Genomic DNA, 72,089 nt, shown 5'->3' with positions numbered 1-72,089 from the left:
CTGGCGCTCGGCATTAAGGGGCTAAAACAAGGACTGGTCGGCTCGGAGTCAGTAGCACTATAAATCGGCATCAGTCCGGATTAGTACAAGCAGCCACACACACACATACACGTGCATGCACGTCGCTATATAAGTGCAATAATCTTGGACGCGACGTTAAACCTCACCTCTCCCCACCTCTCTTTCACAATGTAGGGCGGATTGGACTCACAGACTCGACTGTAATCTCTAACAGGGTATCATGGTCACGAGGTTTTCATTATCTCTTCCCTTGCAAATTGTACATGGGTTGGACTATTATTGAAAGCGATTTTTCATGGCATGAGAAGTGAAATTTTTGATAAACTACTAGCTCATGACATTTGATACCATAGCTGGCCTTGACACGTTCTTGAGGCATATCAATTGTGTATGTGTGGTGTCATCAAATTAAGATGATTTATTACAGCTGCATTGTCACAGGGGTGGTCGGGTAGCCTCGTGGTTAAAGCGTTCGCTCGTCACGCCGAAAACCCGGGTTCGATTTTCGACATGGTTACAATGTGTGAAGCCCGTTTCTGGTGTCCCCAGTCGTGATTTGCAGGACTATCGCTAAAAGCGGCGGAAAACCAAACTCACTCAATCACTGCATTGTCACATTGTACATTTCAAGTATGGAGATATTATATATTTGCATAATCTGTTTTCCAACTTCTTTTTTGTGTTCACTTCAAAATGATGTCCGATGATATTCCCTATTTTGACTTGTAACATATGTTCCAGTGTTGTCTCAAGTGAACAATGGACTTGCCTTTACGCGTGTTTGTGACGGGTGCCACCGGTGGGGCAGGATACACTAATCTTTTCGCGAACACCTTGTATCATCACTATTTGATAATGATTCATAAACACACGATAGAGTCGAAATTGTACAATTGACTCTGCTCTTGGCAGAGATTTCTTATGAATATGAAAAGGGTTTCGTCGCATTTATTTATGTCAGAAACGCTTTCGAACGTTTGCATAGGGCTAATATTTGGATAGCTTTCTAAACAAGCAATACTCTAATCAACGCAGCGATCCCTCTTGATTACCATAGAATGTCCCTGACAATATTCCAAATCTCAGGGGGCACGGGTGGCCCAGTCGTCTAAGGCGCAGCGATTCGCTGTGGGAGTTCCGTCCCCTTTGGTGTGCCAGTAACCTATGACTGTTGGCTCGAATCCCGGTCCGCCCCGATTATACGTATTTCTAGGTTTGTCAGCACCATACCCGTGCTCGTGGGTTTCACCGAAGTGGTAAACGTCTGAGGCCTGCATCAATTCGGGCTTTCCTCCCACATTGAGCTGACACGCCGCGATATAACTGGAATATTGTTAAAAGTGGCGTTAAACCCAACTCACTCACTCCAAATCTCATCCACACACAAGTATCTCATAATAAAGACGATTTTGCATGTACAACACACAATGTCGTCCCACCCGATGCAACCTAACCAATGAACATCTGCAGGCAAAATAAATACATTGTACTTCACATTGTTAAAAAAGAGATTGCCTGTCACAAAACTTGTCGGAAGGTGTTTTTCTTCAAACAGATTCAGGCTTAAAATGCACACCATCATTCAGATAAACCTGGAGGTCCATGTATCGCCATAACAAATCCATACAAAGAGACACATGTTGCTGGTTCAAAAACATTTACTACTCAAATACCTGTCTCAAAGAGTATTCATAATCCTTAATAAAATCAATGAAGGACGTTCTATATACTCACAGAAAGTATTTATATCATATGGATTTTCAAAAACGTAAAGGCTTTGCTCGAATTTTTGCAGTCTCAGAAAAGAACCAAGTTCTGAACATTTGAATTTTCAACTTTGTACACAACTATCCCACACGAAATAAAACTAAGGAAAAACTTCATTCCTTGATCCATGGGTCGTTTGTCACTAAATATGGTGACCATGCATCTTCAGACGTTCAGGATGGTTTGGCAATATTGAAGGTAAGTGTAATCTGAAGTTTATTAAGATAACAATATGTCAAATGCTGAACTTCCTCATTGATATGATCCATGTGAAATTTGGAGATATGATATTTAGCCAAATATAGGTATCCACATGGTCACCGATTTCCCTTCCCTGTTACTTTATGTATACGAATCGGAATTTCTGCTCGGATTGGAATCTGGCCAGGAAGTGTAACTTACGCTTCAGGTATATCGGTGATCTGATATCGTTCAATAACGATCAAAGAACCAATTCCCTTCCACTGATTTACCCACCTGAACCAGAAATAGGAGAGACCAGTGAAACAGTACACATCTGTTTCAAATTTAGACCTATGCATAAAGATTCAGAGTGACAAAAATCTCCCGTGGAAAATACCAAACATTCCAAAATAAACAACGACTGGTTAATGCATGTAAAAGTTACATAAAAACTGCATTTATAAATTTTCAACTATGCATTTAAATAAACTTATATTATTACAAATTAAAACAAATTATATGATGGTGAAAGAAATGACCATTCATTTTGGAAATTTCTTAAGCAAAGGCGGTTTGGCGATGAAAATCTACCAAATAGTGAATCTCTATTCAGCTTTTTAAAATCTTTAAATGAAGTTTCGTCAGTTGATAACTTTAATATAGAAAAACTACGTGAAGTAAACATTGAAGAAAGCACAATACTTTATGCGGCTAAAACATGAGGTGAAATCATAAACTGTGGTCTTGATAATATAATAAATGAATATATTTCAACTACCATTGATGTCTCTATAGATATTTATAACAAGTCTGTGCCTCATTTCATAGCGATTGTATACATTGGAGGCTTAAGACTAATACTAACAAAACTAAAATATTAATATTTAGTGGATCACAAACATATTATAAACATAATTTCAAAATTGGTCATGATGTTTTGGAAAATGTTGATTCCTCTAACTACCTTGGTGTTACCTTTTTGGAAAATGTAGACATAAATAAAATACATATATCTAACGAACCTTTGACGAACTTGGACTTAGGTACATCTAATTTTCATAAAGTTTTAAAAATCATACTTATCTAAAACATTTAGACCATGAAACATTAAATGACATTCATCTGCAGTGTTGGACAAGTGCAAGAGATAAGTTTTCTTTAGAAAACGAAAGGAAACCATTTTTACACAGATTCTACTACATCGAACCCTATATGCATAAATGAATTTCCTTTTCAATAATCGACGATTAGGAACATTGAGAAAATTGTCAAAATTCTGTAAAATCATCATGTCATTGTTTAAACCTATCAAGTAAATCTTCCTCTTATTGAATTGCTCATATAATGTTACTCTGATGAATCTGTGTAAATATGCAAGCAAGCTGGCAAATATATTGTTGATCTATTCTATTTGTATATGTATATATATTATGTTGTTGAAATAATTGTGTACCACTGATGCCGCTGATAGCGGCCTGAGTGTAAATAAAAGTTCAGTTCAGTCAACATTGTTTAATATGAAGATAATCCGCTTTTACCTACGCTTCATTAAAACAATGCAATTAATCAACTATCATCTGTTACTCGAGGACTCGACTGTCCAAACATCCAAATCATCCTTAAATGTTATCAAAGCAAGTACCAATCTAGAGGCAAATCCTAATTCCAATCAGCTTATTGGCTTCATGGTGTAGAGGAGATTAGTCAGTTGGCACTGTTTATACAATGCTATAAAAACACGGGCTTGTGAAACCATAGATCAAAGAATAAATAACTATCTAATAGAAGCCAGGGATCAAAGAGTACTTCTAGCCAATAGATCGAAGGTGATGAACCCATAGTGGTGGGTAGGGTATAAAACTCTACGGATGGAATGTGAGCACATCTCATTTGTTGAGTCTCCTGCTACCCGAGAACCATAAACAAGTGAACTGTTCTCAAGATGTCTGACTTCAAACCTCATGATAATGATTCCATGCTCATAAATTATGATATTGGTAAGTTGAAGTCCTTCCTGAAGCTGTATGTTAAATAATATCATCCTCTGCCCAAAACACTGTACCCTATTCTATTGTTGGTAGTTCAGTGTGATCTCTCCATTGAAATCCTTCTTTGTTCTATGCCATATCCATATTATTGTATATCCTGAGTATATAATACAATCTTTTCTTTATTGCAGGAGCACCTCAGCACACATCAACCCCTCTGCCCAAGAGACGAGGTGTGTCATCCCTCACACTGCCAGTTGCTGACACCCACCACCATGTGCCAACTCTCTCCAGCCTCCACCCGATGGCATCTCCCACATACCTCCAGGCAACCTGCTTCTCCAGCCCCTACAGTTTCTTCCCTCCCTGCTCCACCAGGTACTACACTCCCAGCTTCAGACCAGGCTCCTACATGGCTTCTAGGTGCACCCTACCATCGAGCTCACCATTCCTGCCACTGAGTCCACCATTTCTGCCACCAAGCATTTTTAGCCCAACCTTTCCCCCAACACAGTCGTTGGAGGTTTCTAGTGTACCACTGAGTCCATGCTTTCTACCTTCCACCCAAACAAGGACATTTCCCAGTCGATCAAGTTCAATTTTGTCCATTCAGAAAGTATCGGATCCTAGCCACCCTGTCGTGTCGACACCTACCGAAGCACCAGTCACACCTCCGTGTCATCTTTTCAAATCCCTAGACGCCAGTCCAGTCACGGAGACTCGGCCATTTGACTTTCAGACGCCACCTTGCAGGAGACCAAACATAGGTAAAGCTGTTGATGATATCATCTCCATGACCCTTGGAAAAGATCCAGCAACGACGACTACCGACAGCATCTCCGACCGCCAATTAGCTCTTGAGAATAGACTTCAGTCACTCCAGTCAAGGTTCCCAGCAGAGATCAAGGAGCTATCCAGCTTCCTTGCCTTCCATTCGTCATCTATTCAGAAGGAACATCTGCAGTGTCTTCAAGATGGTTTCTTCCCCACGGACTACCACAACTGGCTGACCAACAGATATACTGACCAGCTCCACCTGGTCTTCACCAGCATCGAGAGAAGTCTGAACACCCTAGAGAACCAAGACAAGAGGTCCCGTCCTGCCAGCAGAAACCTCAATCCTGAATCCATCATCTTGATGGAGACGTGGTACCATGAGCACCTCAACAACCCCTACCCCACTCATACAGAAGCAGAGGACATGGCCAACAAGGGAGGCATCACACTTTCTCAGCTCCGAAAGTGGTTTGCAAATAAGAGACACAGGACCAGGAGACCCCGATCTGTCAAAGCCAGAGCTGCTTCCAAGCATTGTGAGGAGTTCCTGTCTGGCATATTCCAGTTGTGAAATTTGGACAAACAATGTAAGGACACATGAAGTTTGTGTGATAATGACTACGAGCCCGGTAGTGCTAATCGAAATCCCACTTCTAATTTATGTCCAGCATAACATCATCCCCATGCCTTAAACATAGTGCTACGTTATTTAATAACCTGTGATATCAATCGTTTTGTGGATGTGAGTGTTGGAATTGTTATTGTTGTTTTGATGACAAATAAAATGTGTCGTATCATTGGTGAATGTGTATTGTTTCCCAAAGTATATCATTTCATAATTGTCTGTGCACAGGAATTGCTGAACAAGCGGTATATATATCTCATACATTCAACATATTTTATCACACATTTTACATTACCTTCATACATTGAACATTATGTATTTCACATTCAACACAACATTCATTCATACATTCAGGTGTAGCCTAGTTGTCCTTTAAAGACAGTCGCGTCCGTTGGGCGTGCCAGAAACCTGTCGTCGTGGGTTCGAATCCAAGTTTTGACCCTGGTTATTATGTTTCTAGGTTTGTGGGCGCAATAGCCGTGCTCGTGGGTTATACGAAGGTAATACACGTCAACGATCATTTCGGGATTTCCTCCTATATTACTGTTCAAAGCGTCGTTAAACCAAACTCACTCACTCCTACCCAGTACAGGGCAGTGTCAAACAGACAATGGTTATTCCCAAACTCAGAGAACGAACATATATCAGGATGGTGATTCATTATTTCATTTAAAGTGTCCACCGCTTATCTGTAGCCTGTCCTTTCCCATAAAGTGACATTATGTAAGACTTGTTGAACCATCTTCCCTGCAGTACATGGGTACCCGGGAGGATGATTTGATGACGAAATTGTTATACCTTATAAATCATCGTACATATCGAGTATACTCTACAAGAGTGGGGTAGAGTATAAGTGAGGGCCTGGTATTTTTTATTATTCTTAAAAACTATTCCAGTCAATACTGGAACAAATGCAAAACATTTGTTTTCTAGACCTGGTATATGTACTGATGTTTTGTGAAAAAAAAATTGTCTATTGTTCCTGCTGACTAAAACAATTTGCGTTTAATATTTGTATTTTTTTGTGGGGAAATACGTCATCAAAGGAGCTAGTTATATGCATAATCGCACCACGTATCTTTTCATATCAGCTGTATCTGCAAGTAGCGATAAAACCTTAATAGGAGCTTGCCGAGAGTGAGATTCTTTTTGTCGTCCAACAACATTTTGTAAACAGTTACAAGTAGTGTGTTAAGTGTAAAAAACACTATTAACCAGCTTTAATAGCAGAGGTTATTGATGGTTACCAATGACGTCACAAAGGTCAACAAAGCATTGTGATACAATTTCATCGCAGCAATATCTGAGGCCAGTCATGGATGATAAATGTATTTAACAAATGTATGTCAACCAAATGTTTAACCACAACCCAGTATGCCATGTTAAACAAAGGCTGTAATTTCTATGATGAATCACCGTGACAAAGAACAAGAAGCACCTGTGCACAGTAACGTAACAACATTGTAAAAATATATACAGCATTGTACTCGTAGTTGTGGATTATTTACGTAAGGATGTCATTATCCACTTAGGTACAACAAGTCTTATATAAATAAAATAATATCAATAAAATAGTTTCATGTTTTAGGAAAAGCCAAGAGTTTACGATTTTTGTTGATAATAATTTAAGCATTAAAAAAGGTACATATTTTAGTTGAGGTGAAGGTGATAATTGAAGTCATCTCGACATGTTGCGCAGATGCATATATCATGTATCGTAGTGTTATCAGGATGTACTGAGATCAGGGAGAGGTCATCGATATCTGTGTATCCCTGTTTAATCATGTAGACACCATCAGCCCTGCTCATGTCGAGGAAACTCGCCCCAGCTCGTGACTATCACGATTATCATACATATCGGCCCAATGTTTGAAGCTCACCCATGTCAAGCAGTATGCCTGATGGAGTGCGTTGTCAAGTACGCCCTGTGTTCCGGGAACGCAGGTGCGTGATAGCATGAAGGGAGGGGAGGAGAGGCAGTTTAACATACACATGTTATGCCTGTGTTTTCCTTGCATTTACTATGTTAGGAAGGAAGGAAGGGGGGGAAGGAAGGAAGGGGGGGGGGGGGGGGGGGGGGGGGGTAATTCCACTTTGAATACCTTAGACTGATACCATTGTGAAAGCACACATTTGACTCTCCACAAGCGGGTTGAGCGCTAAGACGATCGTATCTACCACACGTAAATATCAGTCAGTAGGTGAATATAATTTTAAGCCGCTTTTAGCAATTTTCCAGCAAAATCCCAAAATCACTACCCATGCAGGAATACAGCCCGGGCTGTCGGCGTAGCGAGCGAACACTTTATCTACTGGACTATTCCACCACATTCTTAGTGAATTGTATTTTACGCCGCTTTTAGCAATATTCCAACAATATCACGGCTCATTGTAGTAAGTCTAATAAGATGATATCCAGGTACTCTTGTTGTTTTGATGAGTATTGTAGGTAATGTATTTAGTAGTAAATTTGGATACATATAAAGTTGTCTTTAAAAAGGGATGCACGGATTCTAAGCACCAAAATGATATTTTCAGGGTAACCAAATTGAGCGTGTACCCTAAATACCTAGGAATAATATTTTCACGTAATTTATCCTGGAACAAGCGATTTGACAGTTCTATTCTACAATCCAAAAAGATTTTGGCTGGTATCTTAAAATCGCTTTCAAAGTTGAAACCTCTCCGACATATGCCAGCCGCTTAATATTGTTTTGGTGTAAAACCTTCCACACCCAACCACATTATCCGTGGAGAATTTTGAAGGTTGAATACGTTGTATAAAATACTGGTATAAGCCGTTGTGTGGTTTAAACATATTTTTATTCATTGAAATGAGTTGGGATTGGTGAACAAGCTTTACAGCTTATGTTAACACCGCTCCTATACAACATATATTACATATTGAAATGAAGGATGTGACGTCATCGATATAGACATTATTTAAATAATATGTTTGTACATATTACATCAAATACAAATACAAAGTGAACATAAATAGAAAGTTACAGCTTGTGTGTGTCTAACAAGTCGTTTGTAACAAAAGTAATAGTCAATCATGAGGTTATTGTCCGGTTAATTTAGTTATTAATTTGTGAAGAGCTGAAACGTTTTGTCTTGATGATGAAATCGTGGACGGATTCAACTAATTTCTGGTTTTCAGAGTGAGCAAGTTCATTGTTTCTGTTCATAATAGTATCCAGGTTATAACCGGTAGTGTAAAAGTGCATATTAAGTCTTATCTAAGTAAAGTTACAGCAAGTAAAAAAATAATGTAGGGCGTTTTCACTCTGATATCAACAGATATCTGATAGCCGTTGTGTATGCCAACTTGTCGTTTCCCCCCAAAATGTTATAATTTATTATTATTTGCTGCTACCCATGGCAAAGTTTATTGGGTTTTAGGTTTGAAATGACTATATTACATGTATAAAATTGACTTGACAATAAAGATTCTTTGTCTTTGAGGTTATGGCTAGATCACAATATTTGTATGGACTGTAGCATGCCTCCCTATCTCGAGGCTTGTTTTCGTACTCTATTATAGTATTTAAACCTATTTTGGCGTATCACTATAAAAAAGTTTCGTGTGGCTTTGGCAAGGTTAAGATGTGGCTCACATAGTCTAAAAATAGAAACCTGTTTATGCCAAGAAACTTAAGAATATGTGAAATGTGTTCCTACGCATATGTTGAAGGTCAATACCATTTTATATTAAAATGTAGTGCATATGAACACCTACGGCAATTGTATGTTCCCCAAAAGTATTATATATTTCCTAGTTTACATGAACTTAACATGTTTATGTCTGTGAACAACCCCAACACTATAAAAAATCTGGGAATGTTTTATTTCTATGCTAATAATATGAGAAAAAGAAATTAAAAACTGGCTGCAGCTATGTTGCAACATGGTATTGGCCGTTGGCCAACTTTTCGTGAATAAATGATGATGATGATGATGATGATAAGCCCTTTGATGAAACCCACACACAGGGCCAGGACGTCGATGGTTCTGTGTGGTTTTATGTAAGTGTGACGTCACACCTTTAGTTTATGCACGATTGAATTATCACACCGAAACAATAGAGCTTTACACAGTGAAACCGACAACCCAAGCATAACTGGCTTCGGCCATCTTGTAATTATAGGCAATTTGAAGAGAAAAGTGTGTTTTTCTTACGAATGAGTTACACAATTTCTACCTTGATTGGATTAGAAGCCAGTGTTTATCAAAGCCAAGATTACAATATAAATGCCTCGGTCGTATGAAGCCATGAACGATGGAGCGGCAAGGAAGGGCTATTCCCCGGAGAGAAGCACTTCCTGACATGCTAATGTGCCTGTTCCCCCGATGTGGTCACTGGAGCAGAAACTTCTCTCGCGGAATAAGGAGAGACAAGCCGAGTAAGCCCGGGTGGTATCTACTGTTGCTTACAAACAATGTTTCAACAACAACAAATAACGTTTATTTCCCTTCAAGCTATGACATATTGAAGGTAAAACAAATATATATGATGTGACACGAGGCACGAGACTGACGTGCATCAGGTATAAGCTTCGCTGCAACATACTCATACATTTAATTGAAGGTTTTAAGGATTTCTTTGTTCTAATAAGCTCTAGGTAATAACATACCGAGCAGTATCACACAAGGTCTTGCAAAATGTCTAGTGAATATATAACTTACGAAAGTTATGAATAAAGGGACATATTAAATAGATAGCGGTATTCGTCAGCAAGGTCATTTTTATTACAGTGACAACAAACTCTGTCTTCCCGTGGTATATTTTCCCATCGCCCCTTTTCTGTTGGTAATCTATAATCAGTGGATCTTATTTTGATAATAGGGATACTAAGCCTGAAGGTTAGTGTTAGCAGCTACCTTCCAAGCTGTATGTTATGTATAAATAATCGGTAGCTTGTCCATGCATGGCTAATCTGGTCAAAGATACGTTGTTTAATAACAGGTGTTAATGCATCTACATTTGGTACATTGTTGGGTCCATTTATTACTTAAGCCTGGTCATTCCAATAAGCTTTAACATTTCGAGCTAGCTATATTTAAACTGCTTGACCAAGGTATTCGAAACATGTGTATTCAAATATATTTTAAATTACCTCAGACATAACGATGTTCCAACTAACTAACACTCGGGATTTATGCCTGGTGACTCTACCGCAAATCAGTCAACTTACTTATATATAATACTATCGCTAACGCTTTAGAGAACGAAAAGGATCTTTGGGCCGTATTCTGTGACATTAGTGAAGCTTTTGATAAAGTTTGGCATAAGGGTCTGTTATTTAAACTACAAAACATATGGAATTAACAGTTAACATTCTCAAATGGTTAAACTCATATCTTTTAAATAGAATACAACATGTTGTTGTACAGGGTTCCAAATCTTATACTAAGCAGTTAAAACCCGTGGGCCCCAGGGGTCTGTCACGTGGCCGCCATTGTTCATTGGATATATGAACGACATTGTTGAAGGCACCAAAAGTAAAATCCGTCTGTTTGCAGACGATACTTCACTTTGTGTAAATAATCCAAAAGAAACACTGATTTAAAAGGAATTTCTAATTGGGCCGATTCTGTTTTCACGTAAATCCACTCCTAGTCCAGAACCTTTTTTGAGACTAAAAGACGCTACTATATCTGAATACTATATCCAAACATTTAGGCTTGACTTTACAAGAAGATGTATCATGACACACACATAGATTCGATAATAAACAGGGTTGGTCCAATGATCAGCTGTCTTCGTATTTTAAAATATCGTTTATCTAGGATAACTCTCGAGTTATATAAATAATTTATTCCTCCAAACTTTGAATATTGTGCTCATATTTGGGATAATTGCACTATTGAGCAAGTGAAATGCTTGGGAAACTGCACCTGGACGCATTAAGGATCTGTGTGTGGAGCAGTCCGGGATACAAATCATGATAAGTTATAAAATGGAACCGGGGCGGTCGGGTAGCCTAGTGGTTAAAGCGTTCGCTCGTCACGCCGAAGACCCGGGTTCGATTCCCGACATGGGAACAATGTGTAAAGTCCATTTCTGGTGCCCCCCGCCGTGATATTGCTTGAATATTGCTAAAAGCGGCGTAAAACCATATTCACTCACTATATAAAGGAACCGAATTTAAATCACTGTATGAGAGAAGAAAGGTTTCTAAATTAACAATGTGTTATAAAATTATGCATAACTTGACACCAAATTACTGAAGAGAACTTATTCCTGAAGCCGTTTCAGAAGCATCTTCCTATAATCTAAGAAATCGAGGTAACTTATCAACTGCAAGTAGACATGTTATGCTAAGACCTTTCTTTCTGATAACTTTTTACCGAATGAAACTAGAATTGATCAACGCTTTCAGGCTTCAAGAAACTACTGATTCAAAATTATTATGGAATAATAATTATGGAACACGTTTTTGTCAAGTCCTGATCATACATGGTCGCCTCGGGTGTAGCAACTTAAATTGGAACACGTTCACTCGACATCTATTGCCTCACTCTAACTGTCTCTGTGGCCATCAGTGTGAAGATCCTGTCCACTACTTTTTGTTTGTCCTTTATATGACAATATCAGACAAAACATGTATTATTATCTGAATTAATATAATCTTAACTCGGTTTTGTATAGCAACCCACATAAATCTAAAGCAACTGACACAAAAATTCTTCAATCTGTGCATAATTTTATCTTGTTTGCAGACACATTTAAACTACCATAATTTGATTTCTTACTATTTCTTTCCAGCACACAGACTATATCATTGTATTCCTTGACTCTATGGCATGAAGCAAGCTAACACTGTTATCCTGAGAGGCATTCAAATAAGCCCACAAAGCTTGTTTGCCGTTCCGGCAAATATAATCATATAATCTGAATGTATATTTGTTTTTAATATGTTTTGCCAGCGTCCAAAGCGCCAAAAGTTATCGAAGTCCTCAGAAAAATCTAGAAATGTACAATATTTCCTTTTTATGTGCTCTGATCATGTATTCAATGAGCGAGTGCAATACGAACGTGTTATGTACAGCAGAGTATCTGTCGAAATCCTCTTTGTGATTTCGATAACAAATTTTTATTTTATAAATAATTTTTCATTCTTTCACTTAAAATAGAAGTAAACAATTTACCAAAGCAGCTAATAAGAGTCATGGGTTGGTTAGCGTTCGGGTCTTGACGGTCACCTTTTATGTGAATAGGTTTGATCAGTCCGAGGAGCCATACTTTTGGTAATATACTCGTATCAAATATAATACTCAAACACTTATGATACACTAGCATAAAGAGATAAATAGATCAAAAGTATATTTCAAATATTCATAAAAAAAACATCTATTCCCGGCGACTTATATTGCTTGTCTTCAAAACAGCCTTCCTTATTTCTTGGGGCTACGGGTGGCCCAGTCGTCTAAGGCGCCGCAATTCGCTGTGCAGAGTTGCGTCCCTTGGGCACGCCAGAAACCTATGCATGTGGGTTCGAATCCCGGTTCGCCCCGATTATGTTTCTAGGTTCGTCAGCACCATACCCGTGCTCGTGGCTTTCACCGAAGTGGTAAACGTCTGAGATCTGCATCACTTCGGGCTTTCCTCCCACGTTAAGCTGTCACGCCGCGATATAACTGGAATACTGTTAAAAGCGGCGCTAAAACCCAACACACTCACTCACTTTTTCTGCAGTCGTTATCTGCTGGTTAAGGATATGGTCATCGTTTTCGTCAATTTGCAATTATATATTACAGGGGACGTATTAATATTTTGAACAAAATACAGAATGCGTAAATATCAACTTATTCTGGTTTCGGTTTTTTTAGTGTGAAATTTATTCACAACAGTCTTAGGGGACTTCAATCATACGCACATCTTGTAGGTTTTTCTGCATATTGCAACAATACCGTTTTTATAACTTTCCTATATTCCTTGATCAACATTAATAAACATTTCCTATTTTTCTTCGGTGAGAGTTTACCATACATTCTTCTTGCCAAATGATTGTTCTTTCTAGCCGTTTTACAATTTCTTCCAAACCATGATTTATCTCCAGTTTAAGGTCTATTATTACAAGGTCTGTTAACATTATCTGTTATTTGTAACGATGGTGAACGGAACACCTCTCCTGATCTTATCACAATATTATTGTTAAATGTTGTATCATAATCACAACTATGGTAAAGTTCATCGAAAATAGTGCCCACTTGAGTTACATCAATATTATTCATAAAATCTAATTTCTTCTCAGTGTTCCGTTTTCCTTTACTGGGGCCAGGGCGGTCGGGTAGCCTAGTGGTCAAAGCGTTTGCTCGTCACGCTGAAGACCCGGGTTCGATTCCCGACATGGGTACAATGTGTGAAGCCCATTTCTGGTGTCCCCCACCGTGATATTGCTGGAATATTGCTTACAGCGGCGTAAATCCATACTCACTCACTTTTACTAGGCTTCCGACCAGACATATGCTCAGTGACGGCTACGTTAAAACATGTGGAGTGAGTGAGTGAGTGAGTGAGTGAGTATATATATTCAGTACCATGATCATTATTCAGCATTATTATGTTAGAATAGGACTTTTACCATCTCTCTATTGACACCATCTCGTTCTTATTTCTTAACTTTTCCCCTTTCTTTTATGTTATTTTGGGCCAGACGTTTTTCATTATTCCCACTATTTATTATTATATAAAACCCGCTGGCCCCGACTGCGACATAGCCAGAGGCTGAAGCGGTCGTAAAACTCAAAAATACAGTACAGTACATTATTCAGCCTTGCTTGACAACGGTATAAGGATCTATACCGAAACATCGCCTTTACAGTAAAAAAAGAAGTTGTTGAATGACAAATAGACCTGATCTAGGTCTGATAGGCGACATTACAATTTTTTTTTGTCATGGTCAAAGGGAGACAATTCAATCGATTTTATTCCATAGGGTAAAGTTTATGGTCAAAGGGAAGTAATTCGGGTTGGTACTGTACTGCTGTCCAGCTGAAGGCGCTAAATTTGCGTCGCTTACAAACAGTGGAACCAGTTTACTTGGTAATTTAAAAAGGAGTTTACGCCCTTTTACAAGCTTCCTTCGGGGGTCTACATGCAAACTTCAGACAATGCGTCGTACTTTATAAAGGGTAGTAACCATGTTAAGAAAGTAATCCTTGACTGGTATCCGGGTCCTTGTAGTAAGGGAGATAACCAGTAATTTCTAAGCTCGTTCTCAGTGCGTGAACGTGCTATCGCTGTGAGGAGCTTGAATTTCCCTATAGAATTCGGAATAGTTCACACGATGTGGGGAGTTTACACACTGTATGGAGCCCATGCTCCTCACAGCGATAGTACGTTCCCGGAGCTCTCTATACTATCGCTGCCACCAGTCAAAACTCCCCACTGTGAATAGGTGGCCACAACCATGCTTGGAGTTGAACTCGCAACCGAATGACCGTTATGTTTACAAACAAGTGACGACTGTCGTGACGCCGAATACACTTATCGCTGCTAAAATACTTTCTTCGTTTGTCAATTTGAATTTCTGTTTCATTAAAACTATCGTGTTATTGATATAGTAAGAATGTAAGGGAGAAATTGGTTGATTTTCCGTTAGTCTGCAATCTCGAACCAATCTGATTACGAAAACAACAAAGTAAATTCATTTGGAAAATATGGTCAGTCGTAAACCTTTTCAAATTGAAATATGATGGCCTTCCCAAAGACATAAACAAAAGTATAAACATTACTACATATGGGGTTGGAGGGCAAATTTCAAGATTCTTGAAATGGCCGCGCCCACACTGGTGGCAGCGATGTTACCGAGAGTGTAACGAAGGTGTCACGCGCTGGGAAGGAGCTTGTATGGAGCCCATACAAGGGACCTTACTCTTATTTACTATTGGCATGTCATGACACGATTATCTCCCTTAGACCATTCACTGCAATGATCGCGCGGTACGGCTAAAGATTGCCGCCTACACAACACACCGCGCTGGCGGGTTTCTTTCAACAACGTTTATGTAAACGTCTCATGTTTATTTCTATCTTGGTTCATCGTTCCTTACTTATGTACGTCTCTTGGGATCACCGACGACATTATATGTCATACAAACAGACCTACCGGTAATTTCCTAAGCGTCTGATGCCTTCTTTCAAATATGATCAATCTTTCAGAATATCATATTCTGGCACAGTGAATATCATATGGTTAACGATTTACCCCAAAGCATTTTGGCATGAACCTATAAGATCCGAACTTTGACGTCACAATTTATTTTAATAATGAGGTTTCTGAAAGCCAAATATGAATCAAAATATCTTGAATATTCTTGAAATAAGCCAGTAGAACGAACCACGCAATGCTGTTTATTTTCAATATTGGTATCTGCAAGGTATGTTTTGGCTACCCTCTCGGTTTCGTATATATGTATGTGAAGTATTAAATGACAAAATATACGAACGAATAGATCGAATCACTGTACATGTTACCAAATCTGCTCACTGCAGCTGAACCAGGCAGTTAGGTTGATGAAAGGAATCCTGAACAGGCCGTGTTGGTTGGAGTCAAGCTGTTTGTGGCACAAAGTCACTTTAACTATCTTGACGTTGAGAGAATTACCGAACATAGAAGTCAGGGGGGTTTCAAAAGTGGTAGAAACTTACGTCTACATTAACGACGAAGGTTGAACTAACGCCACAGGCCCGTCTGTTTCATTGCAATTGCGCAGGTTTCCATGCCATGAACTTTCTCAAACATCAACACAGCTCCCCGTCATTTATGAACACTTTAAGAATGCATACTGTCATATAAACATATGTCTACGACCGTGGTTTTCAAACCGTTAAATGTGTTACTTTTCAAGAAGCGACATACAAATCCAGATGGACGGTGGATAATTCAGGATTTACAAAGATAATATTCTTTCGGCGGGAGGGGAATTTGCAGGCGGCGAGAGATGACTATAAGTAAAACTATAAGTAAGGACGTCCTAATGCACTTATGTGTTTGTTTTTAATTCTATCACTAGTAATAAACGCAAGTCCACCAGATTTAGCTTTTGTAGACTGTTTCCAATTATTATGATACATACTATATCCAGTAATTCTATCAAGTCGACACTGTCAAGTTTTGTTTCTCAAACACCAATAAATATGGTAACTATTGATCATTGATACAAATTCTGGGTAATTTAGTTTGGGTAAAAGGCCACCGACATTAATAGCACAGTATTTCAGGGTGTAGGCTATGTCGACACTATATGATTGTGTGTATTTCCAGACGGTCGACGTCCTGGCGCTACTAAATCAATGATAATAATATTTGCGATTGTTGGATTCGAATATACCAATAAGTGGTCGTGAAAAACACGTGTACATTTATGGTGACGAATACCTTGGAAAATACTCAAACTGAGTGTAGGATCCAAACCCATGGCTCGAGGGCTAAGGCTGCTAAGGGGTGCAACTCTGCACATTCCGGTTGATGCTGAGACAAACAAATGTGGACGGTTTACGCGATAGACGGATTTTATAATTGTCAAAATATTTCTTTTGGTGGCGCGGATTCCGGGTCACTTTAGATCCTAGGTACCTCATTCGTATCGTAAGAGCCCACCACAGTAGGGATTGGGTGATCAGGCTAAGTGACTTGACCATTTGCCTGCCATTGGGTACCGATGGCGTGTGCGTGAATTGATGCTTTTCAGATTGCGATGGTCCGAAATAACGTCCGGGAGTGTCCGGTAGAATGAATTTAATCGTTAAATCGAGTACGTGGCCAAGCCGTCTTGATACAGCTGACTGTGGAGTTTATCAAATTGCACTCTTTCCTTTTGACATAGTGTGATGGGTGGTGGGTGACGCCAGTTTCATAAGTCGACCTCAGTTCTACGAGGGTCGAATGCGTATACAGGTCCACAGTCGTGGTCCCTGTATGATTGCTCTGTGAAACGAGGCCCTGGGGTCCCTGTCACAGCGCTAAGACTATTGTAAGTCTTTGCAAAAATATGGCAGTAACGATGGTCTCAGCGCTAAATATAAGGTCGCCTTGTGCAACATTCGTGACCAACTCGTGTTATTCCGGGACAAGCCGAATTACAGAAAGGGGCGAGTGATGACGAATGCTTGTGCAAGTGGCACCAGGTTATGATCATGTCCGAAAATATTACATGCCGGGGCCCTTGTGTAGGAAATATAGTCCACATTGTAACGCCTTAGTTTCCAAACAGCAAATTACTAATTGGCGAAACGGTTGAAACAACACGGTGTTCAGAGCTTCATGACATGATGCTTCATAGATGAATTAGTATTGACCTAAATCTATATTATTACGCGTATATAATTGCCTTAGGGGTGAAACAGCACGCATTTCACTCTGGTCAGCTGCCAGGACCCATTTGAACAAAGCGGTCTCAGCACCGAGTATTGTAGCATCACAGACATTGTAAATACCCAGATGATGCTTGTTTTTAAGAGAAAGTTGTCTTTTAAAAGGGAAGGATATGCTTTTCAGTTGTTCATGGGATTAGAGAGAAAACTACTAATATGTTTTGAGCTTCCGAAAACCCATAACACGGGCATAATTATTGTGGGTTTGAGTCCCAGTTCGTTACTGGCGATGTTTCGGGGTCGTCAGCACCATATTCGTGTTCGTGGATTTCACCGAAGTGGTTTAAATCTAATAGCTGCATAAATTTAGGGATTGTCTGGTTCAGACTCGATTATTTACAGACCGCGTCATATAGCTGGAATATTGCTGTTTAAACAACAAACAAACATAACCTGGGGCTTTCCTCCCATATAAAGATGACACGCGTTAAAAGCACTCGCTCACTACAATAGTTCCAGAGCTAAGATCGCATTGCAAAATAGGTCCAGTTAAACATCGAGTTATATTCATACACACGTTTCATGCACGTTTGGCAGATTTTAGGGACAGTTGTCCAAGCGGTCTAAGACGCCAAGCATAACTCGCAGTGCAAAGTTTTTTCCCTTATCTGTACAGGATCCGCTGGTCATGTATTTTCTCCTTGATCTGTCAGGACTATGCTTGAGTGATTCATCGTATGTGACCTGCAACATTTTCAACTTTGCTCCCTCTTGAAGTTGACCAGCAACAACGGTTTTACAGACGTTGGTTTTAGGTAACATTTTTTAAAAACCTACTAATTTCATTTATAGTGTGTATGTTTATGTAACTTGATAAAACGCCTTTGGCAAGCCTACAAACAAGTTGCATGGCCAAATTTACACCACGAATGATTGTCATATAACAATAAATATCAGGTGTGTTTTAATACAGCAAGTCGTATATTGTTTTCAACAGAAAGAAAACTCGAGTGTCTCTCTCATATATATGAACGCCCTTAATTGTTCGTAAATGCTTCCACTATTTTGGCAATTCTTATCGTGACATTATGTTTGTTGCCATTGCTTAATTCAATACCACTGAGCTCCCATTTTAATTTTCGGAAGCGAATTGTTCATGCTAAGGGACATTAATCTACATTTCTTCTGTATTCCCATTGTCTCCCTTTAACCTCTCGCGCTTTTAGGGAGGTCTCATTATCATATTTTACTGTTATCAATATCATGTTCTTTTGGGATACACTAGTCACCCTAGTGTTGTTTTATAATTATAGTGTACGTTATTGGCGATGTAAAATTGATATTGTGATAAATATACTTTGAAATAAAAGTGTTAAACTTTTGTTGATTGTTTAGTTAACCAACTGGTCACCGATAGGAAGATGGCGTCCGGGTCGATCGAGATCCCCTTGCGGGATACGGATGAGGTTAGTGTAACGTTACCATCGTTAATTTCGTACAGATAAGTTAATTAGTAACTTCATGAGTTCTTGATAATTCATATTCTTGATTTTCTGAGAAGAAACCCCAGATAACTGATCTTTTGGGGTCACATGCATGTCAGCATGTGCGTGAAATTTCGTTAGTCAACATGTGCAGCGTTGGCAGTATTAGGCTATTTGTTTTTGTTTTGAAATGTTTTTAAAAGTTGATGTTACATGTCTGTCATTGTCTAGAGCGTTCCTTTCATGAAACTTAGTATAATAGTTGTTGCAAAATGTGAAATTGCGACTGACTTTGTGTCTGTTTCGTCCATATTGTAAACATTGGTTCCCGGTTTGTAATGCACCCTGCCAGCTCCCTACATATATGATACATCTCATCAACCAGATACTTTATCTGGGATTTAAGAGGTGTAAAATTAGATTTCTGTTTGATACTTGTTTTCTATATGTTCTATGGCCTGTGTTGTTTGCATAATTTGAATGATAGAAACATATTGTCTTGATACCAAATGTTTGATCAGATGAAATATTAGCTTTTTCATTGCACCTGTGTACCTGTTTGGTGCAAATCATTTGGCCTGCAGTTTCAAATGTCTGCCAACATGGTAACATCCAGTTTTAATCTCATAATCATGGTATGATATGAAGCTCAACATGCTCAATATATCAGAGTAATTACACAAAGGCCATGAAGTTAAATACACTCGTGTTTCAGATGAGTGAAAAAGTGTTGACAGACTGTTTCTTCCTTTTATTACTGTTCTGTGTCCATCACAGTATGTAACAGGGAAGCCCAAATCATCCCAATTAGATGATTAGTAGGATGCTGGTGGCTTTTCTGCTTAGTTTTGTCCCAATTTAGGTAGGGTTATTCTTTCGTTTAGATCATGTAGAAAGGAAAATATATGTTTTTGGTACCATGACCGTGTATCATGTGTATACCAATCTACATGTCCTTAAATATCATGTACCACATATTGTTTTGATGTATCGTTTTACCCATGTTTCTAATCATGATAATGTTTCCATTATTTCAGGTGATCGAGTTGGACTTGGATCAACTACCAGAAGGAGATGAGGTTCTCAGTATTCTCCGCCAGGAAATGGCGCCACTTCATCTCTGGGTTACATTGGCTGTAAGTAAATCAGTTTCATTCAGGACTGACAGATCATTTCTTTGGAATAAGGTGAATATCACAATGATCACAGCGTCCACACCATGACGGTAATCATCATGATCATAGACAGATGCTTACTAGCATGATTTGGCTCATTGTAATCATGGTAATTTTACTTTTTCATATTTGTAGATGGTTATTTGCCAGTCAACAAGTCAACATAATTTTGTGAGAAATATTAAATAAGATGTTAAATTGTAAATGGCTTTTTGAAAGAAAGTATATACACATATTTTGGTCATCATGGTCATATGAGTTATGGGATTTTTAGCAACCTAGAACATATGTCTGTTCTGTTATATAACTAATCATAGTAATAGCTACAGTATCCTGTATTTACATCCTAACATTGCAGGCTCGCTGACGTAGTTGATGCATGTCATCGATCACAATTGCATGAATTGATGCTCATGATATCAATCACTGCATTGTCTGTTCCAGACTCGATTATTTACAGATCACCGTCATATAGCTGGAATATTGCTGAGTGCAGCGTTAGACAACAAACAAACAAAAACATCCTAATGGGTGTATGATCATTTCTTTTTACTATGTTAAAACAGGAAGCATTCTTTTTCAGCTTGAATACTACAAACAGACATATGTTGAGGATTTTGTCAAGATTTTGGAGGCTTCACGTACTGATGCTAGTCTGGACTATCAGAACTTTGAGCGTGATCAGATGCGAGCACTTGACACCCTTGCTGCATATTATGTACAGATGGCTCATAGAGAGAAAAACAAAGATGACAAGAGAGAATTGTTCACCAAAGCCACTCTGCTGTACACAACAGCTGATAAAATCATTATGTACGACCAGGTATGTTGATATGAACAAAACACTCCAAGGACAGTCATGTTTTGTTGATGTAATCATGTTATCTGGTTATTATTGACATGTTTGTAGTTTTTGAAATACTATAAAAATTATAATAGAGGAAGGGCATTAAGTACAAAGTCTTCTGAAAGTTCTATCAATGTATCTGAATTTAGAGTTATTATTTAAGCATGATGCATTTTTGATAATTCTTAGCCTTTTGAATGGAAGAAGTCATGTACTTTAAATATCTTTATATTTATTTTTTTGTCACAAATTCTTGATCGGAGTCTGGGGGAAAATTTGATCCTTAGTAACCTATGCTGGTTGTAAGAAGTGACTTGATGGAACAGATTTCAGAGTTGGTGACTTGGTTAATGGCTTGTCATTGTATCCTGGCATGGTTTGTGCTCATTTTATCAGTCACTGGACTGTCTGTCCAAACTTGACTATTTACAGGCCGCCATCATAGTGCCTGAATATGGTGCACTATAGTGGTGTTAACAACGAACAAATAATCTTAGATTTAATGGTACCTTTGTCGTGTAATTTGATTTTTTCTTCTAGAACCACTTGCTGGGCCGAGCCTACTTCTGTCTGTTGGAGGGGGACAAGATGGACCAGGCTGATGCACAGTTTAACTTTGTGCTGAACCAGGTACACATCTTAAGCAAGCAATTCTACAATGATATGCTATGAGAGTCCTTCAGGGGTATTTCCAATAGAAGTCTGTATGTCAAAACAAAGTCAACAGATTCCAGAATAAAGAGGTTAGAAATATTTTGATACCAGTAACCAATGGTAACTCATTGATAAAGGGCAGAACAGGTCCCCTGACTACAGGTGACACTGGAAAGTTACAATGAGTTACCTGGATGTTTTGTGTAATCATGCCCAGATGGCTTTCCACACTGTGATAACCTATAGCTGCAGCTGGAATGTTGCTGACTGAGGCATAAATAATGACAATTCAGTTGTCATTCTTGGACAAGAGGATAGGTATGAAAATAGATCACAGTAGCGTATGTGCACAGCATGCAGATAGTCTACCTCAATACGTCATGTGTTTGTATACACTATGTTCCTCCATCACCTCTGAATACATGTCTGCTCTGCATGTGGTAAGGGATGATCGGGTAGCCTAGTGGTTTAAAGCCTTCGCTCGTCATGACGAAGACCCGGGTTCGATTCCCGACATGGGTATAATGTGTGAAGCCCATTTCTGGTTTCCCCCGCCGTGATATTGCTGGAATATTGCTAAAAGCAGCTTAAAACCACACACACACACACACACACCCCTGCACTGAAAGTTTGCCGAGATGTCATATCGGATTATTGAACAATCTTGTTGAAAATAGATCTTAGTGCTCGCTACAGCTACACAAAGATCGGAGGACATCCCATAACAGGTCATGCCAGAAAAACCTTTTGCAAAGTTTGACTGACCAATGAGATGACTAAGAAGTTGACCTTAAGCAACCAGAAGACAGCTTTCTCAAGTTTTAAGGCACTAATTCCAAACTGGCGACTTCAATTCGAGACTACTCGAATTAAAAAATCATTTTTGACAAAGTTCTGGATTCAAAATTTGAAAAGTGAACAAAAGAAAATTCTTAAATGTCTAACAAATTGCTGATTTTGTATGGCAGTTCTCCCCATGGGCTATGGAAGGTCTTTTTCCATTTGAAATGTTTATTCAAATTGTTATAGACAATGATTTTGGCAGTACAGTCGTACAGCCTGTAACTGTCGTTATGAGTACCCCATGTTCACCTTTTCGCGTTGATTAAAAGACACATTTTCTTCTGTCACTTTTCCGATCTGGTAAGCGACCCTCTGATTGGTGGGATGAAAGGTCGTTCTGATGTGACCCTTGATGGGATGTCCTCAGATCTTTGTTTGGCGGTAGCGAGCACTAAGATCAGATTTAATGAGATTGGTTTATTATTGAACTATTTTCTGAGTTGTATCTAATTTTCAGTCAAGTAACAATATCCCCTCACTGCTGGGCAAAGCCTGCATTGCCTTCAACAAGAAAGACTATCGAGGTTCCCTGGCATATTACAAGAAAGCCCTGAGAACAAACCCCAACTGCCCTGCCTCAGTCAGACTAGGCATGGGGCACTGCTTCGTCAAACTTACCAGGCTGGAAAAAGCAAGGTTTGTATTTAGTATTGTGTAGGAGATTAGTGTGGTCAGCGTTGTTAATGATGTCACTCATATTATGATCTCAGGAACTTTTTCTAATTTGAAACCCCCGGCTAATACTGTCGATTCCAAATGAAATCCCTTGGTATTCAATACTCAATAGAAACCAATCAGATCTGAAATCTTATTATGTTTATTTCCAAACTGACAAATTGATTATTGGTTTATGTATGATACTGATTTATGTGCATAACAATGCTTCTTGGCTTTGTGTGTGTGCCATACTTGTTGTCAGAGCTGACTGACTAAAAGCATTTGATGGTCAGGCTCTATGATTTGACTCATTACATGTTATCATGCTCTGCAGTTTGTCTGTTATTTACTCAATTATTTACCCGATACAGCTGGAATATTCATGATGTTGCTGAGTTAACAACACTCACTGACCACAGTTATTTTTAGAGCCTTTTATCATAATTATTGCCATTAATTATATTCATGTGTTTCATTTCAAATCCTAACTGCCTTCGTGGTCTAGTGTTAGAGCATCCGCCCGGAGAGCGGAAGGTCAGGCGTTCAATCCCCGGCCGCGTCATACCAAAAGATGATGGTACTTGTTGTTACCCTGCCTTGCGCTTGGCATTAAGGGGTTAAAACAAGGACTGGTCAGCTCGGGAGTCAGTATACTGTGTCTGTGTGGGGTATACATGTTAAACTGCGGCATGGTATCTCAGTGGGCTGGCTCTCTAAAATCGGCATTAGTCTGGATTAGTTCAAGCAGCAACACACACACACGTGAATGCATGTTGCTATATAAGTGCATTAATCTTGAACGCTATGTTAAACCCCATTTTGCCTCACCTCATTACAAATCCGAAGTTGTATTTTGATATGTTTTTGTCTCTCTGTTGTAGGATGGCTTTTGAACGGGCCTTGATGCTTGACGCCAACTGTGTAGGTGCGTTGGTTGGCCTGGCTATCCTGGAACTGAATGCCAAAACCCAGGATTCAATCAAGAATGGTGTACAGCTGCTCTCAAAGGCCTACACCATTGATTCCACTAACCCCATGGTCCTCAACCATCTTGCCAACCATTTCTTCTACAAGAAGGTACAGAAGTCATAACAATTACAGTTAAAGACATCTTGATACACTGTAGATCTTAGGGCATGAGTGGCCTAGTAGTTTAAAGCACAATTTGTTTTGCAGGCTTATGTCCCTTATTTGATCAAGGATCCAGTGACTGAGGGATCAAACCCAACAATGTCCCTGATTATGATGTTCAGGTTTTCAAGATGCTGTGCTCTTATTTTACATGAAGTGTCTAAGACTTGCATTGCTATGGGCTTTCCTCCTGTATAAAGCAGACATGCTGCAATATGACTGAAATACTGTAAACGGGGATGTTTACTCCAGCTCACTCACAAGTGAATTTACTCTTTCTGTAGACTCCAGTATTGCTAAAAAGGAAATACGGTATCAGAGAATCACCAACAAGCTAAAGGATTATCAGTCCCAAGGGAAGGAATGATATAAGCTGAAACCTTTGATGAGAGACAGAAGCTTTTATTTCGAGTTGTCTACTCTGTATCATATTCATAGAATTGAGTATTGTGAACTCAACATTTATCATTATGGTTCATAGTAAGTTACTTTCAGGGAAGTATTTGTGTGTGGTCCGTCTTTAGTGACTGCCGTCAGACTCTTAGTATGGTAACTTACAGTGCAAACAGGACCAGTTGTGAAATGACAAGCAAGTGACATCACATCAGACATAACAAGACTGTGACACGCCAGCTAGACAATGTAACGAGTACTAATATTGCTTGTTGTTTGTCTCTGATAGGATTACCAGAAGGTTCAGCACCTGGCCCTGCATGCCTTCCACAACACAGAGAACGAGGCCATGAGAGCTGAGAGTTGTTACCAGCTGGCCAGAGCCTTCCATGTACAGGTCAGACACACTGTGATTCCTGCCATACTTCTGTCCACATGGACCATGTTGCCAGCAAAGATACTAGTGTGGACAACTCTGTTACGTTGTTTTTAATCATGCAAGTGTCCTTGTGCTTTAACTATAATATTTCAAGGAAAAACATACTGTATTCGACGTAACAAGCGCCCACGGCGATATTTGCTAATATATTGGCTTATGAAGAATCCCAATTAGCAGCCCTTCCAATTGATCAATGTACACAAGACTTATATTCGTGTATAATACGCACTCATGTGTTATATGCACCTTTAATTATGGGCAGTTAATTACATTAAGTAATACGTTACCACTGTTATACCGAGGCTGTTGTCTCCCACAACTGCTGCTATAGCGAAATCTACCACAGAGATCTCAATTACCTCATGCAGCACGTGCGTAGCCACCTAGCTGCCATGTGACACACTTCACTCTTGTCTCCTTCGTCTGCTTAGCAAGACGTGTTTTCTCCTGCTGAAGCGTTCCTTGAAGATTTGGTGATATTTATTATAGTTTATTCTCTAATAAACTGTGTTTTTATGGGTCGTTGCGGTAGCTACGCTTGGTTATAATTTTCCCGCCAAATGGAAAATTTTTCCCGCCCTTTTTTCTATATACTTGCGGGGTTCGCGTATGCACGTTGTGTTTTACGTTTCCCCTGTTCTTGTATGTTTTGGGGGTTAACATAACTTATTTCTTTAATAAAAGTTATATGTGTATGTTATATGTTCACATTGCTCGTTTATTTTCTTGTGAAAATGTTCGTTTGTGAATCATTGTGGTGCGTGCGTTGTAACCATGTTTTGTTCTTTGTTTATAGCAAACAATCAATGTCTGACATGGATATGTCCCCAGTATCCACCCCCTCTACCCCTGCTCCTCGGAGTTGTGGGGTGTGCAGAAAGTTTTTGTCGTCCCGGGATCCCCACGATCGTTGCCCGCGGTGCAGGGTTCCTTGCGGGGACACCCGGTGCATCCTGTGCGAAGGTCTGGGGCCTGCGGAGTTTGAGCGGTACCGGCTGTACGTACAGTCCGTCTCCACCCCTGTGGTGGCCGGTTCGTCCGGTCGGGGTCCCCGTGCGGGTACCACCTCCTCGGCTGCGGCGGATCCCCTTGCGGCCCTCGGGCTGTCTGGGGATTCCGTCGCCGCATTGTTGTCGAAACTTGTGGACTCCAAGCTGGCGGCCTTATCGCAAGATAGGCCGCTGGCTGTTCCGTCCCCGGCCTCTTCGGTGGCCGCGGGGTCGGACGCGGGGTCCAACGGTAAAGCGGCGGATCTCTTGGCGGCCCGTGTGCTGTCCGGGGATTCCGTCGCTGCATTACTTGCATAACTTGTGGACTCCAAGCTGGCGGCCTTATCTCAGGATAGGCCGCTGGCTGTTCCGTCCCCGGCCACTTCGGTGGCCGCGGGGTCGGACGCGGGGTCCACCGGTACGGCGGCGGCTCCCGTGGTCACCGGTCCTTCCCCCGAACCGTTGCTCCCGCTATCGGTTTAGGACAGCATGGCCATGGTTTATGACCTCTTTGAGGACATGCCCCGGCCGGTACCGCGGGGAATCCACGACTGTGGGTTCCTCCGAGGTATACGATGAGTCTTCCGACGCGGCTTTCCCCGCATCGACCTTGCTGCGCGGTTTCAAGCCTTCCTTGGAGAACGCCTTCGTGGCGGCCTCCGGTCGGGGTCTCCCGTTGCCTCCGACGTCGTGGAGAAAGGGTTTATTCCCGGTACATGACCTTGCCTTTCCTGAGGCTGGTCCTACCGCGGAGGCCCATGTCTTTCCTGAGGCTGGTCCTACCGCGGAGGCCCATGTTGAGCGGTTGGGTGTCCGTGCCCCACCGGCTGCTACGGTAACGCAAGCTACCTTGCACCAGCTGGACGCCCTCGCTCGGCACTCCATGTCTCACGGAGACACTTACTTGGCTGCAGCGGCCCGTCTGGTCGAAGGTTCTCCCACGGACCGTGACCAGCGCATTTACAACTGCCTGCTCAGTTTAAATGCTTCCCTGGAGTACGTTGCCGAGGACTCTCGGCACACACTTGCTCTTGTTGGGTCCCTGCATAGGCGCCTGGGTGCCGCTCCTAACCGCCTTTCGCACGTCGCCTCTTGGAGCAATTTGGGTGGATTATCAATCTCCCCAAGAGCGAGTTAACCCCTTCTCAGAACTTGCTGTTCATCGGAGGTCGGTTCAACATGGTGTCCCATCGCCTCTTTGTCCCCCCAGACCGGTGGCACAAAATTCAGGCGATGATTGCCAAAGTCTTAGCGGTGCAACAGACTGTTCACTTTTGGGAACAGCTGTTAGGGCTACTTGTATCAGCCCAGGACTGCACCGCACGGGGTCGTCTCCAACTCCGCCCGCTGCAACTGTTTTTAATCCAGTTGTTAGCAACGGAGGTGAACAGTGCGACCGTCGCCCTCCCGGATCGGCTCCGACCGCATCTGGAGTGGTGGACGGTCCCTTACATTGTCTTATCAGGAGTCTCTATGCGGCCCTACCGGGCCACGTTGACCCTGTATACAGACGCCTCTCTAGTGGGCTGGGGCGCCCATCTAAAGGGGGAGGTGAGCTCGGGGCTGTGGTGCGTAGAGGAACTAGGTCTTCACATCACTTGTCTCGAGTTCAAGGCAGTGATCAACGCAGTCAATCACTGGAAGCATCGTCTCGTCGACGCCCGGCTCATGCTGGCGACCGACAACACGACGGTAGTGTCCTATGTGAACAAACTGGGGGGAACCCACAGTCACTCGCTACTCGATCTCACGTTCGAGTTTTACGCTCTGGTGGACAGTGTCCCGTGCCAGATACACGCCCGTCACATCCCAGGTGTGCGGAACGTACTGGCCGATGCTCTATCGAGGCCTCAGGATCCGAGCCCCACAGAGTGGATGCTGAACCCAGTAGTGTTTCAGTGGCTGTGCGAACGTTTGGGTCGTCCGATGGTCGACCTGTTCGCAACGCGGTTCAACAATCAACTCCCGTTGTTTGTATCACCAGTCCCGGACCCGAGGGCCATCGATCACGATGCTCTCGCGTTAGACTGGACGGGCTTGGTCGCTTATGCTTACCCGCCGACAGCGTTGATACCACACATTCTAAGCCGGCTCCGAGGAGTTCGCTGTCGAATGTTACTGATCGCGCCCATGTGGCCGAACAGATCGTGGTACCCCGACTTGCTGACCCAGGTCACGCAGTCGCCACTTCCACTGCCTGTGAGACCGGATCTCTTGATCCACCCTCACACCCGTCAGCTTCATCCAAATGCAGGGCAGTTCAATCTGCACGCGTGGATGTTGTCAACGAGCGTCTGAGGAGTAAAGTTTTTTCTCGCCGGGCGTCTCGGGCATACGTTAGTATGCATCGTGATTCTACCCAGAAGGTGTATAATGCACGTTGGGTTATTTTCACGTAGTGGTGTTGTAAACATCACATTCATTCGCCAGATAAGGTATCTGTGCAGGATATTGCTCGTTTCATGTCTCACTTGCGAGAGACCCGGAAACTCTCCGGGGGTTCCATTGCCAACTATGTCTCGTCCGTTGCTACGGTACGGGACGTTGCTATGGGTACCAGTCTCTCCAAAGAGCCGGTGATACGGGGTATTATCAAGGGTTTCAAACAGCACGATCTTAAGAAGGGCCGCCTTCGGGCACCAACCTGGGATCTTTCCCTAGTGTTGCAATCACTTACGGAAGCTCCGTATGAACCCTTGCATAGTGCTTCGTTCCGGCATGTGACTTGGAAAACAGCATTTCTCCTCTCCTTTGCCACGGCGGCACGTGTATCCGAAATTCATGCACTCGATGTCGCCAAGGTACGATTCGATAGGGGTGACGAAGGAGCGGTCCGCCTGGGCCTGCTCATGGGCTTCGTCACCAAGAATCAGAGAGTCGGGCAAACGGAGAGAGAATTCACTGTAAGATCACTCAAAGAAATCTTACATCCTGCTGATACTGAGGACAGAGTGCTGTGTCCGGTTAGGGCCCTTAAGTATTATCTTAAGGCTTCGAATGAACGTAGACAAGGGCGTGACCGTCTGTTCATATCGTGTAACCCTAATCGCACGGTTGACATTACTCGCAACTCGATTGCGTTGTGGCTTCGTTCTGTCATCAATCTGGCGTACCGGTCTCGGGGGTTACCGGTAGCGGGGTCAAACCCGCACGAGATCAGGGCGCTAGCGGCAACATTTGCCCTACACTCGAATATCTCTGTTCGCAGAATATTACGAGGTTGTTACTGGCGTTCTGACTCGGTTTTTGCCAATCATTACCTCAAACAGGTCGCTGATGCCGTCGTGGAGAGTGTGCACCGTCTTGGCCCGCGGATCGCAGCGCAAGCGGGCACCTAAGGGGTGTGCCCAGCGCAATTCCGAACTCCTCAGGCATCTGACCTTGCACGGTGGTCAATCTGGGTCGACTCCAATGTTCCCACTGCCGTGGGTACAGGAGTTGGGGTCCCGCAAACCAGCGCACTCACACCACAGGTGAGGGCGGCTTTTTGTGTGCTTTGTCCTTATTTGTATTTTGACAATTATGTCTTTAATTGTCTGTCGTGTATCCCAACCTTGTGATGCATGCTTACAAATACTGGAATTAGGTCACGCGCCTAATGCATACTTTAAGTAGGCTTGCTCTGGGATATACGGTCTGAATGAAATTAATTTCCCTCTTTTCGACTGTTTAACCTGATCTAAGATTAAGCTCACGCGGATACAGTGTTCTCATCCGCTGCGGCGATGAAATACCTATCCAGTGGGGCCGTTTGGAGTCACCAATCGTTTTGGCAATGACGATTGAGCCTTACGGTATGCGCTTGACAGTGCTTTGGTATTCCTATAGGGTAACGCCTAGCTAGGTGCATGCGCATCGAGTGCTTCCGCCTTGGTGTTTACTTCCGCTGGTCGGAAGGAACGCTAGCAGTCAGGATTCGGGTTGTAGGTGCTCCCCACCGCCTACTGTGGTAGTCAGCCTCGGTATAACAGTGGTAACGTATTACTTAATGTAATTTGTAGAATTTTCCTATTCGGAATATTCTATAAGTAATACGTTACCACTGGGCTGCTGCCCGCCCGTCCGTCCCCCGAGCACTTGCTCTCGCAGGAGACAAGAGTGAAGGGTGTCACATGGCAGCTAGGTGGCTACGCACGTGCTGCATGAGGTAATTGAGATCTCTGTGGTAGATTTCGCTATAGCAGCAGTTGTGGGAGACAACAGCCTCGGTATAACAGTGGTAACGTATTACTTATAGAATATTCCGAATAGGAAAATTCTACAAAATTCTGGAAAATATATCTGTTGTGTATAATACACACTGATTCTTCTTTTGTATCATTTCAGGCTGTCAGCATAAACCACGAAATTTACGATCTTTCAACTCTGTTTCTTTTTCTCACTAAAAATTATATTCTAATAAGAGCCCCCTATTTCTAATTTTGAGAGTGCCCTGGGCGCATATTACATCAAATACGGTACACGGTGGGGATAGAGCAAACTTTATTTCTTTTTGATATAATGGTTATAGACCTTGAGTCTACTGTTTCACACTGTGAGTTATACATATGTGACTTGAGACAGATCCTACCATATTATTAGTAAGAAAGTTACGAGTCTGAAGAAATCGGGTTGTAATCATGGTACTGCTTGTCTGATATCTATATGGGTCAGATTTGTAATTGACTCTTCAATCAACCGCCTTGTGTAAAAGGCAAGGGGTAACCTAGTGGTTTAAGCTGTGTCTTTTACCCTTCAAATAATGGGGCTGGTTGTAGCCTTATGATTAAAACTATAGACAGGTTTTCTTGACTTTGAGTGATGGGTGTTTGAGGTGTGTCTGTTGAATGTTTCAGGGCGACTATGACCAGGCCTTCCAGTACTATTACCAGTCTACACAGTTCTCACCCGGCAACTTTGTGCTTCCCTTCTTTGGACTTGGTCAGATGTACATCTACAGAGGAGATAATGACAATGTACGTTTTGCGTCTGTCCATGGTTCTTGTTCATATCTTTTGATATTTGTTGTAATGACATCTGCACTCATAAGTTTTAGGTATTTCAGAACATGTCTTGCAGCAGCAGGTTTTTTACTTATCCTGCATTACTCCTTAATGCATATTACTGCTTGTTCCTTTGGTCACATGGGAGCTGTGTGATAGGGTTGGCCTTTCAGCTAGTTGGAACCACTTCTTCAAGCAAAGACCTTCACACAGCTCTTTTCTCTGTCAAAAACAAGCAGTAATATGCATTAAGGAGTAATGCAGGATAAGTATACAAATATAAAAAAAATATCTAGGATTTTACTAGCTTTAAATATAGTAAACTATGTTTATGACAAACACCCTTATAACGAACTGATGGATAAAACGAACTGTTCTTTTGATCCCGGTCATATTCCATATATTTTATCATGTAAAGTTGATGGATATATAACGAACACGCTCATAACGAAATAACAGATATAGCGATCTCTCCTTGTGGTTCCATGTGTACTCTGTCAATGCTAATGTTTAAGTGTATAACGAACTGTTAATCCCTGAGCTGAGCTGCCCACGTGTCACCAATTTGCCTATCAAAACATCTGCGGCCTAGTGCGGCTGTTCAAAGCGTCAATAAATAACTGGAGGCAATTGATTTACTCTAAAGCACTGACACCCTGTCACTGTCCTCAAATTACACCCTCAAGTAACAGTAGTAACACAGTGATTGAAGTGGATATATTGTGTACGTGTACAGTGCACACTTTTGTTATTTATCGAGTAACATGATGTCACATGACTTGATAAAAGATGTCTGACGGTCATCGGTCATCCGGATATAACAAACTAAAATTATTGGTTCGTTATGACCATAGTTTACTGTATGTATTTTACAAATGAGTTAAGTTCTTCTCATGATTATTGTTATAATTATGATTCTTTTGATAATGATGTTATTGAAACAGTCTTATGTAAGTAAAGATAATAATGATAGGCCCTGTAAATAGTTTAAGACTCCACTCTACGTATGCTCAAAGCACATGACATTACCCTGGTGAAGAGATCAGTGTGCATTCCTAGTTGCATTATCAGCTCCCTGGGGAGTATACTACCCAAGCTGCACTAGAAGGGTTTGCATTCACTCCACAATCTCACCCAAGAGGGAACCCATTTGCTGATGGTTGAATAGAGGCACAGTTTGAACACATGGAGGCACCAATGTGTTAATTAACCCACGTTTAGTGCAAGCAGGACCAATACCCTAGAATCTATCCATATTTGAGCTTGCAGAGCAGTCACCGATCCAACTACTTTGAACAGCAATCATTGCTTTACTTCACTCATCTGTGACAGCAATCATTGCTTTACTTCACTCATCTGTGACCTGTATGCTAAGGACAGGACCAAGTAATACCACTTCAGTTGTACATCTGAGGACTGGTTGAAATTATAAGTATAAGCATTAAGACTTTAAGTATTCCTAAATGCTCTGATGTTTTGATATCATGGAGGGGTGTTGCAAAGAGGGAGAGAAGGTTTAAAGACCTAGATATGTTTACCAGGCCTCCCAGTGTTTTGAGAAGGTGCTGAAGGCTCAGCCCGGCAACTATGAGACGATGAAGATCCTTGGGTCACTGTATGCCAACTCCCCAGAGTCTGAACGCAGAGACACAGCAAAAGTGAGTTACAAATCACATCGATGTTAGAAGTGGCGTGTTTAGGAAAATATGTTTGATTAAATTCTAGTTTGAAAACTTTGTATCAGTACTATACTCAATGTTGTAAGAATGATCCTTTATCACAAGTCTTCCTCTCCTCATGTATCCACTCACTGTTGATAAACTGACTGGCTGCCTAACAAGTCTGCTTGAGGTAGTGAAGGCCGTCAATAGGTGGCACCATCACATAGGGTAGTCAATGTCATTTAATGTGTGCTTCAGTGACTTTGTCCAAGTACCATTACATGGGGTAGTCAATGTTATTTTATGTTTGCTTCAGTGACTTTGTCCAAGTACCATTACATAGGGTAGTCAATGTCATTTAATGTGTGCTTCAGTGACTTTGTCCAAGTACCATTACATAGGGTAGTCAATGTCATTTAATGTGTGCTTCAGTGACTTTGTCCAAGTACCATTACATAGGGTAGTCAATGTTATTATCCCCCGCCGCGCGAAAGCGCGAAGCGGGGGATATAGTATTCACGACCGTCCGTACGTCCGTCCCACCTGTTTGTTGCCGCGATATCTCAAGAACTAAACACTGGATTGTCTTCATATTTGGAACTATGGTGTATATACAGACTCCGCAGACACCAGTCGGTTTTGGTGACCTTGATCCCATTTTCAAGGTCACAGCAGACAAATCTGCTTTTAGAGTTGGAAAACGGTGTTGCCGCGATATCTCAAGAACTAAACACTGGATTGTCTTCATATTTGGAACTATGGTGTATATACAGACTCCGCAGACACCAGTCGGTTTTGGTGACCTTGATCCCATTTTCAAGGTCACAGCAGACAAATCTGCTTTTAGAGTTGGAAAACGGTGTTGCCGCGATATCTCAAGAACTAAACACTGGATTGTCTTCATATTTGGAACTATGGTGTATATACAGACACCGCAGGCACCAGTCGGTTTTGGTGACCTTGACCCCATTTTCAAGGTCACAGCAGGCAAATCTGCTTTTGGAGTTGGAAAACGGTGTTGCCGCGATATCTCAAGAACTAAACACTGGATTGTCTTCATATTTGGAACTATAGTGTATATACAGACTCCGCAGACACCAGTCGGTTTTGGTGACCTTGATCCCATTTTCAAGGTCACAGCAGGCAAATCTGCTTTTAGAGTTGGAAAACGGTGTTGCCGCGATATCTCAAGAACTAAACCTCTCGATTGTCTTCATATTTGGAACTATGGTGTATATACAGACACCGCAGACACCAGTCGGTTTTGGTGACCTTGACCCCATTTTCAAGGTCACAGCAGGCAAATCTGCTTTTGGAGTTAGAAAACGGTGTTGCCGCGATATCTCAAGAACTAATCGCTGGATTGTCTTCATATTTGGAACTATAGTGTATATACAGACACCGCATACACCTGTCAGATTTGGTGACCTTGACCCCATTTTCAAGGTCACAGCAGGCAAATCTGTTTTTGGAGTTGGAAAACGGTGTTGCCACAATATCTCAAGAACTAATCGCTGGATTGTCTTCATATTTGGTACTATGGTGTATATGGCGGGGGATATTTCGTCACTCTGTGACAAATACTTGTTTTATGTTTGCTTCAGTGACTTTGTCCAAGTACCTTTACATAGGGTAGTCAATGTAATTTAATGTGTGCTTCAGTGACTTTGTCCAAGTACCATTACATAGGGTAGTCAATGTTATTTCATGTGTGCTTCAGTGACTTTGTCCAAGTACCTTTACATAGGGTAGTCAATGTTATTTTATGTGTGCTTCAGTGACTTTGTCCAAGTACCATTACATAGGGTAGTCAATGTCATTTTATGTGTGCTTCAGTGACTTACCCAAGTACGTTAAAGGTTGGGTTTGCAGTTGGAATTGAAAATCCACATTTTCAAGAGGTTACCCTGACTGTTTATCATTGATTAGATGTACAACAAGCCTTTAATACTGCTACCTAACTCTTACTAATTTAGCAAATAATGTTGTTTGCTTATGAATAGATACCATCAACAATATAAATCAACTCGAGTCTTAATCATGTTAACTTACATCCGTGTGCAAATATTTGATTCTGCTTTCCGTAGTAGTAATGTGAAACACACTTCTTCTCAGCAACACTTGAAGAAGGTGACTGAACAGTTCCCGGATGATGTCGAGGCCTGGATTGAGCTGGCACAGATTCTGGAACAGTCCGACGTACAGGTCAGTTGAAATCCTCCTCCCAATCATTCCTGGCCTGCCTCTGTGGTCTAGTGGTCTAGTGACTGCCCAGAGTGTGGAAGGTCAGTGGTTTGATATTCCCTGGCCACGACATACCTTAATATGTTAAAAGATTTTACTTGTTGTTTCCCTGCCTGGCTCTCGGCATTTAAAGGATTAAATAGGGACTGGTTGGGTAAGTCAGGTATCCATCTTAAACTGCAGCGTGGTATATCAGTGGGCTAGTCCTACGAAACCGGCATACGTTTGGACTAGTGCATTTAGCCAGACACACATGTCCATGCTAATCTCTATATTAACCCATTTCACTGCACCACCTCCCAATCAATTTAAGAATTTCATTAATGGAGTCATTCCTTGAGACACATTTTCATTTTACATATTTTAGGAAAACTTCACATGCACTACCACAAAACTTGGGTAATAGTGTGCATGGTTACTTGGGTAGTATATTTTGACCAGCCGTAGCTGGAAACATTGTTTACTTACAGAAAATATGTTTGTGTAACTCAAAAAGCAGACACGATTTCAGATTATTATTTGAAACTGCTTTACTGAAGATCAGACACTAGTTACTGATCATGAAAGTCATTCAGTATGACCTCTGCCTTCTAGGGTGCATTGTCAGCATATGGAACAGCAACACGTATCCTGAAGGAGAAAGTTCAGGCCGATGTACCTCCTGAGATCCTCAACAATGTTGCTGCCCTCCACTTCAGGCTCGGCAACTACCAAGAGGCCAAGGTAACCATGGAAACTGATGTGGAACGTCTTTTGGTCTGTCTTGTTAAGAGGGGAACGGGTGGCCCAGTCGTCTAAGGTGCTGCGATTCGCTGTGCAGAGTTGCGTCCCTTGGGAACGCCAGAAACCTATGATTGTGGGTTCGAATCCCGGTTCGCCCATGATTATGTTTCTAGGTTTGTCAGCACCATACCCGTGCTCATAAAACACCTTCTTTTCCCACTGTTCTTGTGTATATCATTTGTGTCATTAATGCCCATATACACATATCAACTTCTATTTTCTACAGAAGTATTATGAAGCATCATTAGAGAGATCTCGGAACGAGGCTCAACATGATGAAACCTACTACAGCGCCATCTCCGTGACAACCACATACAACCTGGCACGACTGTACGAGGCGCTGAATGAGTATGATAAAGCGGACAAACTCTACAGGAACATCCTCAGGGAGCATCCTAACTATGTAGACTGTAAGTGGATGGAATGATTGCACTACTGCTCAACTAACTCCAGAAACAACATGACCTGACATTTGAGTCTGTAGTTTGAGACTTTCGCCACTAGTCTTAAGCCCAAGTCTGGTAAAATTCTGTTTGTTCTCATCTCAGCTGGTAATAGTCCATATGATAACTCTAAAGTGTACTGAACATGATGATAAGAGCCAAGTTTGGGCTAGTAGACTCAAATGTTTTTGGCATATACTGAATCTGCGGATCTACATCACCCGTACAGTCATTAACAATAAAAGGTGTAGAAGATTCGCTGTGCAGAGTCACGTCCCTTGGGCACGCCAGAAACCTATGATTGTGGGTTTGAATCCCGGTTCAAATCCCAGTTAGCCCCAGTAATGTTTCTAGGTTTGTCAGCACCAGACCCGTGCTCGTGGATTTCAATGAAGTGGTAAACAGCTGAGACCTGCATCACTTCGGGCTTTCCTCCCACATTAAGCTGACTCGCCGCGATATAACTGTAATACTGTTAAAAGCATGGTTAAACCCAACTCACTCACTCTTTATTGCTTCTTGCAAATGGTGGCTAAGTGGATTGGTTGGTGACTGCATGCCATTGTATCCCAACAGCATGGGATGATCTCATATTGCCCTCTGATTTCTCTGGTCCAGGCTAGATTATTTAGAGACTGCTGTGATATTGCTCGAGTGTTGAAGACTCAGCATGTGTTCGATACTGATAAAAGCATGTTACCACGATTGACTCACCAAATGTCTGAACATATAGAAAACTCATTTCAACATACTTGAATATTTTGTCACAGTGTTGTGTGTTTGTGTTGACAGGTTATCTGCGACTGGGCTGTATGGCTCGAGACAGAGGTCAGATCTATGAGGCATCAGATTGGTTCAAGGAAGCTTTACAGATTAATCAGGTGAGAATGAATTGCAAAAATTCAAATTGATTTTTTGATCTTCATTTTATCAGTCCCAGCAGGTTTGCAGCGTTAAACCCCATTTCACCCTCACTTCACCCCACCTCATGTCACCTCACCGAAAGAGATGTCTATGTGGAATGGATGATGTTCTGGTTAATTCCATGATGGTGTTGTTCATAGCAGTAATCCCTAGACATCTGTCCTTTATATACTCAGACCGCCTCCATGGTCCAGTGGTAGAGCTTCCGCCCGGAGAGCGGAAGGTCTGGGGTTCGATCCCTGACCGCGTCATACCAAAAGACGTTAAAAGATGGTACTTGTTGTTACCCTGTCTGGCGCTCAGCATCAAGGGGCTAAAACAAGGACTTGTCGGCATGGAGTCAGTATACTGTGTCTGAGTAGGGTATTCATGTTAAACTGCGGCATGGTATCTCAGTGAGCTAGCACTATAAATCAGCATCAGTTCGGATAAGTACAAGCAGCCACACACACACACACACACACACACGTTCATGCACGTCGCTATATAAGTGCAATAATCTTGGACGCGACGTTAAACCCCATTTCACCTCACCTTTATATACTCAACATTTGAAAGGGATACTGGACTATTTCATACTATTATTAAACTAGAGGACAGGTATGTAACTTTAATGAAGTTGAATATGCTCCTGTTGCATGGAATTATTGGATCTGATTTGTATGATGCCATTTCCAAGCAGCCAATCACACACAAGTCCCACACTCAGAATATCCCTGTCAGATATGGAGTACTATATACACTTGGAATCTTGGTGAGTGCGGTGTTAAACAACAAACAAAACAAACAAAACAAATGTAGAACTGATCATCTTTATTCAGGATCATCCTGATGCGTGGTCGCTGATCGGCAACCTCCATTTGGCTAAACAAGAGTGGGGGCCTGGACAGAAGAAGTTTGAGCGTATCCTGCAACGGCCTGGTACGAAGGATGATGCCTACTCCCTGATTGCCCTCGGCAACGTGTGGCTGCAGACTCTTCATCAACCAATGAGAGATAAGGACAAGGTAGGACCCAGTATCTTAACACCCTGTGTTGTGGTTTTGGGGCAAATAGCTCCCCAGTAACCCTTGCTTGTCACAAGAGCTGACTTGGGTGGTTCAGGTGTGGTGCTGGTAAGAATATAGGTCCCCAACAACCTATGATGGTTGTAGGGGGCATCTTAATGTATCAGGTGGTCAGGTTTGGTGACTTGGTTGCATTTCGTCATATCTCAATAGTGTGAATCGAAGCTCATGATGTCAGTTACTTGATTGTCTGGTCCAGACTAAATTATGTACAGACAATACAGCTGGAATAATGCTGAGTGCAGTATAAACAGTGAACAGAACCAAAGAGGATGTGTGACCTGGGCCATTATGATGTTGATGCTGTTGATCGCTCCTCCTATTTACAAGGCACAGTGCTGATAGCAAAGTAGCATTATACATCATTCATTTGTATTTAATTGTTAGTTAATTGAGGTGATCTTGATTGAAACAAATCTATGTGATGTTGGACTGGAGGTCAGTCTGTTTCTGTTATCAACTGTTTATAGTTCAATTTTCAAAATGAGAATTCAAAGAGAGATAGCAAAAATGAATTGTCAACTTTAAGGAGATAGATGACCAAATTGGCCAAAAATAACCATGTCGGGTGTGAAAATAGTATTAGGCTGTGTCCTGTTGATAAAGGAACTCAGTCATTATGAAATATTGCCGTGTTTTTGCTGGACCGATTTGGGGGCTTCATCTCGTGATGTACATGATGCAGCCTGGTGATCTAGGATGACTGAAAAACACTCTCTGAGAACTTTTATCCAGTATTTACCTGTTCCCATGTACAAGACATGCTATGTACATGATCCTGTCACTACGGAACTGAGAGACATGAAATCTATGTTGACTCCAGGAAAAGCGTCACCAGGACCGAGCCCTCGCCATGTACAAGCAGGTCATGAGGAATGATTCTCGCAACATCTGGGCTGCTAATGGCATTGGTGAGTAGCACTGTATGTTTCACCCTATTTAAGAAAAAAAAGACGAGTGGAAGTTGTTTATCATACAATAAAACACTGCCAGGAGATTAAACCTTGCAGTGTGTTTATTATTAATAATGTTGACTCCCTGAATAGAATCCGACCTTGGAAATGTCGGATAAGCCAATTTACGTTAAATCTGGTGTTTCCCTCATATTTGATTTTCTGTACATTTTCTCCCAATACCGATTGTCATATCTCTCCCATTTTGGATTCGAACTTTTGGCCACTGCTTAGCCCAGCTACATCTATGAGGAATAACTTTCTAGACACCTCCCCCTCAAAAATAACATTGTCCAATATATGGTGTCATCAAGTTGTGAGCGGATATTCGAATCTACAGGAATGACATCAGGATAGAACAATGTTTTATCATGAAACCTACTCGTACCATGCTTCTTTCTTCATTGTTCTTTGAAATGTATCTCGTGGGTGTCTGATATTTCTAAATATGACAACTCAGTCCTTGAAAAAATCCATGGGGATTATAGCAGGAGTCCCCATCTCTTCATGCTAGTCATAAGAGCTGACATAAAGGATCATCACAATCAAAGGCTAGAGTGAGTTGGGTTTTGACAGCACTACAGTCATATCACAGCGCACCAGCTTAATGTGGGAGGAAAGCCCGAAGTGATGCAGGTCTCAGACGTTTACCCCTTTGGTGAAAGCCACGAGCACGGGTATGGTGCTGACAAACCTAGAAACATAATCGGGGCGAACCGGGATTCGAACCCACAATCATAGGTTTCTGGCGTGCCTAAGGGACATTACTCTGCACAGCGAATCACGGCGCCTTAGACGACTGGGCCACCCATGCCCCCATCAAAGGATAGAAGCTGGGTACAAGATAAATTAAGATGGTGTGATAATATTAACTTATTAATCTTCAGATCTAATGAAGATGATTAACAAATGAAGGCAATTATAAAGTACAAGATGTTTATTGATAACATGCTGTATTTGTCATCAAAACATGCACAAAACAATTGATTATCACAGGTTGTAACATAAATAAAGCACTATGCATATGAAATGGGGATGATGTCATACATGTGGATGTCCTTTTGAACACAGAAAGGTTTCCAGTAGCACTGCCGGGATCTCAGACATTATACAGACTTCATATGTAATATCATTGTCAGGTTCACAAATCCTTACACGGTTTGACATCATTCAGGTGATATGATTGTCCATATTTCACAACTGGAATATGCCAGACAGGAACTCCTCACAATGCTTGGCAGCAGCTACAGATTTGGCAGATCGGGGTCTCCTGGTTCTGTGTCTCTTGTTGGAGAACCACTTTCTGAGCTGAGAGAGTGTGATGCCTCCCTTGTTGGCCATGTCCTCAGCTTCTGTATGAGTGGGGTAGGGGTTGTTGAGATGCTCGTGGTACCACGTTTCCATCAAGATGATGGATTCAGGATTGAGGTTTCTGCTGGCAGGACGGGACCTCTTGTCTTGGTTCTCTAGGGTGTTCAGACTTCTCTCGATGTTGGTGAGGACCAGGTGGAGCTGGTCATTGTATCTGTTGGTCAGCCAGTTGTGGTAGTCCGTGGGGAAGAAACCATCTTGTAGACACTGCTGATGTTCCTTCTGAATAGATGACGAATGGAAGGCAAGGAAGCTGGATAGCTCCTTAATCTCTGCTGGGAACCTTGGCTGGAGTGACTGAAGTCTGTTTTCAAGAGCTGATTGACGGTCAGAGAAAAGGTTGTTGGGAGTCTTGGACGCTGGATCTGTTCCAAGGGTCTTGAATATGATGTCATCAACAGCTTTACCAATGTCTAATCTGGGGCAAGATGGCAGTTCAAAGTCGAGTGGCCGAGTTTCTGTGACTGGACTGGTGTCCGCAGATCTGGAAAGTTGGTGGGGAGGTGGAACTACTGGTACTTGAGCTGGCGGAGTCTGAATGGTAGGAACTGGTACTTGCTGGATGGGAACCAAACTGGCACTTGTCCTTGGTTGGATTGCAGGTAGAAAGGCTGGTACATTCGAAACCCCAACAGGATGAGTTGAGGTTACAAAGGGCGGACTTGGTGGCAGGAAACATGGACTTGATGGTGGGAAGGATGGACTTGGTGGTAGGGTGTAGCTGGAAGCCATGTAGGAGCCTGGTCTGAAGCTGGGAGTGTAGTACCTGGTGGAGCAGGGAGGGAAGAAACTGTAGGGGCTGGAGAAGCAGGTTGCCTGGAGGTATGTGGGAGATGACATCGGGTGGAGGCTGGAGAGAGTTGGCACATGGTGGTGGATGTCAGCAACTGGCAGTGTGAGGGATGACACACCACGTCTCTTGGGGAGAGGAGTTGATGTATGCAGAGGTGCTCCTGTAATAAAGAAAATATTGTAAGCAATGATATGGATATGAAATGAACATCAAACAATGAATCTTGAGGCATCATGGTGGTTAAACTGCTTATACAACCAGCTATAGATTAGGACTGGGTTCAGTATTCTTGGAATTGGATGTGATAGAGGGACTTGAAAATGTGGTATTGCATATTCAGGTTGAGCAGTGGTGTGGCATGGACATTATCCAAAGGCACGTTGACTAGAAGATTACGATGGAAACATCTCAAGGATATAACTACCAACAATAGTGGGTTCAAAGTGTTGTGAAGGGGATGTGATAATTTAACATACAATTTCAGGAAGGACTTACCAATACCAGAAGTGATCAGACAGGCTTCATCAGCAGTAATTTTGAAATCAGCCATCTTGGATTTGAGAACAGTTCACTTGTTAAAGGTTCTGAGGTAGCTGTGTCTCAACAGACTCAACAAGTGAGATGTGCTCACCTTCCATCTGTGGAGTTTTATATACTCTACTCACCTCTCTGGCTTCATCACCTCCAACCTCATTGGCTGTAAGGACTCTTTGATCCATGGCTTCTATTGAAACTTCCCATTTGATAAGCTGTGACCATGCTTTGATCTGTGGTATTACCAGCAGTGTATTGATAGTATTGTATAAACTCAATCAGTGATTCCCAGATTGGCTGTTTGTCAGGCTTAACTGTTTAGAGAACATACTCAGCTGTTGTTTCAGTTGATACTCAACAATGTTGTTAAAGCTGATGGGTGACTTGATTGTGTTTAAACCAAAAACACAAGAACCAATCACAGAGACATGGGATCAAAGGGATTAATGCAGGTGTAATTAATCAGAAATTAGCGTAGATGGGTTTGTGCTTTTGAACTATGTTGGTTTACATTAAAGTAAAAATTAGAAAAGCTTTTGCTATCTTGCAGAAATTCAGCCTTTACAGTCTAATTAAATAACTGTTTCATTTGGATAGCTAACTGTCCTTGAGACAGTCCATATATATTAACACTTTTACAGTATGCGACTTTAGCCACTAATCTGAAAGAGAGTCTTGTTAAATTCTGTTTCGTCTCGTGAGTGCTGAAATATTAGTCCATCTATTCATGATAATAACACTAAAATCAAGTGACAATATTGGTAAGGGCCAAATTTGGGCAAGTAAGGCTTAAAGAAAATAAAAGAATTGGTTCTCAGGCAATGGTTTATGAAAATATAATGCGGGTGGGCAGTGTCTTTTTTTTATTTTGGTTGTTGGAAACTAGTATGTTATCGACCAAACAGTTGTGTAACCAAATAAACAATTGTGTACAATCAAATGAAATGTGCTGTGAACTTAATGATGATGTGGGCGGTGCCTGAGAACCAAGACTTATCTTTTTTAGCCTAACCTCATTTTTTTTGGAAACAGACTACTTTATTCTGTTGAATATACAGCATGTTTGCCAAGAGACAAGTTTGTGTTTGAAGACTCAAAGTATTTGCACAGGCTGCCATTACATTTTATGAAAATACATATTTTTACATAATTCTATGTGTTATATAAATTAACACATTTACTGGATGGTTATGTTTAACTGTGGAATGAAATTAATAAATAAAATGTATATATGAAGCAGATGGTAGTCCTTTGGCATCATTAAGATCTATTTTACAATACCTTTTATGAAGCACATACATGTAAATGATGAAATCAGCCATGAAGATCTTGGTTAGAACTGGTCTTCAGCAACCCATGCTTGTTGTAAGAGGTGACTAATGGGATCGAGTGGTCAGGCTCGCTGACTGGGTTGATGCATGTCATCATATCGCAATTGCGTGGATCGATGCTTATGATGTCAATCACTGGATTGGCTGATCAAGACCGATTATTTACAGACCGCTGGAATGTTGCTGAGTGCGGCGCTAAACAACAAACAAACACGACATTATGAAATCATAGTTATACTAATAGTAATGGTACGTGAAATTAACACTATGTGGAAGTAGATTAGCCAGCCCTGGCCATTGTATATGCCTCTTCAGAATGAAGTTATATACCCAACGCCAAACGAAACACAAACCATAGAAAAAGAAAGCAGTATCTACATTAAGAAGAGATGTTTCCAATTGGACCACATAATGACAAAACTAACAGTCAGTCAAGTGCTACCACAGAGTGTCTTTATTCTTATCACATAAACTGCACATTATTTCCAAACTTTACACACTCATCCTGCACGAGACAAATGGTGCATCTTGAGTCATGGATCTTTGATGTTACATGTGGTGCGTCATGTGCATCAGTTCACACAACATACCAGTATGTTCGTTTGTTCATCGTCCAGTCTAATATCTCTTGAACATAAGTAAGTCTTCATATCTTATCCAACATGTAGGGTATTTGCGTTTCTTTTGGCAGTAAGTATATCATAACAGTGTGTACCTAGCATAATGCATTATATATGCAGACGAGAAAGGAAGGTATGATAGAGCACAAAATACATGTTTAAAATCATCATTAATGAAATGTTTGTGATATAAGTATGTATCTTGAGCTCATTCGTTTGTAATAGACGAAACTTTGTTAAGATGTTTATTATCATGATTTATATGAAGCAATGTGAAGTGTACTTTTGTAAACATGATATACTGGACAAACATATAAGAATAAGCTTGGACAAAGTGCTTCCCCACAATGTAACTGGTGGTTGAGGAATTAACTTTCTAACTTACATCTGCTTATAGTCTAGCTCTAACTTTCTCAGCTGCTTGTTTAATATCTAGGTGGAGAATGGAAGGTAGGTGGCTCAATCCTCACGTAATTCCAAAAGATGATAAAAAAAGATACTTTTTGTTACCCTGTCTGGTCCTATGTATGAAGGGCATAAAACAAGGATAATTTGGGCTGGAGTCATATACTGTGTCCCAGTGGGTATCCATTTTAAACTGTGGCATGGTATCTCATTGGACTAGCACTATTAACCCTGCATAAGTCTGGACTAGTACAAGCAGCCACAAACATACATGAATGCATGTCACTATTTGAGTGAAATAATCGTGAACACGGTGTTACACCCAACTTTACTTGATGGTTAAATGGGTGGGCGGTGGGGTAGCCTTGTGGTTAAAGCGGTCGCTTGTCAATGTTTAATTAATTTTGTAAGGAAGAGGTATCGAAATAAGTTTTTTTTACCATGTTTATCATGTTTATGTTTACCAACTCATTGTCATTTTTCATTTTGAAAAAAATATGTTGAAGCCATATTGATTGCAAGAAAAAAATGACAAATGTTCCAATAACACAATTGCTTTACTCATTCTCGTATTTGATACAATTGCACTCAAAGGTCACCCTAAGCATCTTTGTGGTTGCTCTGTGACACATTAATGAAGTACATTCCTGGAAAGTAATGGTGGACAGTCAGACTTTGTCCAGATGAGGAAATTAATACTGAAATCAGCTTGGTACATTGATGCTGTGTTGCATGGACTGAACAATGGATATACTTCTGTCAGACTTGCCATCATTACCATATAGTATATCATTCATATTGTGTCTGTTGATAATGAGGATGTGGAGACAAATTAATGAACCCAGAGATGACAAACATGATGATGTTGGTGGTGGAATCACTACAATAGTTTTCTAGTTTTCTACAAATTCTGCTAGTACGATGAAGTGAAGTATTTTATTTTGATTAGTTGTTGGCGTAACTGTCAGATGCATCATACTTTAATCAAAGTGATTTTTTCCTATGTACTGCATGGTGTGAGTAAACCATCACAGGCATTGTCACATAGTTGGATATAGTCAGGTTTACAGATTTGAAGTTCAGTTGATGCAAAGTGAAGGATTATATATTTTTGACTAAAGAATACAGTGAATGATGCAAATGTTGATTGCTATTTTTGTATTGTACTAATTTTAGACACCAAGTATCCTGAGATATTCCTAATTGCTTCACATTGTGCAAAATATGAGATCATATGTCAGGTATTAAGTTGTACATCAAACTATGATTTTCATGATGATGTCCTTATAAACGTGATTGACCGTTTATTGAATATTTGCTCATATAGGTCATTTATTGAGTATATTTTCATAAACATGATAGGACATTCTTTTGAATATTAGCTCACAAACAGGATAAGCCATTTATTAAATATTTGCTCTTAAACATGATAGGCCATATATTGAGTATACTTTCATAAACAGGATCGGCCATTCTTTGAAAATATTTTCATAAACAGGATAGGCTGTTATTGAATATTTGCCAACAGGATAACAGAATTTAAAAGCGCTGATACTGATTGACTTTTTAGAGGGTTCATCTGACTGATCTTTGATGGGGTTGTCCCCAGATCTTCGTGCAGATAGATAATGTAATGGAATGAAATATCTGACTTTAGTGAGACTGGAGGATAAATTATTCCTGTATTACTTGAAGCACTTGTAGACAGCAACATATTGGTGCTAAAAGCTAGTTAATCTGCATGTTTAATTTTGAAAAGAGAAGACACATTTTGTGACCTGGATGTGGTTGAAGGGTTGTAGGGAGGATAAAATGGGTATGCATTGACCATAATAACAAGATTAATGTGTCTTTATGATCACAAACAACAGTTTTGTATAATAGGAATTCCCAGCGGTTTCCATGGAATGTGAAAGTAGTCAATGTTCCATCATTTCTGGAGTATAGACTTGTGAAGAACACATGAATGGCAATACGTTTTGGTCATATGCTTATGAATGGAGGTTTTAGCCATGTGACTGTCCTCTTGTATGTCGGGGGGGGGGGAATCCATATATTGTATAAATTTAACAGTAAGAAAGAAAGAAGTCAAACAGAATGTGAATTTGTTGAAACATAACATATATTGTGTTTATAGAATTTATGCAGTATGAGGCTACAAGAAGCAATGATACTGTTGTCTCTTCTTTACACCCACTGGCACATGTGCAGTAAAAATGTGGCTGTTGATCGCTATTCATGAAGTAGTGATTGTCGATGGTATTTGATTTTCAGAGCATGGCTTAACTCATCTTATCATGTTTCAGGAAAAACTATTAACCTTTTCTTTCTATTACCATTTTTGACAAGTAAGCAACAAAATTGATGTGGCGCAATGTATGCTTGGAATTCATCAGTGCAGTGTTGTTAAACAGCTGTGTGTCTCAGAGATAAGAAGATATTTTGGAAGGTTCAATGGTTTATTTTCAGCCAACATAACAAGTCATACATCTCAACAATAGCACTAATTGTGTAAGAAGTGTGTCAATGTTCATGTCCTGCTTTGCCAACTGTATCAGCATTAACATGGTGGTTCATGTACAGATTGGCCAAAGCAAATATCCCATTCACAAAGAGTGTTTAACATAGCACTTGATTTAACACAGTTGCAGGTTGACAATAGCATACATCAATGTCATCAAACTGTCAGCATGACCAGTTGATTCTCACGACCAATAGCACCTGTGGTGAATCTATTTGTATAGCACTTGCAAATGTATCACAGTTGAATACCGACATGGGCAATCTCACGTGTCATGAAAGAAGTAAGTGTCATCAAGGTCAGTGGGTTCTCACAACTTTTAGCACTGTTGGTGTGGTCATCTAAATAGCACTTGTATCAGATTTCAGCAGTCTCAGATGTATTGTATAGTTGTCCATACTGTAGAGAACAAGCTATGCTTGAGGACTTGATTGAGAACTTGGCCTGGTGCTTCCTCTTGGCAATCTCAGTGAGGGATCGAGTGTTGCAATTGCGGATACGCTTGTTGGCAAACCACTTCCTGACTTGCTCAGTGGTGACATCTCCAGAACGGGCCAGGGCCTCAGTGACTGTTGCAGATGGGTAAGGATGATCTTGATGGGTTTGGTACCACGCCTCCATCAGTTTGATGGCACGCCGAGAGAGGGGAGCGCGTCGGCGAACACCTGATGTGAAATCTTGGTCTCTCTTCTCTAGCTGAGTCTTGTCCTCAAGAAGCCGCAGGCTCTTCTCTACTCTGTCCATGACCTGGAAGCAAATTATGAAGAATAGGTTAGAAATGCATCACTTGTGTCATCTAAATTATTTTAGGACTTTGCAGTTTACAGAGAATGGAATAGGCTTCTCTATGCCGGGAGAGGATGGAATATCTTTTTAATCTTCATACCTGGTGTCTTTGTTGGTCAAACTGGTTGTTGAGCCAGTCCCTGTAATCTTGAGTAGCACCTGAAGACAGCATCTGGACTCGCTCTATCTCGATGCTTGCAGAGTGATGACGGAACAGCCTGGATAACTCCTTGACCTGATGTTCAGCACTTGATTCCAGACGGCGAAACCTGCAAATAATGAAACCGTGAGATACATATATTCAAGAATATTCAAGGGTTATTCACAACAGTGGGGTTTCTTGGGCAGCATCCCATGAGCTGACTAAAATAGAACTGAAGACAATAGAACACTACAAAAATAGCCAATGATGTAACATACCTTGCAAGAATTGACATTTCTCGTGATGACACATCTTGTTGCCAACTCGGTATCATGGTCTGGAAGAGGCTGCTGGGGATGAGGGATGTAGAACTGCATTCAGAAGCTATCATCCGACGGAGGTCCGAGAAGAAGGGTTGATGGGGCATCTGGGCGGAGCAGGGTGGGACCTGAAGGTCTGGACTAGGTGGGAAGGTGACTGATGGCGGAGTGATCTGGGCAGCAGGGATGTAATGCTGCTGGTAAGGTGGTGAGACCGGATCATTCAGGAACAGCAGGGACTGGTTGGTTCTGTTGTCTGTCATCAGGTCCTGACTGGGGTAGGTTGGTGGTGGAGATTGCTGTCCGAAGATAGGAACTACAATACAAAAAAAACATATATGATGAACATGATGAATCATTTATTTATGTTTTTTCTATGTATGTTGGTTTATGTAAAGTGTTCAAGAGAACATGGACTTCAACTGGTCCTTCCATTAAAACTGTAAGGTGCTTGGAATTCTCAAAGACGCCCCTTAATTTCAAAGGCTGGTGTATGTCTATATATGAAGCTGGTTGATAAGCTGTGACCATGCTTTGATCTGTGGTATTACCAGCAGTGTATTGATAGTATTGTATAAACTCAATCAGTGATTCCCTGATTGGCTGTTTGTCAGGCTTAACTGTTTAGAGAACATACTCAGCTGTTGTTTCAGTTGATACTCAACAATGTTGTTAAAGCTGATGGGTGACTTGATTGTGTTTAAACCAAAAACACAAGAACCAATCACAGAGACATGGGATCAAAGGGATTAATGCAGGTGTAATTAATCAGAAATTAGCGTAGATGGGTTTGTGCTTTTGAACTATGTTGGTTTACATTAAAGTAAAAATTAGAAAAGCTTTTGCTATCTTGCAGAAATTCAGCCTTTACAGTCTAATTAAATAACTGTTTCATTTGGATAGCTAACTGTCCTTGAGACAGTCCATATATATTAACACTTTTACAGTATGCGACTTTAGCCACTAATCTGAAAGAGAGTCTTGTCAAATTCTGTTTCGTCTCGTGAGTGCTGAAATATTAGTCCATCTATTCATGATAATAACACTAAAATCAAGTGACAATATTGGTAAGGGCCAAATTTGGGCAAGTAAGGCTTAAAGAAAATAAAAGAATTGGTTCTCAGGCAATGGTTTATGAAAATATAATGCGGATGGGCAGTGTCTTTTTTTTATTTTATTAAACTAGTATGTTATCGACCAAACAGTTGTGTAACCAAATAAACAATTGTGTACAATCAAATGAAATGTGCTGTGAACTTAATGATGATGTGGGCGGTGCCTGAGAACCAAGACTTATCTTTTTTAGCCTAACCTCATTTTTTTTGGAAACAGACTACTTTATTCTGTTGAATATACAGCATGTTTGCCAAGAGACAAGTTTGTGTTTGAAGACTCAAAGTATTTGCACAGGCTGCCATTACATTTTATGAAATTACATATTTTTACATAATTCTATGTGTTATATAAATTAACACATTTACTGGATGGTTATGATTAACTGTGGAATGAAATTAATAAATAAAATGTATATATGAAGCAGATGGTAGTCCTTTGGCTTCATTAAGATCTATTTTACAATACCATTTATGAAGCACATACATGTAAATGATGAAATCAGCCATGAAGATCTTGGTTAGAACTGGTCTTCAGCAACCCATGCTTGATGTAAGAGGTGACTAATGGGATCGAGTGGTCAGGCTCGCTGACTGGGTTGATGCATGTCATCATATCGCAATTGCGTGGATCGATGCTTATGATGTCAATCACTGGATTGTCTGGTCAAGACCGATTATTTACAGACCGCTGGAATGTTGCTGAGTGCGGCGCTAAACAACAAACAAACAAGACATTATGAAATCATAGTTATACTAATAGTAATGGTACGTGAAATTAACACTATGTGGAAGTAGATTAGCCAGCCCTGGCCATTGTATATGCCTCTTCAGAATGAAGTTATATACCCAACGCCAAACGAAACACAAACCATTGAAAAATAGAGCAGTATCTACATTAAGAAGAGATGTTTCCAATTGGACCACTTAATGACAAAACTAACAGTCAGTCAAGTGCTACCACAGAGTGTCTTTATTCTTATCACATAAACTGCACATTATTTCCAAACTTTACACTCTCATCCTGCACGAGACAAATGGTGCATCTTGAGTCATGGATCTTTGATGTTACATGTGGTGCGTCATGTGCATCAGTTCACACAACATACCAGTATGTTCGTTTGTTCATCGTCCAGTCTAATATCTCTTGAACATAAGTAAGTCTTCATATCTTATCCAACATGTAGGGTATTTGCGTTTCTTTTGGCAGTAAGTATATCATAACAGTGTGTACCTAGCATAATGCATTATATATGCAGACGAGAAAGGAAGGTATGATAGAGCACAAAATACATGTTTAAAATCATCATTAATGAAATGTTTGTGATATAAGTATGTATCTTGAGCTCATTCGTTTGTAATAGACGAAACTTTGTTAAGATGTTTATTATCATGATTTATATGAAGCAATGTGAAGTGTACTTTTGTAAACATGATATACTGGACAAACATATAAGAATAAGCTTGGACAAAGTGCTTCCCCACAATGTAACTGGTGGTTGAGGAATTAACTTTCTAACTTACATCTGCTTATAGTCTAGCTCTAACTTTCTCAGCTGCTTGTTTAATATCTAGGTGGAGAATGGAAGGTAGGTGGCTCAATCCTCACGTAATTCCAAAAGATGATAAAAAAAGATACTTTTTGTTACCCTGTCTGGTCCTATGTATGAAGGGCATAAAACAAGGATAATTTGGGCTGGAGTCATATACTGTGTCCCAGTGGGTATCCATTTTAAACTGTGGCATGGTATCTCATTGGACTAGCACTATTAACCCTGCATAAGTCTGGACTAGTACAAGCAGCCACAAACATACATGAATGCATGTCACTATTTGAGTGAAATAATCGTGAACACGGTGTTACACCCAACTTTACTTGATGGTTAAATGGGTGGGCGGTGGGGTAGCCTTGTGGTTAAAGCGGTCGCTTGTCAATGTTTAATTAATTTTGTAAGGAAGAGGTATCGAAATAAGTTTTTTTTACCATGTTTATCATGTTTATGTTTACCAACTCATTGTCATTTTTCATTTTGAAAAAAATATGTTGAAGCCATATTGATTGCAAGAAAAAAATGACAAATGTTCCAATAACACAATTGCTTTACTCATTCTCGTATTTGATACAATTGCACTCAAAGGTCACCCTAAGCATCTTTGTGGTTGCTCTGTGACACATTAATGAAGTACATTCCTGGAAAGTAATGGTGGACAGTCAGACTTTGTCCAGATGAGGAAATTAATACTGAAATCAGCTTGGTACATTGATGCTGTGTTGCATGGACTGAACAATGGATATACTTCTGTCAGACTTGCCATCATTACCATATAGTATATCATTCATATTGTGTCTGTTGATAATGAGGATGTGGAGACAAATTAATGAACCCAGAGATGACAAACATGATGATGTTGGTGGTGGAATCACTACAATAGTTTTCTAGTTTTCTACAAATTCTGCTAGTACGATGAAGTGAAGTATTTTATTTTGATTAGTTGTTGGCGTAACTGTCAGATGCATCATACTTTAATCAAAGTGATTTTTTCCTATGTACTGCATGGTGTGAGTAAACCATCACAGGCATTGTCACATAGTTGGATATAGTCAGGTTTACAGATTTGAAGTTCAGTTGATGCAAAGTGAAGGATTATATATTTTTGACTAAAGAATACAGTGAATGATGCAAATGTTGATTGCTATTTTTGTATTGTACTAATTTTAGACACCAAGTATCCTGAGATATTCCTAATTGCTTCACATTGTGCAAAATATGAGATCATATGTCAGGTATTAAGTTGTACATCAAACTATGATTTTCATGATGATGTCCTTATAAACGTGATTGACCGTTTATTGAATATTTGCTCATATAGGTCATTTATTGAGTATATTTTCATAAACATGATAGGACATTCTTTTGAATATTAGCTCACAAACAGGATAAGCCATTTATTAAATATTTGCTCTTAAACATGATAGGCCATATATTGAGTATACTTTCATAAACAGGATCGGCCATTCTTTGAAAATATTTTCATAAACAGGATAGGCTGTTATTGAATATTTGCCAACAGGATAACAGAATTTAAAAGCGCTGATACTGATTGACTTTTTAGAGGGTTCATCTGACTGATCTTTGATGGGGTTGTCCCCAGATCTTCGTGCAGATAGATAATGTAATGGAATGAAATATCTGACTTTAGTGAGACTGGAGGATAAATTATTCCTGTATTACTTGAAGCACTTGTAGACAGCAACATATTGGTGCTAAAAGCTAGTTAATCTGCATGTTTAATTTTGAAAAGAGAAGACACATTTTGTGACCTGGATGTGGTTGAAGGGTTGTAGGGAGGATAAAATGGGTATGCATTGACCATAATAACAAGATTAATGTGTCTTTATGATCACAAACAACAGTTTTGTATAATAGGAATTCCCAGCGGTTTCCATGGAATGTGAAAGTAGTCAATGTTCCATCATTTCTGGAGTATAGACTTGTGAAGAACACATGAATGGCAATACATTTTGGTCATATGCTTATGAATGGAGGTTTTAGCCATGTGACTGTCCTCTTGTATGTCGGGGGGGGGGGAATCCATATATTGTATAAATTTAACAGTAAGAAAGAAAGAAGTCAAACAGAATGTGAATTTGTTGAAACATAACATATATTGTGTTTATAGAATTTATGCAGTATGAGGCTACAAGAAGCAATGATACTGTTGTCTCTTCTTTACACCCACTGGCACATGTGCAGTAAAAATGTGGCTATTCATGAAGTAGTGATTGTCGATGGTATTTGATTTTCAGAGCATGGCTTAACTCATCTTATCATGTTTCAGGAAAAACTATTAACCTTTTCTTTCTATTACCATTTTTGACAAGTAAGCAACAAAATTGATGTGGCGCAATGTATGCTTGGAATTCATCAGTGCAGTGTTGTTAAACAGCTGTGTGTCTCAGAGATAAGAAGATATTTTGGAAGGTTCAATGGTTTATTTTCAGCCAACATAACAAGTCATACATCTCAACAATAGCACTAATTGTGTAAGAAGTGTGTCAATGTTCATGTCCTGCTTTGCCAACTGTATCAGCATTAACATGGTGGTTCATGTACAGATTGGCCAAAGCAAATATCCCATTCACAAAGAGTGTTTAACATAGCACTTGATTTAACACAGTTGCAGGTTGACAATAGCATACATCAATGTCATCAAACTGTCAGCATGACCAGTTGATTCTCACGACCAATAGCACCTGTGGTGAATCTATTTGTATAGCACTTGCAAATGTATCACAGTTGAATACCGACATGGGCAATCTCACGTGTCATGAAAGAAGTAAGTGTCATCAAGGTCAGTGGGTTCTCACAACTTTTAGCACTGTTGGTGTGGTCATCTAAATAGCACTTGTATCAGATTTCAGCAGTCTCAGATGTATTGTATAGTTGTCCATACTGTAGAGAACAAGCTATGCTTGAGGACTTGATTGAGAACTTGGCCTGGTGCTTCCTCTTGGCAATCTCAGTGAGGGATCGAGTGTTGCAATTGCGGATACGCTTGTTGGCAAACCACTTCCTGACTTGCTCAGTGGTGACATCTCCAGAACGGGCCAGGGCCTCAGTGACTGTTGCAGATGGGTAAGGATGATCTTGATGGGTTTGGTACCACGCCTCCATCAGTTTGATGGCACGCCGAGAGAGGGGAGCGCGTCGGCGAACACCTGATGTGAAATCTTGGTCTCTCTTCTCTAGCTGAGTCTTGTCCTCAAGAAGCCGCAGGCTCTTCTCTACTCTGTCCATGACCTGGAAGCAAATTATGAAGAATAGGTTAGAAATGCATCACTTGTGTCATCTAAATTATTTTAGGACTTTGCAGTTTACAGAGAATGGAATAGGCTTCTCTATGCCGGGAGAGGATGGAATATCTTTTTAATCTTCATACCTGGTGTCTTTGTTGGTCAAACTGGTTGTTGAGCCAGTCCCTGTAATCTTGAGTAGCACCTGAAGACAGCATCTGGACTCGCTCTATCTCGATGCTTGCAGAGTGATGATGGAACAGCCTGGATAACTCCTTGACCTGATGTTCAGCACTTGATTCCAGACGGCGAAACCTGCAAATAATGAAACCGTGAGATACATATATTCAAGAATATTCAAGGGTTATTCACAACAGTGGGGTTTCTTGGGCAGCATCCCATGAGCTGACTAAAATAGAACTGAAGACAATAGAACACTACAAAAATAGCCAATGATGTAACATACCTTGCAAGAATTGACATTTCTCGTGATGACACATCTTGTTGCCAACTCGGTATCATGGTCTGGAAGAGGCTGCTGGGGATGAGGGATGTAGAACTGCATTCAGAAGCTATCATCCGACGGAGGTCCGAGAAGAAGGGTTGATGGGGCATCTGGGCGGAGCAGGGTGGGACCTGAAGGTCTGGACTAGGTGGGAAGGTGACTGATGGCGGAGTGATCTGGGCAGCAGGGATGTAATGCTGCTGGTAAGGTGGTGAGACCGGATCATTCAGGAACAGCAGGGACTGGTTGGTTCTGTTGTCTGTCATCAGGTCCTGACTGGGGTAGGTTGGTGGTGGAGATTGCTGTCCGAAGATAGGAACTACAATACAAAAAAAACATATATGATGAACATGATGAATCATTTATTTATGTTTTTTCTATGTATGTTGGTTTATGTAAAGTGTTCAAGAGAACATGGACTTCAACTGGTCCTTCCATTAAAACTGTAAGGTGCTTGGAATTCTCAAAGACGCCCCTTAATTTCAAAGGCTGGTGTATGTCTATATATGAAGCTGGTTGAAATTAAGTGGTTGGACTGGTTGGAGAATGGACTGAGTTGCTTCATTTAGCTGTTAACTGACACATTGACTGAGACTCACCTTCTGAAAATGTGGGAAGCTCCAGGAGATCGTACACAGAGAGGGCAGCAGGCGACAGACCATCGCTTGGTACAAAGGCCATCTTGTATTGACTGAATATGCTACTACTGAAACACTTGAGAACTGACTTGAGCTTGTAGTTGCAAGAACTGATGAGACATTGGTTTGTGCTGGTTTTTATACCCATGACCAGGATTTGTTTTTTTTTCTTTACTCTATATATACTCTTTGATCTTATAAGTGATGTGTTCATTAAAAATGTTAATCCTTCTTTGATTAGTTTGATGTTAATTGTTATCCTGATGACCACAGAAGCCAGTACTGTTTGACTTGTACAGATGATGTTGTTGTAAAGGATTAATCATTTGGCTCTGAGGTTGGTGATGATTGAGAGGGCTCTGTGAAAACACTGGTCAGAATGGCTTCGGCACAATCAGGCTCTCAGGAAAGATGTTGGTTTAAAGGATTAAGTGTATAGGGATACAGTGAATAATTTCATCAAGGATAGTTTGTTTAAGATTCGTGGCAGTTGGTTCATTGAAATGTATCTGTGGAATAAGATGACTGTTGTCTTGTATTATTTGGGATAAGAAGAAAGTATTTTGCTTTTAGTCGAATTATTGTTTTAAGGCTAAACATAAAAAGTTATTTACCAAATAATACATAAATGATGTATAAAATTAAAAAGTTTATTTTCACAGTTGGTATTTATACAAAGAGGGTGAACCCCAATTGGTTACAATTGCTGAGTAGTACTGAGTTCTTGGCAAAGCATTGTTAATAGTACATTTGGTGTGTCCAGGAAGCCATGTTGTAAAAGGTGACTAGTGGGATCGGGTGGTCAGGCTCGCTGACTTGGTTGAAGCATATCATTGATCCCAATTGCGTGGATCGATGCTCATGATATCAAACACTTGATTGTCTGGTCCAGACTCGATTATTTACAGACCGCCGTCATAAAGCTGGAATATTGCTGAGTGCGGCGTAAAACAACAAACCAACCATATTTGAATGCTCTTTTGACAAGAATCAGTTGTGTTGGGAATCATTAACATTGATCATGATTGATCAGTACTTGGAGGCAAATAGCTGATGATCAATTAAAAAATAATTTTGTCTTCAAGAATGAGGGTATGAAAAATCCTAACCAGTTACAGAACCTTCACCATATTTCCATGATTGTGTGTACACCGTGCAGTCTACTTTCTTTTTGTCTACTTGTCCCAATTTGTGTTTTGTCATCATTTTCATTACATACACTAAATACATATTGGCTCCTTTTACTCAGCTTCCTAGATCAAAGGAAAGTTAACTTGATTTGATCTTCGGCCTATAATGACTAATTTTGCAAGGCTATATGAAGAGCTCTACATTGTGTACTATTAAAATAAGTTTGATCTTTAGAAATCCCCCTAAATCATCTATTTTAGACATCTTAGAAATCAGCCAACTACAAGTCGATTAAACTGATGATTTTGATGAATCAAGCTTTGCTTTACTTGACTGGTAATAATAAGATTGCCTCATGAACAGGGACATTACACCATATCTTTATGTCTTGTTGAGCAGATTTGAGCAGGTCCCCAGCATGCTCTTGCATGTCAGAGGCAACTAAATGGTCAGTCTCAGTGACCTGTTAGATTGTGTGTCATCGTATCCCAACAGCAAGGTTCAGCAACCCATGCTTGTCGTAAAAGGCGACTAACGGGATCGGGTGGTCAGGCTCGCTGACTTGGTTTATACATGTCATCGGTCCCAATTGCGTGGATCGATACTCATGATATTAATCACTGGATTGTCTAGTCCAGGCTCGATTAATTACAGACCGCTGTCATATACTATTATAGCTGGAATATTTCTGTGTATGGCAACAAACCAACCAACCCAACAGCAAGGCACATTGATTATAATACCAACCACTGGCCCGGATTGATTGTTTACAGGTTCCCATGACAAGGCTGGAATATTTCTGAGCACAACGTAAAACCATATTCACTCATTTTTTTTAATTAACTTGATTGTGCTTATGATATTGTTTGTGTTTCAGGCTGTGTGCTGGCACACAAGGGCTGTATCAACGAGTCTCGGGATGTGTTCGCTCAGGTCCGCGAGGCCACGGCCGACTTCTGTGACGTGTGGCTTAACATCGCTCACATCTATGTGGAGCAGAAGCAGTATGTGGCCGCAGTGCAGATGGTGAGGACAGACTAAACTGTAAAGCATGAAATTGTATAAAGATGCAAGTGTCTCTATATGTCAGCATATCCCAAGTGCTGCGTTAAGCAAGAAAGAAAGAAAGAAACAAACTGTGACTTCACCCCTGTTAACCCCATCCCACAGAGTTCATTAAGAGCAGATAGGGTCAGACAAGCAGAGGGGGTCAGACAAGCAGAGGGGGTGATCCTATGGAACAGCACAGCCTGACAGGGGGATACTGGTACTCAGTTATGTCTTGTAACAACAGGGGGCTAGTGAGACGGAACTTCAGGGATGATGCAAACTCTCTCTATACTAAGGGCCACAATTTGAATGATATACAATACAGCATTTATGGATGGTTAAAAAGATAGGCTGGTTCACTTCCACATACCTCATATTGATAGCTTCAGCTCATTTAGTTTTACCATAACTTGTATTAAGTGGAAATAATTTGGTTTATCCCAAATGTTTCAAAATAATGGATAAAGATGAATCCCTGATGAAATACTTGTTATATACCTGTGTGTTGAAGTGCAACTGTTTCTTTCAGTACGAGAATGCACTGAAAAAGTTCTTCAAACACCACAATGTAGAAGTGATGGTGTACCTTGCCCGAGCCTACTTCAAGTGTGGGAAACTGGCAGAATGTAAACAGGTGCTCTTGAAGGTAAGATGTTGTAACAGAGACCGCCTTGTCATAGTATCTGCCTTTACATCTTCAGATCTTTAAAGCAGAAAAAGAAATAATGGACCATGGTCATGTCATGTCTTGTTTCACATTGAGCATTAGATGTTTATTTGTAGTTACACTGCTAAACAGCAATTAACACTACCTTGTATTTGTTTGTTCAGGCTCGCCATGTGGCTCCCCACGACACAGTCTTACTGTTCAACATCTCCCTGGTGCAACAGAGGCTGGCAACACAGATCCTCAAGGATGAGAAGAGCAACCTCAAGACTGTACTCAGTGCTGTCCGTGACCTGGAGCTGGCTCACAGGTAGGACTCCGAACCTGGTCCCCAGCAAACAAACTTATGGTATAAATGGATTAGTTGGTCAAACTCAGGAGACTTGGTTGATTGCGTGTTATCCTACCATGTGGGGACGTTGCTCCTGACATCAGTCACTGGTTTGTCTGGTCCAGAATAAATTATTTTCTGGCTTAATATTGACCAGGTCATACAGCTGGAATATTGCTGATCGTTGTGTTTAACAACTGTCAAACAAAAACAAATCCTTGGTTCTATACAGAAATTGTTGTGATTCAGAACAAACTAAATTAGCAGCAATATTTTTTATAAAGAGTTGTCTCCTTTATCTATGCCAATATATTAGCAAATATCGCCGTGGGCGCTTATGAGATCGGGGCGCTTATTACGTCGAATACGGTACTTGTTTTCAGTGGTGACTGGGTAGAACAGGTGGGAAGGCTTGGTGACTTGGTTAATGCCGTGTGTTTGTACTTAACATCAAAGTGACTCAATCTCTTCACATGAAATGCTTTTGCTTGCAGATATTTCAGCTACCTTGGTCAGTTCGGAGACAGGATGAAGTTCGATTTGAACCAGGCTGCTGCTGAGGCCAGGTGAGTCAAGATGGTTACATGGGTCTTACATCCCTGGTGAACTAGCAACCCACGTTTACCTGAGACAGAACGTGTGATCAGGCCTAAAGGACCCCATGGGTATTCCTGAATAGTATAGGTCCCCAGCAATCTATGCTTGTCATACAAGGCGACTAGATGGAATGGGTTGTAAGGCTCTGTGACTTGGTTGATTTTTTTTTTTCATCGTACCCTGACGGTGTTGATTGTTGCTCCTAATATCAATCACTGGTTTAAATGTCCACATAATATGCTGTCATATCACTGGAATATTGGAGTTTGGCTTTAAACAATATAATACAAACATGCCAAAATGGCTGCTTTAACATTCAATTCAAATTTTTGGGGTTGTTCTGCAAGACATACTGTTCATTACTTGTCAGGACAGAAATATTTTCATTGATAATACCTTTTTCCTGAGCAGTATATATGTCAGACAGGTAACTGGTTGTTAGATTTATCAACCCTACCTGAAAGAAACATTCTTAGATGATGGTGAGTCTGGGCAATGAATGGACATGCTGATGGATAAGGCTATTGAGATGAAAAAAAAGAGAGACATTTTTGTGTCTAATGCCGGCTCCTTAAGACCATCTTTTGGAAGATGTGTCATGAACCCTGCTGATGTGTGGATAACATTTGACCCATAGAGGAATAAAGGTCAGACTACATCCGAAGCATCCCATGTTAAATGGGAATCTGGTGTTCACAATGTGTGATGTGTGTCATCGTACCCTAAAGACATACATTGTTGCTCATGCTATCTACCAATGATTTGCCTGTCCTAGATTCAAATATTTTTAGGTTGCCTTATTTTTAGGCTGGAATAATGTTTACTGTAGCTAAAAAGAACTCGCTCATTCTTAGCAGATTGCTGAGATAGAACTGGCAATAGTGGCTTTGCAGTAGAACCCCAGTCAATCTTTATGTATTAAGTTGGAGGCATCAAAAATCCTGCAAAGGCTAAAGTTTGTGTGTGATACTTCCAGACAATGCTCTGATCTGCTGAGTCAGGCTCAGTACCATGTGGCCCGGGCGAGGAAGATTGATGAGGAAGAGAGAGACTTGAGGAAAAAGCAGGAGGAAGACCGAGAGGCCCTTAGACTCCGACAGAGGCAGGAGGAGGTATGTCAACAACTGCTTTCAGGCCAGCCACACTGTGGTTGGGTTATGAAGCATGCAGATATTATTATGCTTCTTTTTGGGACTATGTTACCCTGTTAGGAAAGACATCATAAGAGGAACCATCCCTGTTGATGTAGTTAGGAACACTGATATAGAAATAAGAGCATATTACTCAGTACCCTAATTTTTAATCCAGAAGTTTGTGAACCTGGATATGTTCACTGGGGGTTGTCCAGAGTAACAAGGTTTTCTGTATTCTGAATTTGTAAATGCGAAAAACATGAAACGAGTCAGATAAACTACATCATGTACATTACATAGTTTGTTACTATATTTCGAGAAAATAATTTAGGATAATTGTTTCTGATTGGTAGATCTCTAATAATGTTACATTGTGACTTAGCTGCCTTGTGGTATGTTTCCAGGATGAGAAGCAGCGGATGCGTGAGGAGGTGGAGCGTCGCCTGTTTGAACAGAGAGCTGTGTTTGTGGAGAAGGCAAAGAAGATTGCTAAAGAACCAGAGATGGAAGAAAAACCAAAGAAAAGCGGAGGCAGGGTAGGTAACTCTTGATGTCTTCACCATGTCCATGATACAGTATGGTAGCTAGAGTATGGAGGTAAATAACTCATTAATTGTAGTAGTTGTCGAAATTAATTATGACAATCAAGGGATCTTGTTTAACATTAGTTGTTAAAAATAAAAAAATTAATGTGTACCTAACTTTAAGTACTATGGCAAGAATCCTCAAGGACCTCAGGAATTGCTTTTATTTCTAAAACTGTATGTTAAACCTGATAAATCCTTCCTGACAGGGTTAAATGATACTACCAGGCTGTAACTAAGTGCCTTAATTGAGTCCTTGTTAGGGACTGGTCATTATTATAGGGGAATAGGTGAGCCGTTAGGATTGGTCTTACGACTAAATCATATTTTGATGACCTCACCCATTATATTCTTCATTACAGTCCCCAGCTAATGTTCAAATTTTCCAAGTTATAAAATCTCATCTATGCTCTGTAGAAATCAAAGAGGAATTATGATGGAGACATCATCTCGGATGGAAGTGAGGATGAAATGCCCCGCAAGAAGAAGAAGAAGCGACATGCTAGCAGTGGCTCGGAGGGAGAAGAGGACCAGGAGAATAGGAGGAAGAAGAAGAACAAGAGAAGGTGAGGAAGAACTTTTGTTCATTGTCCAGATCACCATCCTGTTCTATTCTAAAAAAGGACAAAATGGGATCAATATGTTCAGGATGTTTAGGATGGTATTTGAATGGTGATTTAATTGGCTCTACTTGTGAAGATCCGAGGTGGAATAGGTCTTCAGCAACCCATGCTTGCCGTAAGAGGCGACTAATGGGATCGTGTGGCCTAACTCGCTGATGCATGTCATCGTATCCAAATTACATCAGTCACTGGATTGTCTGGTTGAGACTCGATTATTTACAGACTGCCGTCATATAGCTGGAATACTGCTCAGTGCGGCGTTAAACAACAAACAAACAAATAAACAATCTATGATTACGCATGGCAATGCACCAAATGTCACTGACATTAATTGATGCTGATATTGTAAACACAGCTTAGTCCATCCAACACAGCTGGTACCTCATGCTTGTTGTAAGAGCCAAACAAAGAGGTACAGCTGACACCCAATGATTGTTGCAAGGGCCAGACACAGAGATATATCTATTACTTCATGCTTGTTGCAAGAGCCACATGAGTTCAGTTGATATCACATGCTTGTTGTAAGAGCCAGACATAGTGGTATGGCTGATACCTCATGTTTGTTGTAAGAGCCAGACACAGAGGTATATCTAATACATCATGCTTGTTGCAAGAGCCACATGAGTTCAGTTGATATCACATGCTTGTTGTAAGAGCCAGACATAGTGGTATGGCTGATACCTCATGTTTGTTGTAAGAGCCAGACACAGAGGTATATCTAATACATCATGCTTGTTGCAAGAGCCACATGAGTTCTGCTGATATCACATGCTTGTTGTAAGAGCCAGACATAGTGGTATATCTTATACATCATACTTGTTGCAAGAGCCACATGGTTATAGCTAACATCTCATAACTGATATTGCCAGATCAGTGGTATAGCTGATACATGTTGTAAAAGTCATCTTAAATGTCAACATGCCATTAATTTCAGATCCAAACACAACAGAGACACTGATGATTCTGGTGATGAGGGAGGCAAGAAGGAACGCAAGCCAAGGAAGAGGAAGCAAAGAGATCCCAAGGAGTCCAAGAGGAAGGACAAGAAGAAGAGGGTGGATGAAGATGAAGATGGGTTGACAGCCAAACAGAGGAGGAAGATTGTCTCAAAGGCCATAATCTCCTCAAGTGAAGGCTCTGATTCTGATGGGGGCAAGAAACTCCAGATCGATGACAGGTTAGTTGTCTTAATATTAGGGCTGAAACGATGCTTTAACGTCACTATGCGATATATGCCTCGATATGATATGTGTCATAATACACAATTTGAGTGTAATGGGTAAGTTTGATAGATCAGTTGAAAACTAAAGCTCACTTTTTGTTTTGATGAGTTGACAGTCAATAAGACTTCATATGATAAACCAAAATGTACATCTTTACCAGTGTGAAGACTAACCAATATCTAGATCTTTAAAAGAGTTTTTAAACAAGGACAGCATGTAACCATGGTAAACATTTATGACCTACACCATACAGTAAGCTCACACAACACATATAGAACTGACAAACTGTTGAAAGGGGTATACAACTGAATCATTTACTCAAGCAAGAAAACTTACATCAGTATATATGGTGTAAAACCAGAAACACTGGTATATCTGATGAAACGATCAGCAAATACAATACATACACCATGCTACATTTCTTTTTTCTGTCACAAAATCAACAGGCTGGGGTAAACAGGGTAAATATTGACTTTTGTATAATGCTAGGGAACGAGGATGATAAATACCTGTACCTCTAGAATGATATTGTTTGCATTGTGTCATTGTGAAGAAGAAAAAACATCATGATGTGTACTATTCTTTAAGAGAAATATGAAATTTGTCTGCAACATCTTGGGATAATTTTCTTTTCCCTTTGACAGTGGCAGTGGTAGTGGTGGTGGTGGTGGAAAGAGAAGACGCATTCTTTCTGACAGTGACAGTGGTGGAGGACGCAAGTCAGGATCTGGATCCGATAGGTCCAGGTCCAGGTCCAGATCAAGATCTGGCTCTAGGTCAAGGTCAGGTTCTGGATCAAGGTCACGATCACGGTCACGTTCGGGTTCCAGGTCAGGCTCTGGTTCACGATCAAGGTCACGTTCTCGCTCTAAGTCTGGGTCAAGATCACGGTCTGGATCCAGATCGCGATCAGGATCTAGGTCAAGATCAGGGTCTAGGTCACGATCTGGGTCGAGATCTAGATCGAGATCTGGGTCGAGATCTAGATCAAGATCTGGTTCAAGGTCACGATCACGCTCAAAATCAGGATCTAGGTCACGATCTGGATCCAGATCTAGATCAGGCTCAAGGTCACGTTCGAGATCAAGATCAAGGTCTGGCTCTAGGTCTGGCTCAGGATCAGAGAAGGGTTCAAGAAGAGGGAGCGGTGATGAAAGGAGTGTCAAGTCCGGGGGAGAATCTGGGAATGAGTCCCGAGGGAACAAGTCTGGCAGTGGCAATGAGAGCAACTGAGAAGGAAAACAGTTTGCTCCATCACAAATCACATTGTACAGAGGTACAAGACAATTTGTACTGGACATTTCTATACATTTTCTTTTTGCTTCTCTGTTTTGATTATATTGGTCATCACTGAAAATTACCTCACATATAACTGAGGGTTTGATGCACATTTTCAATAGATATCACATGCTGACTGTTTATTTCCCTATAAATGTATGTGAAATGTGGAAATAATCATGAAATTAATTTCATGTCATTGTCAGCATGGTCAGTAAAAAGTGTAAATTGATGACAGTAATTATTTTTATTCTCTATGCGCTGACAACACAAATCCATTTTGCTAATTATTTTTAATGTATATTAGCAATGATAAGATGCATGTAATATCAACATCATCTCTTTTTCATTATGTAAATACAATGTAGTTACAAAAGATACGGGGTATGTTCAGGATATGTTTCTTATGTTAATAAGGATGTCAACTGGTTTGATAAACATTGCCATGCAAGGTGCACAATAGGTGTCAAGTACTCCATGCTTGTCTACACATGTGCATTCTGGGGCAGAAAATAGTCTACAGTAACTCTCTTGCTATAAGAGTCTGTTAAATCAGGTTGTCACAGTGTTCATTGTGTGTGATCTTATCCTGATGGATTGTAAGCTTGCCCTTTCTATCAACCACTGGTTTTGTTGGTTATTTACAGGATGCAGTGATATACTGTTAATGAAATGCATTATTGTGGAAGTTCTTCACAATTGTCATGAGATATCAACATGGCAAAGTCATAGTTTCCAGAATGAAAGGTACATGTTGCAACCATTGCACCATTACTGGTGGTGAAGTATCGAAAATCAAATCTTTGTAATAATCTAAAAAATCAGTAAAAGTCCTCAGCATTGTGACAGCTCTTTGATCTAAGCATTGACGTGACAGTACCAGACAAGTTTGGTAAATGTTTGTGTTGACCAGGGAGCAGATACTTTTGTATGTTCTCAGATGGGTGGTGATGATATCTGTCTGTAGAAGGTCATGTTGAACCAATGACTTACATAACAGCCACTGTCCAGTATGCTAAGTACTGGTATGGGATTGTATGGATTTTATACCCCATTGGTACATGATTGAAGCCAATTGAAGCCTTGGTGTCCCCTCCATAATATTGCTTCAGTGAAAATCCTACTCACCAACTTCATGTACATCTATCCAGTCAAGGTACCTTCATATGTTGATTTTGATATCCGACAGCATCTGATTTGTACCTGTTGATAAATTTGCTATACGTTTTCATTTCAATAAACTTTGGTCTACTACAGTTTGCCTTTGTCATTTTTGTCTTCGTTATTATTTTCCATCACAACAATGGGAGAAAGTCAAATAAAAAATAGTTCATCTGTGAATTGTTTGGTGGGCTGCTTAAGCTATCTTATGGCGATTAAAGAGATGACTGGTGAATTTTGGGGAATCTATTCATGTTTATATTTTGTCATGTTTATATTTTTGTGCTTGATTCTGGCACGGTTGAACATGCTGTGCTTTTGTGAGTCTAAGTGGTCAAGTGCCCAATATTTCCACACTATGGGCCGTAACCTGCTGTCTTGTCACTTTGAAATGTTCATGTTCATGTTACTGACTTAGGGAAGTCTGATACATGACCAAAAATTTATTGTCATTTCATTGATATTGCATTCCTATGTGTTCTTACCTAAATAAGATCATAAATTTCCATGTCAGACAATACTTACTTAAGCCCTTAACACTTTAATCCTCCTTTCATGCCATCCAGTTATTTCCATCCATCCCTTATCCTACCATCTTCCCAAGGCAAGGGAGTTAACTGATTATAAAAGTCCAGTTTCCACCCTTGCCGAACTAGGCTGGTATTATGGAGTTACATTTTGGCTGGACTAACGAGTCTATGCATAGTCCAATCAAAATCGTGCATCGAAATCGAAATCCGGTTCGCAAACTGTCCTGCAGATTTCGGTCGATTGCAGGATTTGCAAAGCATGTGCACCGCCAACTCGTTGTCAACAGATATTTTCCAAGTCTTTTCATGTTTTTAATCAAGGTGCTCACGCATTGCGCGATGTAAGACCCGTTTTATCAAAACATAGACCTTGATTATCGATCAGATCGTCTTGACTGGGTGCCACTGTTTTGTTTCAAGCAAATGCAAGTGATACGAGAGGTCGAATCTGATTGGTCTAAAGGAGAGGCTCAGAAGGGACCTAACTCGTAATAGCCACTGGTGGCGCTACGATAGAGCCCAGGAATTCCAGCCTAGTTCGGCAAGGGATGAAACTGGACTTTTAAAGTCAGTTAACTCCCTTGCCTCGGGAAGATGTTATCCTACTGTCCTGAGACATCACTTGTGTTCCAGGTTTAACAAGACTGCTAGTATGCTAAGTGGAAGTCTGAAAGGAGCAGTTGTTTTAACCATACCTTATCCTACTATATCCCATCTTCCCGAGCCAAAGGTGTTATCTGTCTATAAAAGTCCAGTTTTCACCCTTGCCGAACAAGGCTGGAATTTCTGGGCTCGATCGTAGCGCCACCAGTGGCAATTACAAGAGTTACCTCCCGACAAATTATCTCCCTTTATCGTAAGGTTCTCGCCCTTTTTGTTAACTCAGAAAACTTTCTCATAGAAATATACGCAAAGACGTATAAGCACCCCTTGTTTTTTTTTTTTACAATGACTGGTCGTACGAGCGTTGTCATCGAAACCCTGATAACATAAACTCGGAAAAACGAATGTGGTTTGCAAAAAGACACCTCTGACATTAAGAAAACATAATAAAAAGTTTGTTCTGTTTTGAGATTTTAATCATGATTCTATAACAAAAACTCAGAGGTACTGTATTTTGCATAAACCAGCGGCCACAAAAAGTATGGAAGTGTCGAGTCCGGGACATCATCCACGGCATCCGCCACGTGCCCGGATGACAGATTCAAGCCTTCGTCTCACCCCTCCAGTACATGTAAATCGTCTGATCTGCTGAAAGGACAACTGCAGCCATTCCCGATAAAGAGCTGCCTCCAGTTGGGCCAGAGTCTGTACCAACGGGTTCATTGCCTGTACTCGACGCCCCAATATGTCCCAAATATACTCCAGTGAGTTCAGGTCAGGACTCAGGAGAAAGTCATTCAGGAGAAAAGCTGTTACTGCTTAGGAACGATGTGACCTACCATTGTCATCCATATACACAGGTCGGGCGGCGAGTGGGGTCTTGTCGAAATGCGGCACAACACCTGGATGCAGGACGTTAAGAATGTACGATCACCAATGAGGTTGCCTCGGATGGAGACAAAATCCAGTTTACAATCGTGTGACAGGCCACCCCAAACCGAACCTCCACCATACGGGGTCGTAGGTCATATGTTCCTGGGTGTGTAGGCCATATGTGTATGCCTCCAAAACATCAATCGGCCATCCCTGACATGGAGCAAGAACCTGTTTTCATCGGACCAATGGACTCTTCGCCAAGTCTTTAGATTCCAAGCGCTCCGGGCCAAACACGATGCTAAACGAATTCCCCGATGATGATAGACAAGGAAGGGACGCTTGATTACCCTTCTCGACTTCATCCCCGTCGATTCCTCACTGTTCTGGTTGACATCCATCATTTGGGTGACATTGGCGCTTCAGAACAGGGGCTGTTGCAAATGGTTGATGGTGTACAAGCCGAAAAAGGGCATTGACGTCATGCGAGGTCTATTGGTTTGACTATGTTTCGTACCAGTTTGCTAATTACGGTATAATGGTACCTATGCATTTGTGGGTCATGCCTGTGGAGTGCATACCAGCAATACGCCATCTTTGCTTCTCTAATAACCTTCTTTGTGCCACAATCACAGGTAATGTTTCAACCATGCAAAACAGTTGAATACCCAAAATTGCAAGTGTACAGATATACTGCATTTTGAGAAATGCATGGGTGACATACTGCACGTGCATGTCGTGCTGCGATGTGACGTCACAGTTGCCATTGTACTTTTCTAACATTTCAACGGAACACCCTTCTTGACATTTTCATCACGAAATAAGCAGTTACGAATGGGAATATTTCAGTATCAATTAATTCCTGGGGTGCTTATTTGATTTCTTTGCGTATATATAATTCTGTTCCATCAACTGGCAAGATGATTTCATCGGTTTTCTGGGGTCCAAAAGGAATCCAACTTGTGGACTACCTTGTTGATTGTTGTTGTTGTTGGTTTGTTGTTTAACGCCGCACTCAGCAATATTCCAGCTATATGACGGCGGTCTGTAAATAATCGAGTCTGGACCAGACAATCCAGTGATTAATATCATGAGCATCCATCCACGCAATTGGGATCGATGACATGCATCAACCAAGTCAGCGAGCCTGACCACCCGATCCCGTTAGTCGCCTTTTACGACAAGCATAGTCGCCTTTTACGGCAAGCATGGGTTACTGAGGACCTATTCTACCCCGGATCTTCACGGGTCGTGGACTACCTTCCAAAAGATCAGACCGTTAATGGCCAATATTATGCTGCGTTAGAATATCAAGGCTGCAATGCATGACACTGGCTTTGAACTCATTGAACATCCGCCGTATTCGACAGATTTAGCACCATCAGATTTACACCTGTTCCTAAACACTAGGAAAGAACTACATGGCAAGCATTATAAAAAAAATAATGATGTGGTCATTTCTGCTCTGGAAGACATTTTAAGAAAATAGGAGAAAACCGTCTACGCCCAGTGGGATCCAGGAACTCCAACATCGTATCAGACGTGTGTGGACCTCAGTCGGGATTATGCTGAAAACGTATCAGCAACCAACTTCCTCAACGCAATCCATCATATATAGTTAGGCTCAGGACGTTTCAGCCACCTTGCACACTCATGAATTGGAATGACCACAATAGTTTATTAGAAAAATATCATGGTCAAAGGTAACATGCAATTCGTTTTGGGAGAGAAACTTACCTTGTACATGTATAAAGACGGCTTTTCCAAATCCCGTCTCCAAACATTGGGAAGTCGGATTGCAGACGATGGATGCATACGGGTTTTGTCGGGACATTCAGACAGGCATACAAAAGGCCATGTGAAACTGTTGACATCATATGTTTTCTGTCAATGTGAAACTATAGGCGTCGACCTGTTAATATGTGATACTGTTGACATCATATGCTTTCTGTCAGTGTGAAACTGTAGGCTTCGACCTGCTAATAAGTAGTTTTATGTCTCTCATATCATGGGCCTTATATCATTACACAATTAATGCACCGTTTTTTATCCAGACACACTGGTGAAATTTTAGTTTATTTGACAACATTATGTATTTGACAATGCGTATAACATATAAAATATAAAATAAAATTCATGATAAAAGGAAGGTCGGATATGTGTCTCCATGATCATTATATGAAGTCATAAACATGAACTCATCATTGCTTGTGTTCGACGATACATTTTACTGATAACCTTTAATCGTGTAGGCTTTTATCTCACCCAAAAGTAATTGGATACATTTGCAATGAGTTGTGACTTTAGGTAAGATCGACGCCTGAGACAGTATCAGAACCAGATGGTAATGCTAGCTCAGTTAACCCAATTTGCAATGAGTGGCATTCAATGTGGCACCTGTCACTTTAGGTAAGATCAACATTCAGACACAAATCTACACACATCAACATAAACATAGCTCCTCTCACCCTTCGTTGGTTCATCACTTCATTTTCGAAGAGACACCAAAAAGTATTCGACATTCAAACTGAAGTTACTTTTAAAACAATAATTAGCTTCACACTACTTAGATTTCGATGCACCTTAACATGACCGAGCATGTCTTAATCTTTATGTCATCTGAAGTCCACTTTCTTTATAGGATCTTTGCAAAAGCTCTGGCGAATAGAATAAAACGTATGCTTCAAGATAACATACATGAATCCCAAATGCTTCCAAATTTCTAAGAATTATCTTCATCATTACATCTAACCATATTAGCCATATTTTTCTCATACAATTTTCTTTACAGTTCGTAACTGTCTCACAATATTTAAAATTTCAGGAACCGCCATCAATTTCATTTTCCCATACGAACACCATTTTTCGTCCAGGTTGTTCAATTACAGGAACATGTTTTAGAACGTGGACTTGGTAGGTCATGACGTAAATTGCACTTCTTGTGGCTGCCAAGACTCATCATATTGCTTGACAACGACATAAGGATCTATACTGAAACGCAGCCTTTTACAGTAAATAAAGAAGTTGTTGTCCATAAATTATCTCTACTTTGTCATCCGTCAACTTTTAAGTAATGCCTATGAAACAGAAATATTGTGTTTTCTGAAACCAGAAGTTAAGTGCACCAAACTGGATATACTAATAACTTTGTTACAAAAGAAGCTAGACCATGGGAAGTGCAAACTGGTACGTACAACTTAAAAGCCGGGTTAGAACCATTAGTCTCTTTGGTTTATAATTTGAATGCAGTAAGAAACCTGTAGTTACAGGATCCAAGCATTCAGAACGTTCTTAACAAAGCACATTGAACCGTTAGATTTTCTGGTTTTGTAGCTAGTTAGTAATTGTGTTTTCCGAAACCGGAAGTTGTTTACTAAAACCAGACGTATAAATGGGTGACTGCTAAGTGAGTTAAACCCATAAAGAGATTAGGTTCGTCCCTTTGTTTTCTGTATGGCCAAATGATAGACCATCTAAATGGACTTCAATCTATGGATAATCCGATGCCTAGAAATACGACTTGGTTCCCTATATACCTGCTTTCAGCTGCATTATTGACAGAATGATAGCAATCAAAGGAACTGAATTTTCGACGAGCAAAAATAGTAAATATTTATTCGCTCAAATAGATATGAAAAATTATTCCAAAATAATTTTTGAATGTAATCAATACTGTTACGAATACAAACGGTTTTGATTGTCAGACATGCATAACATAATATCAATGAACATTCATGCTCACGTAGGTTTAAAACAAATTAAAGGTTCCGACTCAGTTAAGTAACAGGAATTGTTCAATTGTGTGCGACCCAGCCTGCGTACTTACTTGTGCATTGAACGGTTATAATCACACCAAAGAAATCGTGAAAATATTATTCAAAAGTTTTTCTTCAGACACAAGGCAAAATACGACGTTCTGAATTAAACCTAATTTCACTGATAAATTCACGAATGTTGAAAGAACAAACTTTAGCTCCATTAGAGATTTATAAAATCATTTATGTGATCGTGGTCAAAGGGAAGCTTATCTGGTATGCCTGACGTTTTTAGGTTACGTGACCATCAGCACATAGTAGTCTGCATTGTTTCGGCAGCTACATAGGGAACCGGACAGCTATCCCACTAACTTATTTAATATTTCAATTATACCTGGTGTCCCTTTAATAACTGTTCAGTATTCTATTTCGAGTTCCATTCAATGTAAATTACCACAACACTGCAGAAGGTAAAGCCATCTTATTCGAGATCATGTTTACTGTGCTTTTTTGATTTTAGGGCAATGGTACAGTGGCTATCACCATCAACGTGACAATTTTGCTTTTCTTGGTTACCACAGCATTGAACGAGGACCCACTGGGAGGACTGCTTTAAGTGCACTTGCTTGTTGATTGACACATTGACTGCACATTAAAAGGAGGTACTCAGGTGGTAAAACAAAGTGGGCTTTGAACGAGGCTAAATGGGATTATTTATGTTCACGCTGCTGCTTAGTGCATGCAGCGCTATCTTCGGTGCAATTGCGTGGTTGGTAGGTAACATTCAGTGGGAACATGTCACTGTGATTCCCGCGCAGTTCTATTTGGCTTTTTGGAGTTTTCGCGGGAATGGATGAACAAGCAGTGACCTGTCGATGTGATTCCCTCGCAGTTCTATTTGACTTATTGGAGTTCAATGTCACTGAGGTGAGTGTTCAAGCAGTGACCTGTCGATGTGATTCCCTCGCAGTTCTATTTGACTTATTGGAGTTCAATGTCACTGAGGTGAGTGTTCAAGCAGTGACCTGTCGATGTGATTCCCTCGCAGTTCTATTTGACTTATTGGTGTTCAATGTCACTGAGGTGGGTGTACAAGCAGCGACTTGCCCATGTAATTTTTCTCGTTGTTGGGGCTTGGCCCGGGAGGGTTAGGGGTGTCGATTTTGATGGCCCTCGCACAGTCATATCAAGGTGGCGAGGGACTTTTTTTGTTTACTGGATAGGGCAGGCCACACAAGTACTTAATATTAGGGTTTTATTACTGAACATGTATAATTATAAATGGTTTTACCAAGTTGATCATGATATCGTTTCACACAAGT

The 72,089-nt window shown here is 40.7% G+C and overlaps 2 protein-coding genes across 2 annotated transcripts; both read left to right on the top strand.

The window, feature by feature from the left end:
• Window positions 1–3,913: 3,913 nt before the first annotated feature.
• Window positions 3,914–5,307, top strand: LOC124119319 (mucin-2-like). The gene is made up of 2 exons (XM_046481805.2): window positions 3,914–3,968; window positions 4,151–5,307. The coding sequence occupies exons 1-2, from the start codon at window positions 3,914–3,916 to the stop codon at window positions 5,305–5,307; spliced, it is 1,212 nt and encodes a 403-aa protein (XP_046337761.1).
• Window positions 5,308–18,483: 13,176 nt separating this feature from the next.
• On the top strand, window positions 18,484–65,101 carry LOC124119323 (RNA polymerase-associated protein CTR9 homolog). Its single transcript, XM_046481808.2, has 25 exons — window positions 18,484–18,501; window positions 19,082–19,152; window positions 20,208–20,306; window positions 20,929–21,168; window positions 21,733–21,822; window positions 23,147–23,325; window positions 24,228–24,423; window positions 25,160–25,267; window positions 31,134–31,253; window positions 32,822–32,938; window positions 35,057–35,146; window positions 35,780–35,908; window positions 36,195–36,378; window positions 37,204–37,292; window positions 38,157–38,342; window positions 39,226–39,313; window positions 57,237–57,385; window positions 57,939–58,055; window positions 58,241–58,386; window positions 58,902–58,973; window positions 59,981–60,116; window positions 60,542–60,673; window positions 61,139–61,287; window positions 62,279–62,521; window positions 63,212–65,101. The coding sequence occupies exons 2-25, from the start codon at window positions 19,108–19,110 to the stop codon at window positions 63,798–63,800; spliced, it is 3,693 nt and encodes a 1,230-aa protein (XP_046337764.1). The 5' UTR covers window positions 18,484–18,501; window positions 19,082–19,107; the 3' UTR covers window positions 63,801–65,101.
• The last annotated feature ends 6,988 nt before the right edge of the window (window positions 65,102–72,089 follow it).

Source organism: Haliotis rufescens, unplaced genomic scaffold (genome assembly GCF_023055435.1).
Source record: "Haliotis rufescens isolate VD_foot unplaced genomic scaffold, xgHalRufe1.0.p SCAF_6, whole genome shotgun sequence".
Classification (NCBI taxonomy): Eukaryota; Metazoa; Mollusca; class Gastropoda; order Lepetellida; family Haliotidae; genus Haliotis; species Haliotis rufescens.
This window is presented reverse-complemented; position numbering and strand designations above follow the sequence as displayed.

Bases quoted from the DNA above. Each gene is read 5' to 3' on its own strand.
- LOC124119323 (XM_046481808.2), top strand. From the start codon at position 19,108: ATGGCGTCCGGGTCGATCGAGATCCCCTTGCGGGATACGGATGAG. The intron at 23,326-24,227 runs GTTTGTATTTAG...TCTCTGTTGTAG, and splicing joins ACCAGGCTGGAAAAAGCAAG to GATGGCTTTTGAACGGGCCT. The intron at 58,387-58,901 runs GTAGGACTCCGA...TTTTGCTTGCAG, and splicing joins GACCTGGAGCTGGCTCACAG to ATATTTCAGCTACCTTGGTC.
- LOC124119319 (XM_046481805.2), top strand. From the start codon at position 3,914: ATGTCTGACTTCAAACCTCATGATAATGATTCCATGCTCATAAATTAT. The intron at 3,969-4,150 runs GTAAGTTGAAGT...TCTTTATTGCAG, and splicing joins GCTCATAAATTATGATATTG to GAGCACCTCAGCACACATCA.